General features: G+C 43.7%; 2 protein-coding genes and 1 non-coding gene across 3 annotated transcripts; all 3 read right to left on the reverse strand.

The window, feature by feature from the left end:
* Positions 1-24,632: 24,632 nt before the first annotated feature.
* ift27 (intraflagellar transport 27 homolog (Chlamydomonas)) lies at positions 24,633-38,146 on the reverse strand. The gene is made up of 7 exons (XM_052043206.1): positions 37,962-38,146; positions 31,329-31,408; positions 28,631-28,690; positions 28,236-28,295; positions 26,707-26,824; positions 26,474-26,583; positions 24,633-25,399 (listed from the first exon to the last, which is right to left on the reverse strand). The coding sequence occupies exons 1-7, from the start codon at positions 37,993-37,995 to the stop codon at positions 25,301-25,303; spliced, it is 561 nt and encodes a 186-aa protein (XP_051899166.1). The 5' UTR covers positions 37,996-38,146; the 3' UTR covers positions 24,633-25,300.
* Positions 38,147-42,235: 4,089 nt separating this feature from the next.
* rpl3 (ribosomal protein L3) lies at positions 42,236-49,218 on the reverse strand. Its single transcript, XM_052043191.1, has 9 exons — positions 49,006-49,218; positions 47,258-47,426; positions 46,868-47,003; positions 45,603-45,789; positions 45,136-45,296; positions 44,517-44,618; positions 44,330-44,425; positions 43,585-43,704; positions 42,236-42,371 (listed from the first exon to the last, which is right to left on the reverse strand). Exons 1-9 carry the CDS (start codon positions 49,043-49,045, stop codon positions 42,327-42,329), a joined length of 1,056 nt encoding a protein of 351 aa, XP_051899151.1. The 5' UTR covers positions 49,046-49,218; the 3' UTR covers positions 42,236-42,326.
* LOC127585748 (small nucleolar RNA U83B) lies at positions 45,368-45,459 on the reverse strand. The gene has a single exon (XR_007958587.1). It is a non-coding gene; the product is annotated as a small nucleolar RNA U83B (small nucleolar RNA).
* Positions 49,219-53,512: the final 4,294 nt, after the last annotated feature.

Consider the following 53,512-nt stretch of genomic DNA (forward strand, 5'->3'; position numbering starts at 1 on the left):
CTCAGTACTGCCCCTCCGACAGTGCGGCACTCCCTCAGTACTGAAGCACAGGTCTAGGTTTTTAAACCCACAATCTTCTGACCCAGGGTGGATGTAACAATCACTGATCCACAGCAGACACAGATGACTGAAAACAAGGAGAGTTAACCAGGGACTTCCTCACATTCTTTATTAACCTGCCCAGCAATAAATGATCTCAATCGTAAGTACTGCTGTGAGCTGGGAAGAGAGTGTGTGGGAGGAGGCGCCAAACGCATAATTCAGGGATTGCTTCCTGACTTGCCTTCATATCCTCCTGTCGCGGAACTATTGGTCCCAGCAATGTGCTGCCATCAGTATGTAACTCAATCTGTTCAGGCCCTCAGTGAGACAAACACAGGCAAGCTTAGACACTTCAGCGAATCACAGCAAGTCTGCCCTTCCTCTGTCTCTGATTTCTGTGCTCTCTCTCTCTCTCTCTCTCTCATCTTCCTGTTGCTTTGCTCCGTTTCCTTTTTCCTACCTGTCAATAATACCTTTGCCTCTGCAACTTGTCCACTTTCCCTCTCTACCTCTTCTTCTGCTTTTCTCCTCTGTGTGGTTTGTCTGATGGTGGGAGAAGGAGAAAGGGGGTTTTGGTGGGTGCAGGGGGGGATTCTTGCACTGCCCTCTCACTCTCAGTCTGGTGGTGTCTCCTGAGAGAGCGGGCTTTCGATTCTGGGGGGAGTTGTAGGCAGGTCCAGTGAATGTCCTGTCTCTTCCGCTACTGATGGATTCAGAACAAAAGAGCCAAGGCTAGTGGTTGCTTCCTTGATAACAAGAGCACTTTTGAACGTTTCGGTTGAATTTAGCCAACTTGGCACTAGGCTGGTAATTGAAAGGGCAGCCCTGGTTTTATGTCCCATTTCTACAGCCAACACAGCCCAGCACTGGCAGAATGACACAGCACAGCACCAGTAGAACCACACAGCACAGCACCAGCAGAATAACACAGCCCAGCACCAGCAGCACCAGTATAACAAAGGCACAGGACCAACTGAACACCAGGACAGCACCAGCATAGAACTGCACCAGCAGAGCACAGCACCAACAGTGCACCAGCACAATGTTGCACAACACAGCACCAGTACAACACAGCACCAGTACAACACAGTGCCGGTATAACACAGCACCGGTACAACACAGCACCAGTATAACACAGCACCGGTACAACACAGCACCGGTACAACATAGCACTGGTACAACACAGCGCTGGTATAACACAGCAGTGATACAACACAGCACCGGTACAACACAGCACCGGTACAACACAGCACCAGTACAACACAGCACCAGCAGAGCACTACACAACACGGTACACCACCAGGGATTCACTAGTGTGACATTGCACAGCACATCACAACACCAGCAGAGTCCTGTACAACACAGCACTACAATACCGTGACATTGCACAGGACAGGAATAACACAACACAGCAGCACCATGGTACCACACCAGCAGAACACCACACAATCCAGCACAGCATCCCATGATACAGTACATGGGAAGACCAGACATGTGCAGCATCAGTGCATCTGAGATTCACATTCAGACCTCAGAAGCAGGCTGAAGAAAGCTAAACTGGGAGCAGTGGTTTGTAAGTTCAGTTCTCAGTGCCCCTGTCAGTATGACTGTCCCCTGCCCCAGTGCACACAGTAAGCGAGAGAAGTATCTGGGCTGCACTCTCCAGGCAGCCTCTGAAATTGTGTCTCAACCACTCACTGCTCACCTGGCGCTGTCTTGTGTCTGCCCCTCTGTCACATCCCCTCCCACTGAGACACATCAAAGACACCAAGGCAAGAAGCAGTGTCTGTTTGATCCATCGATGTTGTCAAGAAGCCTGCAAACAAGCAAAGCCAATTTATTCTCAGTGTAACAGTTCCACTGGCCTCCGCTATGCTCCAGTGAACACACTTTACATTCTGGGAAAACCAGATAGCAACGCTATTATCTGCTTAGATTTATGTAATCCAATATCATGGCCTTGTACATTTTAGGTTTATATTGATATCTGCAAAATGAAAAGAAGAAAGCATATACAAATCTGTGGGATCTTGATTTGCACAAATAGGTTGCTACATTTCCCACATTATAACAATGGCGAGTCTTTGGAAAGTACCTCAGTGGCCATAAAGTGCCTTGGTTCATCCTGAGGTCTTGAAAGGTCTGCAGGAAGGCAAGTTCTTCTCTTATGCACAAGTGCCCTCTCCATCTCTGTCCCTTCCACCAGCCTACAACCCTCTGTGGTCTCCGCGTTCCTCCAACCATGTCTTCATCACCATTCTCAAATTTCAGAATCAGGATCAGATTTATTATCACTGACTTAGATGACATTAAATTTGTTGTTTTGCGGCAGCAGTACAGTGCAAAGACATAAAATTACTATAAATTACAAAAATAAATAAGTAGAGCAAATAAAAGGAACAATGAGGTAGTGTTCATGGATTCATGGACCGTTCAGGAATCTGATGGCGGAGGGAAAGAAGCTGTTCCTGAATCATTGAGTGTGGGTCTTGAGGCTCCTGTACCTCCTCCCCGAAGGTAGTGACAAGAAGAGGGTGTGTCCTGGATCGTGAGGGTCCTCAGCGATAGAAATGTAATAACAATATCGCTGGCACCCTAATGTTTGGGATTCTATATAGTCACAGAGAGATACAGCACAGAAACAGGCCCTTCGGCCTTCTGAATCCATGCTAACCATCAACCACCCATTTACACTAATCCTACGTTAATCCCATTTTTTATTCTCCTTACACTCATCAATTGCACCCCCCCCCAATTCTACCACTCACCTACTCACTAGGGACAATTTACAGTAGCCAATTAACTGACCAATCTGCACTTAACAGGTAACTAAAGAGTGACTGAAGTAGCAACTACCAAAGAGAGCAGAGCCTTTTTAAATGGCGATCAGTCCATAAAATGTTTGCATTAACCAGTTGCTCGTTGCCAACCCTTAAGTCTGAGGAGTGATACTTATATTCTTTCAGGATGATGGGTTGGATTGGTTAGAAAATTGCCACATTCAACACGCCGCACAGCACAGGACCAATTTTACAAATGGGCAACATCTTTACACAGAGGGTGGTGCATGTACAGAACGAGCTGCCAGAGAAAGTGGTTGACGCAGGTACAATAACAGTTTAAAAGATATTTAGACAGGTACATGAATAGCAAAGGTTTGGAGGGATATGAGCCAAACACAGATAATGGCCAGATTAGCTAGTTTAGATGGGCACCTTGGTCGGCATGGACAAGTTGGGCCGAAGGGCCTGTTTCCGTGCTCTATGACTCTATGACATGGCATCTCCAGCTGTGTACCAGGCAGGTAATCAGCCCTGAGATCTGGGACATGGTACTCACCCAATATGCCGCAGATATGTGTAACACCTCTCCAATACATGGTGCAAGTAATGCATCTTGCAAAATCACTTGAACAAGAAATCCTTGACCAAATACAATAGGCAGACTAGATCAGAGCCTGAGTAGGCTGAATTCCTGTACAAAATGCCTTACTCCTTTGACGGGCACGTTGCTGTATTACTTAGCAACCAGTTTTCCTTTCCATGGTGTTTTGATCTCATAGCATTTAAAAGAAAACTGTTGAATTTTGTCAGAATCTCCCTGATTGTTACTTAAAGCTGTACTACACCAGGTGGCTATTCCTCTTAGTACCAGCCAGCTGTCGATATTTCTATGCTCCTCTATTTGGATGAGACTGCTGAGATTCTACAGTGCTCTGTTTGGTACATTTGGACAATGATATTCATATTCCCATCGGCTGGGACTCACAGAAACAAATCTTCCGTTATAATAATTAGGGACAGGATCAGCCAATCATCTGTCTCATTTCCCATGTCATCTAAAAGGCTGTGGATGATCTGTACAGCCCTATTTATCTGCGATTACTCCCCTGGTATCCAATTGCTATTACTAATCAGCCTTGAAATCCAGGATCCACAAGGTTTTTGGGAGATACTCATGTTCTGGGGATTGGACATCACTGGGAGGCTCAGCATTTATTGTCCATCCCTAATTGCCCCTGAGGAAGTGATGGTGAGCTGCTTCTTTGAACTGCTGTAGTCCTTCAGATGAAGGTGCTTCAGCATTGCTCTGTGTAGGAGTTCCAAGATTCAAACCCAGCAACAATTATGGAATGGTAATATGTCTCCAAGCCAGCATGGCATGACTTGGAACCTGTAGGTGATGGTGTCCCCTTGTTTCTGTGGCCCTTGTCTTTCTTGGGGGAAGAGGTTGCAGGTTTGGAAGGAACCTGGGCAAGTAAGTTCTAAGACATGGCACCTCCAACATGTACTGGGCATGTAATCGGACCCGAGATCTGATTCATGGTGTTCCTCCAATGTGCCTGACACACTACACCGCAACAGATACATGTTACACCTCTGCAATATGTGGTGCAAAATCATTTAAACAAGAAATCCTTGACCAAGTACAATAGGCAGTCTAGATCAGTGGCTAAATAGGTTGATCTCCCGGTATATGGTGCACACAGTTTGGTATTGGTATTGGTTTATTATTGTCACTTGTACCGAGGTACAGTGAAAAGCTTGTCTTGCATACCGGTCAATTCATTACACAGTGCAGTTACATTGAGTTAGTACAGAGTGCATTGATGTAGTACAGGTAAAAACAATAACAGTAAAGTTTCACAGCTACAGAGAAAGTGCAGTGCAATAAGGTGCAAGGTCACAACAACATAGATGGTGAGGTCATGGTAGTTGGCACACACTGAGGCTACAGTGGCAGAAGGTTTAACTTTGAAGCTTGCATGGATTCCTCGGACTTTACATTTCACCAAGATCACGTCACATTCCTCAAAACCTGGGGATTATAGGCCAAATTTATTCAACCTCTATCTTATGAGAATTCTTTCCCATCCATCATCCCGAGCCCCCAAATCCCAGGGATTAATCTACTGAATTTTCAGTGAATTCCACTAAGGCAAGCGTACCCTTTAGATGTGGAGAGCGAAGCCATGCACTGTTGTACACCCAACAAGACACGATTAAGCCCTGGTGAAATTCTCAGGTCAAAGCTTGTTTCTTGGGTGGGAGACAGAAGGGGAAAAATGCAGTAACTGTCATCTGATATTTAACAGGAATCTCACATTTAGCAAACTGAATCCAGCCCTGCAATGCATCTTTGCGAGTGAAATGAGCTTTTTTTTCTTCGTTTAACATTGCCCTAAAACAAGCCGTCCCCACCATCCATTGAAGATGCAAGTAATTTGACGATGTGTTGGGAGATTGGTGTCTTTAATGCTGGGTTCTCGCTCTGATCCCTGCTCCAATGCAGTAACTATTCCCTGAGGATTCTTCCCCAGAGATTAAATAGCTGATATTGAAATGCAGGCTGACACAATCAATATCGAAACATCTTTCAGCATTTGAGAGAGACAGAATTAATCTTTAATGCCTTTGGTTAAAAATGAAACCTCTGGAGATCGAGACATGGTCTCCGCGATCTGTCACTGAGTACAAAGCCTTGCATTCTCCAGTTTAACAGCAGGATGCCATTAACCCTTCGGGTTTTCCGGTGGTTAAGGATATTTACATGAAGGAGGTTGGAAAATGATCATTTGACCTTCTGGCCTGGAAATCCTTCTGTTCCAGGAGAGCCACATTAAACAGGTAGAATGTGATAGGACAATGTAAGTGCTGCACAAGGACCCACCCTGCATAATTCTATCACACAAGGCCTAAAGCATCATGAATAAGAGAATAGACTCTGCTTGTTTAACATGTGTGAAGGCCTTTCTTCTCTTGGTCTGCCTTACAGTGAGTGCAGGGCAGGGATGAGGGGATGGGGAGGTGTCACAGTGGAAGGAGACCCGATGGGGGAAGCATCAAAGCTTCAGTGGTGATACCACCAAATTATTCAAAGAAAATATTTTGTCTCCAAGTGCTTCAGTAACCACATAACAGCTGTGGAAGGCCAGTGGTTATTAGCAGTGAGGGATTGCAAAAGCTAGGTGAATATCTGACATGGTGCACACAGTGTGTGCTGAGTGAACGATAGCTGATTGAGCACCCAAGCCTGTATTAATCCAACTGCACAGGATCAACTGATTGCATCATTGCCTTAATCCACAAATCTCATTAAACTGCAAACCCACATGGCAAGTTGCAATTATAACACTCCAGACACTCAGGCGCACACAGATACATATGGAATCACAGAAACATAGTATTTGCCCCTCTCTCTCTCTTCTCTCTCTCTCTCTCTCTCTCTCTCTCTCTCACACACACACACACAGAATCTCACATATTCATGCAGAATCACGTGTTCAGAATCACACACATACATCTATAAAATTACACAGAATCTCTCTCATCTCTCACACACACAGAATCACACAAATACTGAATTATACACACACATGTACAGATTACACCCATATAATTTCACACAGACATACAGAATTCTACACACATAATCACTCACACATACATGCATAATCTCACATACACAACCTCCCCCTCTCACACACATAATCACATTTACACAGAATTTCTCACACACATGAAGAATCTCTCACAAATGTACAGAAATCTTGCACATGCACACACAAACACACAAAATTACTCTCACAGAGTGCACTCTTACACACATGCACACAGGATAAATGCATACATACAGAACCTCACATGCGTTCACACACACATACCGAATTACAGAGCTTGGGCACACAGAAGTACATATATACAGAAACTTTCCCTCACACATACATTCACACAAACACACGTGTGTACAGAATTACACAAACACAGAATCTCTCTAACTCCACCCTGAAGGACATGGTTCAGCCTACCTTACTGCAATCTCTCTAAGAGACCTTTACTCAACAGCCGTTTTACATACTCCTTGCCCAGCCACTCAAGCAAGTCATTAATTGTCACTCCAGTCCATGTCCAGTCAACATCACAGCAGGGTCCCAATCACCTCGCTACACCCTGACCCACCTTTATTGACAAATGCCCTCTTCGACTGGGATGTGTGCATTTATTGAGCTAAAAACGGCAGTCGGCGGGAATGACGTGCTAAACTAACGCACTCTTTTACCATGTTTTAAAAATTACCCTCATAGTCTTTCAGCTGGACAGAGGCCACTCGATCCACTAGGTCTTTGAAAGATCAACCTAATTAGTTCTGGTCTTGTCCCATCCGCCGTCCCCCTCCTTCTCCCTTCACCCTCTCTACCTTGCCTGGGCCCTTCACTCCCCCTCCCTCTCTGTCCCTTCACACCTCCCCATCCGTCAGTCCTGTTCACTCCTTTCCTCCTACTCCACCACCCACATCACCCCGTGGTCCTTACTCCCTTTCCCTCCCCCTTGTCCACCTGCCCTGCTTCATCAGTTAAGCTCACTAAACTGGGACCCTCACTCCAGGGATCTTACTGCAGCACCCAAGGATCCAGCAACCTACTCAACCAATGGAGGAACCCTCGATTACCAATGTCTCTGTTTTGTGCGCACACACACACACACACACACACACACACACACACACACACACACACACTCTCTCTCTCTCTCTCTCTCTCTCTCTCTCATGCAGTTTGAGCTCAGAGCAAGGCCGATATAATGAGCGGGTTGCAGTGACAGATAGTGATAATGAGAGGTTTTAAAACCCTGCTGTAGACTATAACACAAAAACTCACAGCGTGAAACTTCAAACCTTGAAACACTTCCAAAAACCAAATCAAAAGGTACATTTGAGGGATTTTTTTTTAATTAGCAAAATCCATCTTTAACATCATTGCAATCAGTCCTTGAGTGTGCAGCATGCTATCTTATTTGCTTTTACCATTTGCCAGATTTTCAGACTTTGTTACATGACATTTCACGTTTTTCTCTTTCCCCAGTATTTTGGTGGGATGGAAACCCTTAAAACAGGCTCGTTCAGGACTAAAATGTTGGTTGTGTTTGTCTCATTCATTACATCCAGTGATCCAATGCACTGTTGACTGGCCTTCATCCAAGACCTTTGTGACATAGAGCATAAAACAGTACAGCACAGGAACAGGCCCTTCGGCCCACAATGTCTGTGGCAGCCATGATGACAATCTAAACTAATCCCATCTGCCTGCAGCCCTGCACCTTACTGTCCACTCCGCCCTCAGTGACCTACCCTGGCTCTCAGATAAGTAATGCCTACACTTTAATGTTCTTGCCACTGCTTCCAAAATCATAGGCAGCCTCTCGTCCCCCAACCTTCCCTGTGACCTTCCCCAGCCGCACAACTCTGCAGGCTATCTGCTCCTATTCTGGCCTCTTGGGCAACCGCTGAATTTAATTGGTTCACTGTATATTTTCTTGTCGGGGCTGCACGGTGGTACAGCTGGTAGAGCCGTTGCCTCACAACTCCAGCAACCTGGGGTCAATCATGACCTCGGGGGCTGTCTGTGTGAAGTTTGCACGTTCTCCCGGTGACTGTGTGCACTTCCCCCAGGTCCTAGAGACATAGAGTCCAACTCATCCATGCCAACCAAGTTGCCTACCTGAGCCAGTCCAATTTGTCTGCGTTTGGCCCATATCCCTTTAAATCTTTCCTATCCATGTACCTGCCTAAGTGCCTTCTGAACATTGTAATTGTACCTGCCCCTACCACTTCCTCTGGCAGCTCGTTCCATGTACCCACCACCCTCCGTGTGAAAGAGTTGCCCTTCACATCCTCTTTAAATTTTTCCTCTCTCACCTTAAATCTATGCCCTCCAGTTTTAGACTCCCCTACCCTGGGAAAAAGATTGTGACCATTTACCCTGTCTATGCCCCTCATGATTTTATAAGCTTCTATAAGGTATCTGTCGGCCTACTTTGCTGCAGGGTGCTCCAGTTTCCTCCCACATCCCAAAGGCGTACGGGTTGATAGGTTAATTGGCCGCTGTAAATTTCCTCTAGTGGGAGTGGTAGAAACTGAGGGGAGGATAAAACATGGGATTAATGTAGTGTAAACAGGTGGCTGATGGTCGGCATGTACTCAGTGGGCCAAAGGGCCTGTGTCCGTGCTGTATGACTCTATAACCTCTGACTACAGTTCCCTGGGCCCCAAGCTCTGAAATTCCTTTCATATTCCACCTTGCTCTCTCTCTCTCCCTTCTCCTTCAAGACTGGCATTAAAACGTTCTCTTTAACCAAGCTTTCAGTCAACTGCCCCCAAAATCTCCTTGTGTAGCTTGGTCAATTTTTGCTTAATAATGTTCCTGTGATTTAGGACATTCAATTACATTCCCAAACAACAAATGAAGTTTAATGACATTAGGGTTGGATTGACTAAAACTACTGGCATTCAGAGGAATGAGCTGGTCTCATTGAAACGTACAAGATTTTGAGAGAGGTTGAGAGGGTTTACAGTACAGAAACAGGCCTTTCAGCCCAACTCATCCATGCCAACCAAGATGTCTATCCGGTCTAGTCCTATTTGCCTGCAAATAGATACTGAAAGAGTTACTTTTTCAGGCCGGAGAGTCTAGAACAAGTGGGCATCATCTCAGGATAAGAGAGTGGCTGTTTAGGACTGGAATGAATAGGAATTTCTTCTCTTATAGGACAGTGAATCTTTAGAATTCTCCACCCCAAGAGCTATGGCTGTTCAGTCACTCACGGCTTACGTTGTTGTATTGTTGAACGTCAAGGGAGTCGAGAGCCGTTGGGATCAGAGAAGCAAGTGGATGAGCCACAATATTGGTTATAATCCTTTGGGAAGACAGAACAAGTTCTTGTCTGCTTGACCTACTCTTGCTTTTATCTCTTGTTCCCTAATACAGCAGCCACTTTGGATACAGACAAAAACATAAAAGCAACATTTTATGAAGGATAAATGTTGACCTAAGATTTCCCTACTCTCCTTCAAAATAGTGGCTGTGGATTTTATTATTTTCGGCAGGGAAACAGAGGGCAGTGTCTTGGGTTAACATCTCATTCAAACTCTGTTCTCAGTACTGCGTAGGGAGCGTCAGTCAAGATCTATTGAAAATAGGACTCAAATGCACAATCTACTGACATGGAGGCAAAGGTGTGCAAGCCTCTGAGCCTCAGCCCACACCTGAGGTGGGTAAAAATCTGGGATTAATGACCAGCATCTACGCTGAAAGCAGGGCAGACAAACAGAGTTGGTCAGGTGACCCCTGTCCCAAGCTCTCCGTTGCCCAACGCCACAGTGAACTGCCACCACATGGTTTGACTGCAGGGTCTCCCTCCAGTTCAGGGTCTGAGTTTAACACTGATAAAGAGAAACGCAATGGGGCATTTGCTTTAAACATGAGACTGCTGTTTAACACAGAGCCAGTGACACAGGTTCCCTGCTGCACACCAGATGCTGTATTTTGCTTTGTTCTGTGACACACCAAAGGACTTGAATCACAAAAAATAAAATAAACTTATGGCCTTGTCTTCAGGCTATTTATAACTCATCTCTCCTAGTGTTTTTTAAATATATTTTTGAAAGACTGTATGTGTGTGTCCATTTTTTTGTTGAAGATCTTAGGATTTGTCCCTCAGTTGTCATGGGTCTAGTTCAAGTCACTCACCATGCTTTTGAAGGCAGTGATGCTTTTGAAGGCAGTGATGCTTTCAAATGCTACCTGATGCCTTTCTCCCCAACATTGAGAGGAAAATCATTGGTGTCGGTTGCTGGGAGTTGGAGGGAGGCAAAGGGGGGGGGAGTGGATTATCTCCTCCAGTTTCCAAAAGCATTCAAGATCTCCTGGGATCTCTCCTAGATGTCGATTCTTAGAGCGCAAATGACTTTGACCAAGTTATTCTGTTACAACAACCTGCATTTATACAGCACCTTTAACAGGGTGAAATATCAAAAACCACCACAGGAGCAATGGTCAAACTAAATATGACGCTCGCATCACAGAAAAACATACTTGCATTCCCAAAGCACCTTCTCAACCTCAATGCGTCCCAAAGCTCCTCAGAGTTAATGAAGAACAGTTGAGGCGTCTCCACTGTTGTAATTTGGGAAATTTGGCAGCCAGTTGGTACATAGTAAGCTCCCACGGCAGCTATGTGATAGTGACTGGATAATCTGTTTTATATATCTAGGGGCGAAATGCCTAATACGAGAGGGCATGCATTATGCTTGAACCATCTAATAATAGATGGCACGCATTTAAGTTGGGAGAGGGTAAGTTCAAAGGAGATGTGCAGGGCAAGTTTTTTTTTACAGACAGTGGTGGGTGCCTGGAATGCATTGCCAGGAGTGGTGGTGGAGGGAAATATGTAGAGACGTTTAAGAGGCTCTTAGATAGGCACAGAAATATGCAGAGAGTGGAGGGATATGGACTTTGTGCAGTTAGAAGGGATTAGTTTAGTTAGGCATTTAATTACTAGTTTAATTAGTTCGGCACATCATCGTGGGCCAAAGGGCCTGTTCCTGTGCTGTACTGTTCTATGTTCTAAATGCCGAGAGTTAAATATTGTCCAGGATATAATAGAGAAGGTCCCACTTTACTGTGAAATAATGGGCAAAGGGTCTTTGACATCCACCTGAGAGAGCCTCAGATTAACACTTCCTCTGAACAACACCCACCTCTAAGAGTGCAGCACTCCCTCGGTACTGCACTGGAAATGCCAACCCGGATTTTCCGTCCGGGTCTCTGAAGTGGTGACTGGAACCTGCTCCCACGATAAGACTCTGGAGAAGGTGCCCAGAAGCCTCTAAGGGGCAAATTAAAAGAGAAGACCGGAGAGATTTAGGGAGGAAATTTCAGAGCTCAGTGCCCAGGCATATGGTAGGGGTGTCAAAAACAAGAGAACACAGGTTTAAGGTGAGAGGAAGGAGTTTTAAAGGGGATCTGAGGGGTTTTTGTTTTACACAAAGAATGGTTTATACGCCTGGAATGTGTTGCCTTATCGGGTGGTGGAGGCAAATTCACTGGGGGCTTTTAAGAGGGGTTTGGATAGGCACATGAATAAGAGGAAAATAAAGGGATATGGGCATTCTGTAGGTAGGAGGGATTAGGTATGTCGGCACAACATTGTGGGCCGAAGGGCCTGCTGTGCTGTATTGTTCTATGTTCTATATCTGGAACACACTGGTGGTGGAACCAGATACAATCACTATGTTTAAGAGGTATTTAGATAGGCAAGGCATAAAATAAAACGGTATTAACGCAGGCAAATGAGATCAATATAGGGGTGCGGAAACGTCAGCAGGGACCTGTTGGACTGAAGGGCCCGTTTCTCTGCTGTACCACTCTATGTGTCTAAGACTAACTGCTAATGGTGGAGCTATGGAAAAGGGGGATGAGCAAGGTGGTCAAAATTAGAGAAGCGCATATTTATGGGAGAGATTTGAAAATGTAAATAAGAACTTAAATGAAACTGTTGCTGGGATGTTAACAGGCCAAAGGCTAAAGGAAGCTAATGGAGCCTCAGACATAGGTAGCAGATTAGTCTTCCGAAGGATCCTCCTCCAGACTCCCAAACATGCCTGTTGGAAGACAAAAGTCCCCTTCATTCTGGCCCAGTGATAATGATATTGGCAGAGTCATAAATTGCTCCTGGTTTCAATAGATAACTTAGCATGGAGGAAGGGTTAAACCTAGGGCTATGTGGTATCTGATGGTCACCAGGGATGCTATATGTGAATGTAATTATAAGATGAGTCAGAACCAGAAGGTCTCCTCGACTGAACCAAGTCGACAGCTACCAGGGAAGAATTTGCACAAAGTGGCGAACGAGAGGAGGCATGAAGGTTGATGCAGCTTTTGAGAGAGATTACAGAGGCCGCTACAGAGAGGGGTTAGTTAAGATTCAGCCCTGTGGAATGAGACTGGAAAAGATGTGTCTTCATATCGTGTCTTTCATGCACCACCCACCTCCACCAAATCACGTCATAGCAGCCAAGAATTTTCTGAAGTGTAACCAATATTGTGTTGTTGGAAATGTGGCAGCCAATTTTCACACAGGAAGCTTCCACAAACAGCTGACTAGATAACGGTTGGATGCATTTATCAGCTTCTTCTGAAGCCCGGGACAAATTGTGCCACTCACAAAATTTCTGGTTATAAATGGTACTTACACCAATGCAGATTCCACACCCCCCTCCCCTTCTGGTAACAGGAAAGAACAGCCACCTTTCATTAGGCGGTGGTATTTGGCAGTGATGTGGCAAATGAGCCCAATGTGAGTAGCTACCTGTCCACTTTCCACAGAGAAGCTGGAGCCCATCTGCTTCCTGGTCCTCAGCCTGGGATACACACTTGAAAGAGTAACTTTCGCAGGGCAGTGTGGAAACAGCTAGTAAGTGGAACCAATTGGACAGATCTTTCATACAGGCATGATGGGCTGAATGGCCTCCCTCTTTGCTGCATCATCCTGCGATTCTAGGAGCTTTTATCATCCAACGCTTGTAATGTAGCCTATGTGCTGGCTAGCTATCAGTTGGGATCTGCCAATTGTAGCTCATTAGTTTACACTTTGAGTCAGAAGGTTGTGGAAGAAAATCAAACAAACTGCAGATGCTGGAAATCTAAAATAAAAAAGAAAATGCTGGAAATACCCAGCAGGTCAGGCCGATTCTGTGGGAAGAGAAACAGAGCTAGTGTTTCAGGCCGAAGACCCTTCTATGGACCCTTCTGATGACCTGAAACATTAAGTGAGAAGGTTGCAAGTTCACTTCAGAGAATCAAGCACAAAATGCAAGCTTGATGTGCCTGTTGTGGCTCCATGAAAGAAACATTACTGAACCAGTTTTGTATTTGAGGACTTACACCAGTTTCCATGGTAACAAAGCTTTGGAAGCTCTTGCTGTCCTTTGTTCTTTTGTGAGCTGTGGTTTGTGATGTGAAGGCAACATGGAGAGCAACGTGCAAGGGGACTGGGGCCTAGGGGTAGGCCTCGGCCTGGGAGAGACGGCACGGCCAGGCGCTAGGGCAAGGCACACCGGCTGAGAGGGAGCAGTTGGTCAAGGGTTGAGGTCAGATCCTGGCAGAGGATGAATGGGAAAAGCACAGGACTTGGCAAGGATAAGGCAGCAAAGCAATGCAACAGGGTATGTCAAATGGATGGGGATGAATAAAACACACAGAGTATGTTACATAGAAACAAAGCAAGAGGGCAACATCAAGATAAAAAGAACATGCATTTATATGCAGCAACAAACAAACTGCTGGAGGAACTCAGCAGGTCAAGCAGCATCTGTGGGTTAGGAGAGGGGGGTGTGGAATTGTCAACACTTTGGGTCGAGACCCTGCCTCAGGACTGAGAGTGGAGAGGGAAGATAGCCAGTATAAAGAGAGGGGGAGTGGTGAGACAAGGGGTTGGTAGGTGATAGGTGGACCAAGGAGGGGTGAAGGACGATGGGCAGAAAGAGGCAGGTGGGGGAAGGGGAGGGGTTGAGTTGGGAGAGAGAGGCAGGTGGGTGATGCAAACTCTCAACCTGAAACGTCGACAATCCCCTTCCCCCCACAGATGCTGCTCGACCCGCTGAGTTCCTCCAGCAGATTGTTTGTTGCTCCAGATTCCAGCATCTGCGGTCTCTTGTGTCTCTGCTGTGCATTTGTATTGACCCCTCAGGAAGGTGCAGAATGATTTTTGAAGCTTAGTTACTTAGTTAGCTTAGCCACACCACAGTCTCCCATAAGGACGATGACTCGGGCCATCTATGTTAATGGTGTTGATGGAGGGATAAATATAAGCCTCAGGACACTGATAGAGCTACCATGCACTTCTTCAAAATAGTGGCCACAGATCTGCAGCAGCTGAGTTGCATACAGAAAGCTCCTAAAGATCATAAGAACAGAAATTCTGTTTGTTGATCATGTTGTCTGAAGGATAACTATTGGCCCCAGGTCACTTTTTTTTTACAAATGCCTTCATGTAAACAGCAGTAGGAGTCTAGAACTCATTGATAGTGTGGTAGAGGTAGAAACTCTCATCAGTACTTAATGAGCCACAGTTTTCAGGGATACAGACTGAGAGCCAGGAAGTGGGATTAGCTTCAGAAAACACAGCCCCCCTTATCCACTGATTTCCAATCAGCAGATTCATGTACTCACCAGTTTGGCCCCAAGATCCTTCTTGAATTTGTTCAAATATATATCATATACATGGACACACATTCAGAATTTAAAGGGTTTCTGCATCTCCCAGAAGCATATGTGGATCTTCAGTCACACACACATTTCAAACTCTGTATGATGCTCAAAAACAAGACTTCAGGCCATTTGGGCCATCAGCCCAGTGCTGGCTCTTTGAAAACGACCTCCAATTTGTCCCACCTCCCTGCTCTTTCCCACTGTCCCACAAATTTTCACAAGTAATTAATTCTTTCTGAAATTTATTAAACCTGCCATGTCAGAGTCTCTTTCCCAGGGTGGAAATGTCAAACAATAGCGTGCATAGCTTTAAGGCGAGAAGGAGAAAGTTTAAGGGAGATGGGCGGGGCAAGTTTTTTTAACACAAAGACTGGGAGGTGCCTGGAACGCTTGGTGGTGGAAGCAGACACAAAAGTGGCATTCAGACAGACACATGAACATGAAGGGAATGGAGGGATATGGATTATGTGCAGGCAGATGGGATTTGGCATCAGGGTCAGTGCAAACATCGTGGGCCAAAAGGCCTGTTCCTGAGCTCTACTGTTCTACGCCACCCCCACCAACCTTTCAGGCAGTGCATTCCAGATCATAGCAACTTGCTGAATAAAATTACTTCTCATTTCCCCATTACTCTAACGATTATTTTACATCTCCCTTACCACAGGAAAATGTTGTCCTCATTTACTCAGTAACCATACCTAACTCTGGCCCTGCCACAAATCATCTGCTGCCCTTACTTGTGCTTTTGTTACCTCCAGACTTATGATTCTAACACACCTCCGGCCAGATTCCCATGTTTAAACCTCTGTAAAATGTCCATGTCCGAGCTCACAGCAACTGCTGCTCACCCTGTATTTGCCGACGTACACCAGCTCCTGGTGAAGTAATGCTTTGATTACAAAGTTCTCTTCCATATGACTGCAACCTCCTGTTCGATGCCACTCCAAGATCTCTGCATTCATCCATCTGGTCTCTCAACCTTCTCTGCATTTGATTGCTGTGTCTTCAGCTGCCTAGGCCCTAATCTCCCGAATTCCCTCCCAACACCTTCTCTCTGCATTTAAGTCACTCTTTAAAATCTAATTCTTTGAGTGAGCTTTTGGTCACCTGCCCTAACTTCTTAAATGACTCGGTGCCTATTTTTTTTAAAGCATTTTTGTGAAGCCCCTTTGGATGCTTTTGCTATATTAGCAACACAGGCAGTTACAAAAGGGGTTCCGTTCCTGAGAACTGTTCGTAACCCAATTTCTTTTGTAAGTCAGAAATGAACAAAAACAGTTGGTGGGAGAGAATCGCAGAAACAGTGGGGACGAGAGAGCGAGGAGGTGTGGGAAGAGCGGCCGCCAGCTGGCGTCACTGACTCAGTGAGTGAGTGAGTGGGTGGGTCTGCTCAGCACTCCCGGGTCTGCTCAGCGCTCTCAGCTCTGCTTGGCTCCACCCAGTCCCCCGATTGTCGTGGCTCATATGTACGTAAGGGTGTACGTAAGCCAGGCGTTCGTAACCCGGCAAGAGCCTGTAACTAGTATTGTCAAAATCATGGAGACACAAGGGACTGCAGATACTGGAATCTGGAGCAAAAGGTGGGCTGCTGGAGGAACAGAGCAGGTCAGGCAGCATCTGTGGAGGGAAATGGACAGTTGACATTTCGGGTCGAGACCCTTCGTCTAGACTGAAAGAGAGGGGAGATAAAGTAAAACCCATCTCTTTACACCGGCTATCTCTCCTCTATTCTTTCAGTCCAGATGAAGGGTACAGATCCCTCCGTAGATGCTGCCTGACCCACTGAGTTCCTCCAGCAGCTCGTATTATTGTCAAAATCATTCAACTTTGTGCAGCTCTACTGAATTTCCTCTTAACCTTCTCTGCTCTAAGAACCCCTGTTTCGCCAACCAACATAACATTCCTCATCTCTGGAAACATTCAGATAAATCTCCTCTGCACTATCTCCTCTGGCCTGACATTTCTTCCAAAGTGTGAGGCCGAGAATGGGTCACAAGCTTTAGCTGGGTCTAAGAAATGACTGCTAAATGCTGGGTGGGGGGGGGGCTGTTCTAATGAACACAGTGAGGGAGGACGGATTAAGAGAAAAATTATCGCAACCATAAAGTGCTGCACATCAGTGGGTCAGTGCAGAGGCTCCTCACAGATTGAAGGGCTGCTTGTAAAAATAACTCTGGTAAAATATATTCTTGTGAGAAACCAGGACACAGTGGGGTGAAGCCAAGGTGAACTTAGAGCTTGGAGAAAGGCATAAATCTGATTGAAGTATTTGTGCCAAATGTCTATCAATTAATTGTCCCATTGACCTTCCAGGCCAATTCAGTCATTGTGGAAATCAAGCCAAGCTTTATCCACATCCACTGCAGAACATTCCTACCCGCTCTATTTCCCCTTTTTGCCTTCACATAAAGAATCACCTTCCTGAGTGCAGATGGGAGGTAAGGGACTCCATTTTCTTGCTGGAATGCAATCCAAATAGCCCTGCACGCAATTAATTTACCAGTCCCATGAGCACATCATAAAATGGCAAGTGAACTATCAATCTAGTTCAGATGCCACGTAAGTGGATAGGTGTCAAATTGTAGAAATTTGTCCGCTATATCAGAGTGAGGGGGACTGGGAAGAAGCAAAGGAGTTTACGTGTGACAAAGTAGAGGGAGTTTTACTTTACCTAACCTGTGCTGTACCTGACCTGGAAGTGTTTGATGGACCAGTGTAGAGGGGACTTTACTCTGTATCTAACCTGTGATGTACCTGATGTGGGATTGTTTGATGGAACAAGGTAGAGAGACTTTTATATCTAACCAGTGCTGTATTTACCTAGTGAATGTATCATGGGTTAGCTCATGCATTCCAAATAAAAGGAAAGGAAATCGTGTTCAAACATGCCACACAAATTCCTGATGACTGCAAGGAAAAATGTCAAGGCCTATGTTTATTGCAACTCATATGTGTGTGTGTGTGTGTGTGTGTGGTGTTTTTGAGTGCACGCCTGTGTGTGGTGTTTTTGAGTGTGTGTGTGTGGTGTTTTTGAGTGTGTGTGTGTGGTGTTTTTGAGTGTGTGTGTGTGTGTGTGTGTGTGTGGTGTTTTTGAGTGTGTGTGTGTGTGTGTGTGTGTGTGGTGTTTTTGAGTGTGTGTGTGTGTGTGTTGATTAAAGCATTGCCCTTGTAATCACCCACAACTTAAAACCACTCTTTGCTGCCATCTAGGGGAATCCCTGTTTAAAAGCAATTGACAATTAGAATGCGTGTTTGTGCTTTGCCTTAACTCCAATAGAATACAGCAACCCCATGGGCAGCCAGACCTTATGTTCTACAGGGATCTAAGGAAATTTAACATGTAATGTGGGGGATGAGAATTAACAACCCGATATCCCCTATTCCCAGCAGCTACTGAATGGGAAGGAGTACTTGCTGATTTGACCCTTCCTATTCCCAAGATTGCGATAGCAAACTCACTCAGTGCAGGAAGAGGACCCTCAGTGGTTGAGCATACTCACAGCTAAGAGAATCGAAAAATCAGGGATTGGTGTGAAAGTGGACAAGGCACAGGATTGGCCGTGATCTTACTGAATGGGAATCAGACTCGAGGGACTGAATTGTCCTACTGCTGCTTCTATTTCTTGCCAAGTCAACCGCCACACCTGCTGAATGTCCCAGCGAGTTTTGGTAATGTAGGAAAAACAATGGATAACTTGCTGTGACCGCTCCGAGTATACAGGTCACCACCGGGTTAAGATGCCCACTTATGGACGGCCTGACATATGAATGAGCTCCCATAATATTATCAGATTCAAAGGTCCAACGTATGTAAATATGTTCATTCCTATGAGTGGCAAACTAGTTTTCTCTGTCTGTCTCTCTCTCTCACTCTGCTTTTAATAACTGTTCTTTCTTAACAGTCTTATGAGCTTCTGATGCCATTCATTACAAGTATGGTTACAATATAGATTGTCTTTTGTGTAATTTTGAACATGGACAAAATTGACTTATGAACATCTGTAAAAAGGGAATCTGTTCATTATCCAGGCAAGGCCTGTATAATGACTTTTCTGATTGTACTTATTTAGTAATTACCTTGCTTTTATGACCAGTAAATTAGGATTGTCCCAAAGTGAAAGGTTCCCTCGACTGCTCTGCCCAGGACCGCGAGAAACTGCAGAGAGTTGTGTACACAGCCCAGCGCATCACAGAAACCAGCCTCCCCTCCATGGACTCTGTCTATATCTCTCGCTGCCTTGGTGAAGCAGCCAGCATACCCCACCCACCTGGGTCATTTTCTCTTCTCCCCTCTCCCATCAGGCAAAAGATACAGGAGCCTGAGGGCACATACCACCAGGCTCAAGGACAGCTTCTATTCCACTGTGATAAGACTATTGAACATTGAGATGGACTCTTGACCTCACCTTGTTGTGACCTTGCACCTTATTGTCTACCAGCAATGCATTTCCCTGTAGCTGTGACACTTCACTCTGTATTCTGTTATTTTTTTTACCCGTACTACCTCAATGCACTCTGTACTAACTCAATGTAACTGCACTGTGTAATGAATTGATCTGTACGACCAGTATGCAAGACAAATTTTTCCACTGTACCTCTATACAAGTGACAATAATATACCGATACCAAAATCCACCATGCCCAAGCCATTCAGGGTTTTTCATGACCTTTAACAAATATCTCCCATGTCTTCTTTTCAAAAGGGGAAAAAAGTTTCTCTCTGCAGATGCTGTCTTTCCAGCATTTTCTGCTTTTAATTCAGATTTACAATTTTTTACTTTTCTGGGGATAAAAAAACTTGTTCATTAGTTGGAGCAAAAAATCTGCAGATTTTGGAAACCTGAAACAAAAATTGAGAATGCTGGAAGTGCTCAGCTGGTTAGGCAGCATCACTGGGGACACAAATAGATGCAATGCTGTGGATCAAGATCCTTCATTAGAACCGGAAAAATAAAAAGAAACTGTTTTAAATTGCAGAGAGGGGGAGGTGAAGAGAACGTCTGTGATAGGCCACAGAGCAGCACTGTCAAGGTAACAAGTAGTTTAAAAACTGGCAGATGGAACAAAATGAGACATAACAAATTGAATCTAAGACACTGCTGCATCTGTGGGAAGAAGTGGGGTTTACCTGAATTTGTTAGAGTCATAAGGCACAGAAGCAGGCCCTTCGGCCCAACTGGTCCATGCTGACCAAGATGCCCATCCAAGCTAAACTCAATATCAAGTCTTGAGGGCTGTATCCTGCCTAGTTGGAAGATGAGGTTCCTCGAGCTAATGCTAGGTACCATTAGAGTAATGCAGGTGGTGGAGGACAGAGAGGTCAAAAGAGGGAAGGAGATGGAGAATTAAATTTACAGGTGACTAAATCTCAGAGTCACCCTTGTCGACTACAAAGCAGTGGGCTGATCTCCAGTGCAGAGGAGACTACATTGTGAACACCGAATGCAATATACCAAACTGGAGGCAGTGTAAGTGCTGTTTCACCTGGAAGGAAAGTTTTGGTCCCTGGAAGGTCGGGAAGGGAGGAGGGAAAGCACAGGCATTGCATCTTCCACAGTTGCAAGTGGAAGTGCAGTCAGGAATGATTGGTGATGGAAGAGTGGACCAAGGGGTCACAGAGGGAACAGTCCCTTCTGGACGCTGAAAGCAGAGGGAAGATGTGGCTGGTGGTGGGATCTTGTTGGAAGTGGTGGAAATTATGACGATCCATTGAAGGTGGATACTGGAGGACAAGGAGAAGACTATAAGACATAGGAGCAGAATTAGGCCATTTGGCCCATTGAGTCTGCTCTGCCATTCAATCATGGCTGACTTATTTTTCCCTCTCAACCCCATTCTCCTGCCTTCTGCCTGTAACCTTTCATACCCTTACTAATCAAGAACCTATCAACCTCCGCTTTAAATATACTTAATGATTTGGCCTCCACAGCTGTCTGTGGCAATGAATTCCACATATTCACCACCCCCTGGCTAAATAAATTCCTCCTCAGTTCTAAAGGGACATCCTTCTATTCTGAGGCTGTGCCCTCTGGTCCTAGACTCTCCCACTACTGGAAACATCCTCTCCACATCCACTCTATTCACTATTCGGTAGCATTTCAATGAGATCCCCCGTTCATCCTTCTAAACTCCAGCGAGTACAGGCCCAGAGCCATCAAACGCTCCTCATACGTTAACCCTTTCATTCCCTGGATCATTCTTGTAAACCTCCTCTGGACTCTCTCCAATGCCAGCACATCTTTCCTTAGATATGGGGCCCAAAACTGCTCACAATACTCCAAATGTGGTCTGACCAACGTCTTATAAAGCCTCAGCATTACATCCTTACTTTTACAGTCTAGTCCTCTTGAAGTGACTGATAATATTGCATTTGCCTTCCTTACTATCGACTCAGCCTGCAGAACTTTATTCTGGCTGGGACAAGAGGGGATGAGAGTAGATGAGCAGGAAATACGGAAAAGGCAACTGAGAGGGATGTCAACTATGGTAGAGGGAAAGCCACAGTTAAAGAAAAAGGAAGACATCTCAAAAGGCACTGATGTGGAAAATCTTGTCACCTAAACACACATGACAGAGAAAGTAGGAGAATGGAATGAAGTTCTGACAGGAAGCAGAATAGGAGGAGATGTAGAGATACCTGTGAGAGCAGGAAGCAGCTCACAACTGTGTCAACTAAAAGACTTTCCACACCAGTGCCGTACTTTTTCCTTAACCATGGCTTGCACCGTAACTGACAGACTCTCAACGCATCTCCTCTGTTTCCCACACATCTGCTCTCACCCTCTGTCCTGCCAGAACAAGGTTAGGATTTCCCATCCCACCCACTGGCCACCACATTCAACAGACCATTCTATATAATTTCACCACCTTCAACAGGATTCCACCACCAGACCCCTTTTCCCTTTCTATTCCCAAGCTGCATTTTGATAGGACCCTTCACTCCACAGCTCCCTAGTCCACTCTTCCATCTCCACCAACCACTCCCCTTGCCATAGCACTTTCCAATACAGCTGTGGGACATGTAATACCTGCCCTTTACCTCCTCTACCTCATTCAGGGACTGAAACACTCCTTCCAGGTGAAGAAGTAATTCACTTGCACTTCTTCCAACTTAGTGTACTGCGCTTATGATGTGGTCTCCACTACGTCAGAGAAATTTGCTGCAAGGGTTCGGACGGTGCAAAGTCGGCCAATATCTGTTCCTGATGACAACCCACTGTGGCACATGACGGCTCTCAGTACAAGTTCTGCCTGGCACTCGCGATCTGGACAGCACAACAGGTCGATAATTTCTGACTGATATCACAGCCCATCACAATTCTGTCATCCAGACTGCAGATCAGTCATTACACAGCGAACATGAGCAGAAACATGGGCTGATTTCTTCTTTCAGCTGCTGGCGAATAACTGGACGTTGACCAGGAGCATCTACCTCTAATGCAGGAATATCTGGACATTGATCAGAGGAGGAACCCTGGCTGATTTTCCCCTCTCTCTAACGCAAGGATCACTGAACAGTAAACAGGAGCAGAAACAAAGTTCCCCTTTCCATAACCTAGGTGCACTAAAGACCAGCCACATCTGAATTCACTGAGACTGTGCTCCTATATTCCTTTCTCCCATCCACTGGCTGTAATGTGTAAACCCTCACTAAAACTCACTGCCTCTCCTTTTCTTCAAGAAGCTCCTTAAATACCTTCCCTCTGACCAGGCCTCCAACCACCTGTCCTCATCTCCTCCTTCTCTGTCAGCACTTATCTGATAGGGCTCCTGTGATGCGCTTTGGCAGACAAGAGAGGGAACTAGGGAGTAAAATGAGCAGGCTCAGTGGCCAAGTGACCTACATTTCTTTCCATATATCCGCACACAAACTGGGTTTCTTAGCAAAAATAATTTCTGGAGGGACTCAGAAGGTCATGCGGCATTTGTGGGGGAAATGGAATTATTGACATTTCAGGTTGAAATCCTGGATTCGTTAGTTTGACATTAGTGACAAAACCCTTGTTTAAACTAGTTAGCTGATCCGTTCCACAATATTACTTTAAATATGTACATTATCATGAACAATGAGATATCCTGACAACAAGAGTCTGTCTTTTAATTCCACTAAAACTGATAATCATTCAGCTAGCGCAGAGAACCACCTGTTCCAATTGATTGGTGGCTTTTGCCACTTTCAACCATTGAATATAAAAGTTGGGAAGTCATGTTGCAGCTGTATGAAACTTCAGATAGACCACATTTGAGTATTGTGTGCAGTTCTGGTTGCCATATCACAGGAAGGATATGGAGGCTTTGGAGAGGGTGCAGAAGAGGTCACCAGGATATTGCCTGAATTGGAGAGCATCAGCTATTAGGAAAGTTTGAACAAACTTGGATTATTTTCTCTGGAACATCGGCAGCTGAGGGACGACCTGACACAAGTATACAAAATTATGAGAGGCAGAGATAAGGCAGGTAGTCGGAGTCTTTCTCCCACAGTAGAAATGTCAAAGGTTAATGCTAAAGGTTTATGGTGAGGGGGCAAAGTTTAAAACAGTATTGCAAGACAAGTTCTTTTCCTTTAAAAACACACAGACAGTAGCAGATGTCTGGAAGATGCTGCCAGAGCTGGTGGTAGAAGCAGTCATAGCAACGCTTAAGAGGCATCCAGGCAGACACATGAACAGGCAGGGAATAGAGGGATAAGGACCATGTGCAGGCAGATGGGATTAGTTGGATTGGCATCATGGTCAGCACAGACACGGTGGGCCGAAAGGCCTGTTCCTGAGTTGTACTGTTCTATGTTCTATATTTAATGAAAGCACCTCACATTCTTCTAAACTCAAGAAGATATAGACCCAGGTTAACTTAATCTTTTCTCATAGGACAAACCCACACCCCATCATCTCTAGAATCAATCTGGTGAACCTTTGTTGAACTCCCTCTATCATAGGTTAATCCTTTCTTAGGTAGTGAGACCAGGCCTGTACACAATAGTCCAGGTGCAGTTCACCAGTGTCCTACATAATCACAGGAAGATATCTTTAGTGTTAAACCTCACAATACCACTGCAGTTTTTTTTCAGTTTCACCTGACATTCAGAGTCGATGAGCATGTGAGACAGAATAGGTTACAGGGAATTATGGAGCTGATGGGAATAGGTCTGGGAGCCAGCATAGATTCAGTGGCCCAAAAAGCCTCCTCTGTCATAAGGAAATATGAGAAAATGAGAAATAAAAGCAGAAAATGCTGGAAACACTCAGCAGGTCAGGTAGCATCTGTGGAGAGAGAATGAGAGTTAACATCATAGGTTCTAGACTGAAGAATATGGTAACAAGGTATTGTTGAGGTAAAACATTCCACAACATTATTTTGAAGAAGGGAAGAAGAATTTTTCAGTGTCCTGATCAAGGTATTCCCTTCAACCAACATTCAAGTGATTCGATGGCTGCAAATCAGAATGTCCTCAGATTGGAAAAGGTGCTAATTAAATGCAAGTTCTCTCGCTCCAAAAAGCAAATCGTTTCAAAATAAAAAATCTCAGCCAGCTGAATGTTGCAAAGCCAATTATTTTTTTAATAAAATTCCTTACAAAAGTAACTTTACTCCACAAAACAGGACAAGGGATTCTAAACTGATAACATGACTCCGTCTAACAAAAGATGACAACTCCTTCCACTCTGACAGTCCAAGAACTTCAAAATAATGGAAAGCAGAATTCATTGCCTGCTAACCTGAATGTCTGCGTTGGCCATGGAGTGCAGGGAGAACAATAGCCACACAAATAGAACTGGATTATGTGTTACAAGAAATCCCAATCCCACCTTCACCATCTGAACTGAAGCGATTTTCAGTGCACCTTTTCCTAATGCTCTCTCCACAGCAACTGGTCCTGTCGCAGTGGCTCTTGATGCTTCTTTCAGACATCAACTGGTTGACCCATTGTATACAGGTATTTGTGTGTGTGTGTGAGAGAGACAGACAGACAGACAGACAGACAGACAGACACAGAGAGGGAGATGTGTAAAGAAAGAGAGAAGCAAAGACAGAAACGGAGCTCACATCAGGAAGAGGATGCACTGCAGTGAAACAGGGTGAGAGAGTGAGAAAGCTAACCTCTGGTGGCCCTTACTGTAGGTAAGCCAGACAGGGTGCCCTCATGTAGAGGAGGCTGTTGATTATAATGTGGTCACTCCACTGGGCAGAAAGAGGGAGTGACAAGGGGCCGTCTCACACAATAGATTGGATGTGTTCCAGCTTCTCCTCGTACATACGATGGAATGCTTTAGCCAGGCTCAGGAATGGAGTGTTGCAGTTCTCCATCTCTTTCTGGAATAACAGAGAGTGAAAGATGCTCAAAGGCAAAATGCAGCTTCAAAATTATCCCCAACCCTTCCCTTCACACCAGTGTGCAACACTCCCAGCTAACCTCTGGAAAGACCTTTAGGTTGCTTGCTGTCACTCACCTTTCTCTCCTCTTTAAACGTCATTATTTTATCTTCAGTTTGTGCATTCTTCTACATAGTTATGCATTTTCACCTCCAGCTCAGTCACAGGAGCATCAGTAGCAGTTACACACTCATGCAGTAGAGCAGAGTCAGGTTGGAGGCTAGCAGAAGGTTCATGGGTCGTTAATGAGCTTCCCTCACTGAGAATGGCTGCAGCTCCCTTAACCGCCTTGACTGAACAGCTCTACCTCAGTAGCTGGAAACTAATGCACCTGCCCTCCCTAACCAGCCCTCTCCAATCCAAATTATCTAGTTCAACAGCTCAGTGCACTCAATCGAATGAGAGCTTTTCAAGTAGTTAGTTCCCACCTCACTCAGTATATGTCAATCACTGCTCTGTGTTCTCACTCTCACTTTCTGAGTCAGAAGCCATGGACTCAAGTCACTCTTCAGTGTCAAAAGTTTAGGCTGATATCCCCAGTCTGGTACTGATAGAATGCCACAATATTAAAAAAATCCTCCTTCAGATGAGCAAGGGTTAACATAAAAGATCATGGCACAGTTCTGAAGAAAAGCAGCTTACCTCCCGTGTTCTGACTAATATCCATCCCTAAATCAACATTAGTTAAATCAACATCATTAAGATCAATTATTCCGTCAATGCCACATTGCTGTTTGTTGGAACTCACTATAGGCAAATTATCCACCACATTTTCTAAATTACAGTACTGTCCAAACCTCACAAGTAATTTGTTGCTAGTAAAACACTTTATGAGTTCCTGAGATAATGAAAGATGACTCAAGGCCTGGCTGAAAGTTACTTCCTGACAGGTAGGATGGCCACGTGGTGAGATGTGGCTTGTGGGTTGACGTGCAGCAACCCGGATCCTGGCAAATAGCTCTTTGGGGAGAAGGAGGAAGAGGGAAACAGAGCAGTATTGTTCCCTGTACTTACAGCGGAGGTCTCAAAGTATTCCAGACCCTGCCTGGCTGCCCATTCCTGTGCCTGTGTGTACTCCACCATTCGCCTGCTTGCTAAATCCATCTTGTTGCCCACGAGAACTCCTGCAAACCAATAAAACAAACAATAGAACTAAGGTACAAGATTTAAAGTGGAAAACTTCCGCTTAATTATACACAGTTTCCTACATTCTACAATGACATCCCTGGAGCGATAGAAGCACTGACCTGGCAGCTGGCCGTTGGGAGCCTGAGCTCGGGCCCTTTCCAGCCACTTTGTACAGCTGTTGAAGGACATTGCATTGGTGATGTCATACACAAGGCAGATGGCCCCTGCAAGCTCCCACTGATTAAATTAAGCAAATACAGAGTGATTTAAAATTCCTATTTTTTCATCATCAATGGATTTAAACATTGCAACTATCACATGGGCAGCACAGTGGTGCAGCTAGTAGATCCACTGCCACTGCACTGGAGACCTGGGTTCAATCCTGACCTCGGGTGCTGCCTACACATTGTCCCTGTGACCCCATGAGTTTCCCTGAGTGATGCGGTTCCCTCCCACATCCCAAAGACACGTAGGTTGGTAGGTTAATTGGTCACTATAAATTACCCCTAGTGTGCAGGTGAGTGGTAGAATCTGGGTGAGGTCGGGGTGGGGGAGGGAAGATGGAGTGAATAAGAATAGGATTAATGGGTAGGATTAGTATAAATGGGTGCTCGATGGTCAGTGTGGACAGTGGACCAAAGAGCTTGTTTCCATGCTCTCTAGGACTATGACTTTAGCACCCTAAATGAGAATAACTGCAGCAATTTAAGAAGGCAGCTCTCCACTGCCTTCTCAAGGGCAATTACGGACGGTCAATAAATGGTGGCTTAGCCAGTAATGCCATATCCAGTGAATGAGTAAAACAGAAGAAAAATCAAATTATCCTATGGAAACTGCACTCAGCTGTGGATAGCCTTAGGCTCCATTTCAGTGCAATATTCAAATCAGATAGGCAAGTTCCAGAACAAAAGGCAACACTGTGACCCCAGGGAAAACCATTCAGCAGAGCGCCCAACTTGCAAGATAAACAATCTAGACAAAACAAGTTCATAACTCCTCCACATGACTATAAGGGAATCAAGCAAGCAAAGCTGCTGAATTCTCGTAAAAATCACTTTAAGGAAAACTAGACTGCAGCAAAATAGCAAATTCAAGGAGCACAATGAAGTAGAGCCATCAAATAAGGAGCTCATTTTGCACCTAATGGCAGTAAGGAGAAACGCAAAAAAGCAAGAGCAGTTAAAAATCAACCCATTTACACTAGACTACATTCAAACATGTACCAACCCAGGGAGAGGATGGTGCTCGCATTCATTTCATTGCTAGTCATCTAGCATAGCCAGAGTAGCATGCAACATCATCCCTAGGAATCAAACAAAAACTACAGATGTTGGAAATCTGACATAAAAACAGAGAATGCTGGAAACGCTCAGTATCTATGGAAAGAGAAACAGAGTTAACATTTCAGGATGAAGACTCTTTTGATGATATAATTCCTTTTCCTTTCCCACAGACCCTGCCTGACCTGCTGAGTGTTTCCAGCATTTTCTGTTGTTATCTGAGTCATCTTTGGGAATGCTTTGATCCATAGCCTATGTGTTGCTTCACAGTGATGTTGGAAATGGCCTAATGGTAAATGCCTGCCCTATTTGGCACAAGTAGCAAGGTTGCCTCATTGAGAGTCAAATCCACTAATCGATCACCGTACTTGACTTTCCACCATGTCATAGAAGATCTCTTTCCCTGAAGAATCAAATAGGAAAAGCTCCTGGGAACAGAGAAGAGAGGGAGAATATAACAAATCAATGTCCAATTGCTGAAAGCCACACTAAACAGAAGCAGATAAAAATTTTTTAAAACTGCATATATGGAAATCTTAAACAAAACATAGATAATGCTAGAAAATCTCAGCAGATCAGACAACATCTGTGGATATAGAAACAGTCAAGAGTTTCAGAAGGGTCACAAACCTAAAACATGGACTGTTTCTCTTCCCACAGATGCTGCCTGACTTTGTGAGTTTTGCCAGCATTTTCTGTTTTTGTACTAAACAGGAACAGTTTGGTATTTCAGATAGAATGGTCAAGTTTCTTAAATACTCACCACACTGTCCGACGTGTCTGGGATAGAGATTGGATTTACAAAGATATCCACTCCAGTTGTCTAAACAGAAGAAGGAGTGTTAGTACATCCACGCTCCAATTTCCATGCCATTCTGTAACCTCACTAACTAGACCTCAATAAACCAACCACATTTACAAAATTCAAACCCAAATAAATTCCTGGAAGGTGGATCACAATTGGGATGATGGTGGCTTAGTGATCAAGTTACAAGTAATTTAGAAGTCTGGACTAACAATCCAGAGGCCACAGTTCGAATCCCACCATGGCAACTATGGAACTTATATTCAGTTAATAATCTGCAATTTAAAAAACAAATTAGTCATTACTAATGATGACCACAAATGTCCTATTGTCTGTCAGGAAAGAAAATCTGCCATCATCACCCAGTCTGGCCAATAACATCTCTCCAGACTAGCCAATGTGCTTGACTCTTAAATGCTCTGGAAAGCCACTTAGTTCATAGCCTTGTAAGCGACAGCAAGAAAAATCAATAAGTAAAACAAAAAGCTCAATGAAGCCCAGAAAAGTCAGCACTGGAATCTAGTATCTATACTGAAATATTGCCTCCCAACAGTATGCTCCTCCCCACCACCCCCTCCCCTGAAACCATCTTCCATGTTGTGTCCAGGCAGGTGAGTAAGGATCAACAGGGGAGTAGTTGTCACATCTCACCAACTTTCAGAAAAGTTACAAAGATCCTAGAAGATCTGTACAATATAATTTCTCCACATCTTCAACTGCCTTACTGATAAAAACCTATGGATCTTAAAGCTCCAAATGACCTCTGGCATCCACAGCCCATTGGTAGAGAGAATTCAAGATTTCTACTACCCCTTGTATGACAATATGCACCTGATTTCACTCCTAAAAGCCCTGGCTTGATCTTAAGATTACAAACATGATGCAGCTGTCAACCATAACACCTCACAAGCGTGCTCTAGCATTCAGTAAGATCATGGCTGATTCTCCAATTTAACTCCATTTTTCAACCTGAATTTGTCCAAAACATATGGATCTCAATCTTGAATTACCGATGAGCACCCAATGCCCTCTTGGGATGGTGAATTCCAAATATTTACAACTCTGAAGGAGTTTCTTATCTCAATGCTAAATAAACAATCCTTTATCTTGAGTCTATCCTCCTTAGTTTTAGCCTCTACACTTTAAGGAAATATCTTTCCAGCATACTTTAGTCTTCTCCGGATCTCACAATATATCAATGCAATTACTATCTTTCTTCTGAAGTCTAAAGGATGGAGGCCCTTCCTGCTCAATCCCTCCTTGCAACCCAACATTATGCAACCTGTCCTCACAATGTAATCCTTTAATCCTGACATCAGGTTATTTTTCACTATTAAAATTCCTGTCAAGATGATCCTGCCCAACGCTGCTTTCTGGCCACGTGTTTCTAACCACCTCACAGTTGGTTCCACTCATCTTTGTTACATTAAAACCCATTCCTGAACCAATCAGCACAACCCTAATCACTAGTTTGGCAACACTATGACCACTTTGCACTAAAATGGACTTTGTTTTTTTTTGTTCTAATTGTGTTCTTTCTTGTAAGAAGTATGTATAATTTAGGCTTAATTTATGTTTTTCTTGTGAATGCTGCTCATATGACGCTGTGTGCCTGTGATGCTGTTGCAAGTTAGTTTTTCATTGCACCTGTGAAGTCAAGACAATAAACTCGACTTCGACCTGTTATTGCACCATGTCCACGCTTTGCTTTAAAGCCTTTCTCAGCAAATGGGGAGGGCAACAGCTGCTCCAAGCAGATTTCTACTGTCTTGTAGTTCCTCTCAGCATCTTTCTGAGACAACAGGCTGCATGTGTTTCTAGCACAGGGGGAGCAATTAAGCCATCTCCCAAATGTCTTCTTCAACCAATTTATTAGATTTTTGCAATTCCACAGTTCCACTTGAAGCAACAAGGCCCTAAAGCTCCTTAAGTCTTTACCTCTGAAAACAAAAAATGCAGAGCATGAAAATCTGAAATAAAAACAGAAAATGTTGCACTCAGTAGGTCGGGCAGCTTCTGTGGAGGGAATTTTCCATAGGTGCCAGACCTGCCGAGTATTTTCAACATTTGTTATTTTTCAATTTAGATCTTTATCTATATCCTCACCTTAAATCGTCCTCTCTGATCAAGTGTTGCACTGCATGCACTAAGACAGGCGTTGTGTCAAATTTCTTTCCAAGTTCATTCCTGTCTCTCACCAAGCCCTGTTTACACATCAGGCCAATGCTCGCTATCTTATATGGAAATTACTGGACTGCAAAACAATCTTGTTAAACTTTATCTCTTGTTAAACAATCACTTTATTACAAGGGACTATATAATACAAGTTGTTTTTAGGACATCAATGTTTTTTTTAATTTATGCTCATTCTCAGCATCATTGGCAATACCTGTTCAATTACTGTGCACTGCTTTATTTACTTGCAAGACACAAAATGCATCAAGGGGTATGTGGAGAGAGCAGGAATATAGCATTGAGATAGAGGGTCAGCCATGATCAAAGTGAATGGCAAAGCAAGCTTGAAAGATTGAATGTCCGTATTTCCTGGTCAGGCTCCTACTTTTCTATGATTTTCTATCTTACTACTGCTGTAAAATCACATAAACTTCACCTCTAGACTTTTTTACATGGCTAAATCACAGATCAATAGACCTACCAAGGTATAATTTTTCAGAAAATGAGCACTTTCACTGCGAAATACTTGTACCAGCGCACTCTTCCCAACAGTGGAATCACCTAAAAAAAGTTTAAAAATTACATAAAAGAATACATTGTGCACACAGTTTAGTGGAATTTGGTACAAAAACAGAAAATACTGGAAACATGCACCAGGTGAGGCAGCTTCTGTGGAAAGAAAAAGTTAATGTTTCGGGTCCGGGATCCTTTGTCAGAACCCTTGACAAAGCCTCCTGGATCAGAAGCATTAACTCTTGATCCTTCCACTGATGCTGCCTGACCTGAGTGTTTCCAGCACTTTCGTTTTTTTTTCAAATTTCCATCACGGCAGGCACGGTAGTGTAGTGGTTAGTGTAACGCTTTACAGCGCCAGTGACCCGGGTTCAAATCTGGCCACTGTCTGTAAGGAGTTTGTACGTTCTCCCCGTGTCTGCACGGGTTTCCTCCGGGTGCTCCGGTTTCCTCCGACATTCCAAAGACGTATGGGTTAGGAAGTTGTGGGCATGCTATGTTAGCGCCGGACATGTGGCGACACTTGCAGGCTGCCCCCAGAATACTCTACGCAAAAAGATGTATTTCACTGTGTGTTTCAATGTACATGTGACTAATAAAGATATCTTATCTTATCATACACAGCTTTTTTTAAAGAGACACAAGACACTGTACATGCTGAAATTTGGAGCAACAAACAGTCTACTGGACAAACTCAGCAGGTCAAGCAGCATCTGTTTGGGGAAAGGAATTGTTAGCATTTTGGGTGGAAACCCTGAATTTTTTTTTAAGTTTTGTTTACTGGAACATGATAGATGTGTGACTGGACAAGTAATCCAGAAGTTGCTGCAAACATCCTTCTTAAGTCTCAATGAGCTGGACCTTCCTCCCAGCAGTTTCCTGCTTGTATCGTCACCGCACTACATGGTAAATGTTAACTTACCTTTTGCAGACTCCCCACTACTGCCTATTGCAACATAATCCTGTCACATAGAAGGGCAGGTAAAAGCCATAATCGAAGACAAAGGCAGCTACTGACAATTTTGAATGCTTGTGACATTTAGAAACAGTCAAAACCTATAAATAAACATTGTAGACATTAAAAGCTTTTAAAATAAATTCAATACAAGATAATAGGGATAAACTGTGTAACCATTGTCAGTTTAACCTGGGGAAAGCTTCTGAAACAATGCTCAAGCATGGATTTGTTAAAGACAAATTGTGCCTAACCAACTTGATAGAGATTTTTGAAGTGAAGAGTGGTTGATGAGGGAAATGTCACTGACCTGATATATACAGACTTCCAAAAGGCTTTGGCTAAAGTGCCACGTAATATATTTGTCATCAAGAATAAATGCCATGAAATAAAAGGGGCTGTAGTAGCATGGACAGAAAATTGGTGAAGCAATAGTAACAATGGAAAGTAATAATGGAAAGTTTCCTGATGGAGGGAAGTGTACAGTAGAATTTCCCAGGGGTTGGTACTAGGACTCTGCTTTTCTTAATATACATTAATGATCTGGACTTTGCTGTACAAGACACAACTTCCAAATCTGCAGATGATACAAAACCTGGAGTTGTAGTAATATGTAATAAACTTCAAAAGGATAAAGGCATGGTGGGTGGCAAGTAAAAGCTAATGCTGAGAAATGCAAAATGTTTAATTTTGAGAGGAAGAATTAGAAGAGACAATATACGCTGGAGCAGAAATCTAAAAGAGGTGCAAGAAAAAAAGATCTGGAGGCACATCTAAACAGTTTGTTGAAAATGGCCAAATGAGAAAGTGGTTGAAGAAAGCATAAGGATCTCGGGCATTATAAATAGAGACGTAGAACACAAGAGCAAAGAATTGTGATGAATCTGTATAAAACACTACAACTAAAGTATTATGTCCACTTCTGGGCCCTACATTTAGCAACTATGTAAAAGCTTTAGACAGAATGCAAAAGAGATTTACCAAAATGACCCTAGGGTTGAGGGACTTTGTTGATATGTATGGACAGGCGATGCTGTGATAGTTCTCCTTGGAATGAGAGAATCTGATATTTAAAATCATGAAGGGTGCAGCAGAATAGAAATAGAAGGAAACTGTTCCCAGTGGCAGAGGGGTCAAAAACTAAGGTACAAGGAAAAAAGGAGACTGACAGAAAACAAAACTCAATGTGAAGAGAAAATATTTACGGAGTGAGGAGTTACTGACAGGCTTAATAGTGAAGGTAGATTCAATTGTAGGGTTCAAGAGAGAGCCGGGGAAGTACCCTAAAGGGAGGGAGGGGGGTGGAATAGCAGGGCTATGGGAGAAGGCTGGGGAGTGGGACTAGCAGGATTTTTCTTACAGTGTGAACATTTTTTAAAAAGCCGATTTTCTTTTATACACATTGCTACTGCTCGTTTGATTTCATGGGGTTTATTCTTGATGATAAGACTATTATGTGGCACTATTTTTCTTATTTTAAATATCAGATTCGCTCATTCCAAGGAGAACCATCACAGCTTCCCCAGACTATACATATTACTAAAGCCTTTCACACATGGAATCATTTTGGTAGAGAAACAACCTAGCTAATACAGGATTGCTGTGATAATGTTCAAGCTTTTAAGCAAGGTGAAGGCAAACAAAAGCATTCAATGGTCAAAAAACATTCGCATCACATGGTCGGCTCAACACCTTAACAACTTTACCAGGAAATGCGCAAGGTTAAAATTCACATACAAGTCAGTATTATGATTACATAATTCCTATCTACTGATCAGAGATAGAAAATAAATAATGCAACAAGCTATATCTGAATTCCCAATTACCCACTAGTTGTGCTACTCTGCATATGTCACGGCATGATGTGGGGAAGTTACTGGAGGGAATTCTGAGGGACAGGATCTACTAGCATTTGGATGGACAGAGTCTGATCAGGAGTCAGCATGGCTTTTTTGAAGAGGTAACCAAAAAGGTAGATAAGGGTGGGGGAGTGGATGTTGTCTATTTGGACTGCAGCAAGGTCCCACATGGGAGGGTGGTCTGGTAGATTAGGTCCCATGGAATCCAGGGAGAGCTGGATTCAAAATTGGCTCGGAGGTAGGAAGCAGAGGGTGGTGGTTGAAGGTTATTTCTCAGAATGGAGGCCGGTGACTTGTGGTGTGCCGCAGGGGTTGGTGTTGGGACCCTTGTTATTTGTTATTTATATAAATGATTTGGATGCGAATGCACAAGGCTTGATCAGTAAGTTTGCAGATGACACGAAATTAGGTGTTGTTGACAGCGAAGAAGGTTATCGTAGATTACAGGGGAACCTTGATCAGTTACGGAAATGTGCCGAGGAGTGGCAAATGGATTTCAATACAGATAAGTGTGACGTGATGCATTTTGGAATGTCAAACCAGCATAGGAATTATACTATGAATTGTAGGGGACTAGAGAGTGTAATGGAACAGAGGGGGTGTAATAGAACAGGAGTGCGAAGGAACTAGGAGTACAAGTGCATGGTTCGTTGAAAGTGACGTCACAGATAGACAGAGTGGTGAAAAAGGTGTTTAGCATGCTGGCCTTCATCAGTCAAGGTATTGCGTATTGGTGTTGGGACATTATGTTGCAGCTGTACAAGTCACTGGTGAGGTCTCACTTGGAATACTGTGTACTGTTTTGGTTACCATGTTATAGGAAAGACATGGTTAAACTGAAAAAAGTGCAGAAAAGATTTACAAGGATGTTGCCAGGACTAGAGGGCCTGAGTTACGGGGAGAGGTTGGCCAGGCTAGGTCTTTATTCCTTGGATCTTACAAAGGTTTATAAAATCATGAGGGGCATAGATAAGGTGGATGGTAGCAGGCTTTTCCCCAGGGTAGAGGAGTCCAAAGGTGGGGGGGCATAAATTTAGAGTGAGAGGGGAAAGATTTAAAAGGGACATGAAGGCAACTTCAAGGGTGGTGAGTATATGGAACAAGCTGCCAGAGGAAGTGGTTCAGGCAGGTACAATAGTATCATTTAAGGAGCACTTGCTCTATGACTCCATGACTTGTAGAGTAGGGTCTTCTGGGGTCTATGTTAATATTTCTCAAGCGAGTTGGGGTGAGGTCAAGGGATTGGCACAGGGAGGTGGTTGGGTGCTTTTATTACCCTAAAATCTTTTGCCAGTTCCCATGAAAATACTGGAGAAACACACAAAATGCTGGAGGAACTCCGTGGGTCAGGGAGAACCTATGGAGTGAAGTGGACAGTTAATGTTTCGAGTCAAGATCCTTCATTGACTGGAAAGAAAGAGGGGAGATAGTATAAAAAGGTGGGGGGAAGGGGTGGAGCAAGAGCTGGCAAGTGATAGGTGGATCCAGATGAGAGGGGGATGATAGGCAGGTGAGGGGGGAGGAGTGGGAATGATGCAAGAAGCTGGGATGTGATGTGGAAGACAAAGGGTTGCAGAGGATGGAATCTGATAGGACTGTGGACCATGGAATAAAGGGAAGGGGTGAGGAGGGGGAACTGGAGGGAGGAAATTGTGTCTGCATGAAAATACTGCAATTTACTCAAAAACAGTCACAGTCAAGAATATATTCAACACAGATAAGTATTTTTTTAGTACTGAAGGATTCAAGGAAATGTGGGGTTATTGCAGGAAAGTGCCACTGAGGTAAAATATCCACCAATGGCAAAGCAGGCAGGCAAGGACAAATTTCTACTCCTGTTCCTATTTATGTTCTAAAAGGTGAAATTCTCAATGGCAAGGGTGCAGAAGTCAGACCTGGCCTTGTAGATCCCATCTTCACCTCAAGTCTCAGAATCATTGTTCTAGCTAATATTTCTCTCTCAATCAACATTGCACAAAAATGTTTATCTGGTTATCATCACTTACTGTTTGTGGAAGCTTGCTTTACACAAACTGCTTGGCATGTTTCATACAACAGTGCCTAAACTTCAAAATTAATAATAAAACTATAAAACATTTTGGGATCTGTGATGGTGAAAAAAGTGATAGAGATGGGAATACAAATATTTTTTTTCCAATCCAGAAGGTCATGATTTCAATCCTCACTCCAGACACAAAAGTCCAGAACCCAGGCTAACCAGTCCAACTGTGAGGAACACCACTGGACTTCAGGAAGGGGAAGTTGGAAGGACACACACCAGTCCTCATTGAAAGGTCAGCAGTGGAAAGGGTGAGCAGCTTCAAGTTCCTGGGCATCAACATCTCAGAGGATCTATCCTGGGCCCAACACATTGATGCAATCATGAAGTGGCTCTACATCATTAGGAGGTTGAGGAGATTTGGTATGTCACCAAAGCCTCTTACAAATTTCTATAGACATACGGCAGAGAGCATCCTGACTGGTTGCATCACAGCTGGTATGGAGGCTCCAATCCACAGGATAGCAAAAGGCTGCAGAGGGTTATAGACTCAGCCAGCTCCATCACAGACATAACCCTCTCCACCATCGAGGACAGCTTCAAGAGGCAGCGCCTCAAGAAGGCGGCATCTATCATTAAGGACCCTCACCATCCGCCACACGCCCTCTCCTCGTTACCACCATTAGGGAGGAGGTGCAGGAGCCTGAAGACCCAAACTCAACAACTCGGGAATTGCTTCTTCTCCTCCACCATCAGATTTCTGAACAATCCATGAGCCCATGAACTCTACCTCATTATTGTTTTGCACTATTTATTTATTTTTGTAATTTATAAATTTTATGACTTTGCATGGTACTGCTGCCGCAAAACAGCAAATTTCACGTCATATGTCAGTGATGATAAACCTGATTCTGATCCTGGAGAGACCAAGTTTCCTCTGGAATGTTACAGTGTAAGAGGAGCAATACTGAGAGATGGCTGCACTGCCAGAGGCGCAGTGCCAAGGCAACACAGAGAAATAAAACCCTGCAGAAACTGGAAATCTAAAATAAGAACAGAAAATATTGGAAATACTCAACATGTCCAGCAGCATCTGTGGGAAGAGAAACAGAATTAATGTTTCAGGTTGAAGATCCTTTGTCAGTACTGGGAAGGAGACAAAAGAAGTTGTATTGTCAGAGATGCTATCACTTGAACAAAAAGATGCCCTGGCCACTGTTGCAAAGAGTCCTCCCTGCATGCCGGGGTCAACACGTACATTCCCTCTTCTCTCCTCTTCCATTGTACCACTGGACTTAAGGACAGCTTCTACCCCACTGTGATAAGACTATTGAACAGTTCCCTTATACAATGAGATGGGCTCTGACCTCACAATTTACCTTGATGTGACCTTGCACCTTATTGCACTGCACTTTCTCTGTAGCCGTGACACTTTACTCTGTACTGTTATTGTTTTTACCTCTACTACCTCAATGCACTCTGTACTAACCCAATGTAACTGCACTGTGTAGTGAATTGACCTGTACGAACGATATGCAAGACAAGTTTTCACTGTACCTCGGTACAAGTGACAATAATAAACCAATACCCCTCACTAGTGCAAACATCACTAAAGCATTCGATGGTCTGTCACTGTCACGTCTGGGGGAACTTGCTGTGTGGAGCAAAGCATTCCCTACACTGTAATTTCAGGAGATCATCAGCTGTGAGGCGCTTGGACATGTCTTGGTGAGGCTGGAGGCGCCACACAAACGCAGCTCCTCCTACTGGAGCTTTCACTCGACTTACCGGCCAGGAGGCATTTGGCCCGCAGTTTCACCATGGTTGCCACTGGTAACGGACTACAGCTCAGTAATCGGTTAAGCTGATCAATACAAGACTAACTCGAGAAAAAAAATATTACAACTTATCAATAACCCGCTCTCCGAACCCTCCACCCGCTTCAGGCCTTTATTGCGGCCTCCTTGGTTACCGCTCCCCAGCAACGCTCCCCCGCCTCCTCACTCGATCAGTCGCTGTCCCGCCGTCTTCCTCTTTCATTGGCCGCCAGCCTGTCGATCACATTCTTTGCTATGTAATTGGCTTACCTGGTGTCAATCACATAATTCCGACCGCCTTTCCTTCCTCTGGTCATAGAGAAAAGAGCTACGTAGATGCAAGTGGTGGCAATATTTAGATTTTGAGAAAGGAAGTTTAATTTCGATGTAATTATAGTTTAAACTGAAGATTTTATTATTCAGCATTCAGTTTTCTTGGGTCAGGGAATCAATAATGCACATCTTAACTTGGCTTGATCTCCATTAATGTAGATCCATTGGGAGACTTGTTCTCAACTAATCTCTCAAAACATTTTTATTCTTTTTGTTTCTTCACCATCCTCAGTCAAGAGGGTTCACGAAGTCTCTTTTTTTCTTAGGCAGTATCTTGTGCTGGATGTTAGGAGGCCGATTGTCACCAAATGACTCAACTCCTCACCTTGTGGAAGAATCCAGTTGGTCCCATTTCCCAATTCTTTCGAGCAGCCCTGCAAATTATTTTGACTTGCGTGCCTACTAGCTTCCTTTTAAAGTAGGGATTTCCACCTTCCTTGCAGATAAGACTAGAGGAGCTGGATCTTTTCCCCTTTGGATTAAAGCTGATGAGATTTGATATAAGAATACAAGATCATGATAAAAGGGGTTATTAAATGCTATAGAAATGTAATCTCAGAACACCAAGAGTCCTCCCTGATGTCCTGCGACCAGTACGTACCTCTCAATCCAAAAAGCTACACTGGAAAAAACTGGATGAGACGGGTCAATAATACTGCTCCATAGAACAGTACAACACAGAACAGGCCCTTCGGCCCACAATGTTGTGCCAACATAGCTAATCCCTCCTACCTATAGAATGCCCATATCCCTCCATTTTCTTCTCATTTCCCAATGAATTTGCCTCCACCACCCTATCAGGCAACGCATTCCAGGCATCCACCACTCTGAGTAAAAAACTTACCCCTCACATCTCTTCTGAACCTACCCCCTCTCACCTTAAATGCATGCTCCAGTTTTATCATACAGATCATTTCGTTACAACAGTGCATTGAGGTAGTACAAGGAAAAGTAACAGAATGCAGAATAAAGTGTTAGTCACAGAGGAAGTGCAGTGCAGGCAGACAATAAAGCGCAAAGCCATGACGATGTAGATTGGGAGGTCAAGAGTCCATCTCATCGCACTAGGGGACCATTCAAGTCTCATAACAGCAGGATTGCTGTCCTTGGGCCTAGTGGTACTTGCTTTCAGGCTTTTGTTCTGCCCGATGGGAGGAAGAGAGAATGTCTGGGTGGGTGGGGTCTTTGATTATGTTGGCTGCTTTACTGAGGCAACAATAGTGTGGACAGAGTCCATGGAGGGGAGGCTGGTTTCCATGATGTGCTGAACTGTGTCCACAACTCTGCAGTTTCTTGCAGTCTTGGGCAGAGCAGTTATCATACCAAACTGCGATGCATCTGGCTATGATGGTTTCTATGTTGCATCAATAGTAACAACATCAGCAGGATGGTACTTGAATGAGCAAAACATACATTTAATGCAGGGAAGTGGAATGAGTATAGGATGGTTGGCCTAGCCAGTAGGCTAAAGGGTCTGTTTCTATGCTGTCCAACTCTATGACACTAAATTATGACATTGCATTATTAACACTAACTTGTAATTCTTAGCACCCTTCCCACACCAAACAAAAATAGACAGGAGCAATTAGAGAAGTTTTAAGCAAGAGATTTTATCCATTATTTGTCCTCAGGATATTTAAGCACGGTGGTGTTATACAACACAGAAACAGGCCCTTTGGCACAACTGGTCTATGCCAAAACCAAGATGCCCCATCCAAACTAGTCCCATTTGCCAGTGTTTGGCCCATAACCTTCTGAACCTTTCCAATCCGTGTACAGTTGTTGACAAATTTACAGGCAGCAATTTTAGGGTAAATTCCAGTCAACATGGAAGTGTTAGATTTGGGTTTATCAGACAAAACTGTTGAAATGTCAGTTCACAGTAATCTTACTAATCCTTCACATCTTATAATTATTGACCCACATTTCTGATTCAGCAGCAAGTATCAGGATTCCCCAAGCATTAGGTCACTCCACCCTATTTCCAGCCCTACATCCAAGTTCTCTAGTCTTGCACAACCAATTGCATCCACCACTGATTACAATTGCTCATCTTGTGCTCCACTCAAATTTATTCCATAAATCTTGAAATCACCTCGTCTGAGTTTTCACTTATTCCATTATTCCCTGAAGAAGGGTAGCAATAACAAAAAACTGCAGCTCAAGCAGCAGTTAAAGTGAAAGAAAGTCAATATTTCAGGTTAAGGACCCTCCATCAAAACTGGCAAAGTGAGAAAATGAGTTTTAAGTTGCAAAGAGGCAGTAGAGTGGAGGACACAGGAATGTATGTGATAAGAGTGCAGGCTTAAGCTGTCACAATTACTTTAATCCAGTAGTTAAGAGATAGAAAACAAATTGAAAAATACAGCCACATTTGAAAAGGGAGGTTCCCTAAAATTGCTGAATTCAATAAAGGCCCAAGGGCTGCAACGTGCCCAGAAGGAAGCCGTGCTGCTTCCCAAATTTGCAGATGATACAAAGATAGGTGGAGGGACAGGTAGTGTTAAGGAAGCAGGGAGTCTGCAGAACTTGGACAGGTTGGGAGAATGGGCAAAGTGGCAGATGGAATACAGCATAGGGAAGTGTATGGTCATGGACTTTGGTAAGAAGGAATAAAGGCATGGACTATTTTCTAGATGGGGAGTGAATTCACAAATCAACAGTGCAATTGGGACCTGGTGCAGGATTCCCCAAAGGTTAACTTGCAAGTTGAGTCGGTAGTAAGGCAACATTAGCATTCATGTTGAGAGGACTGGAATATAAAAGCAAAGATGCAATGCAGGCACTGTAATATAGTGGTTAGCTTCACACCATTACAGTGCCAGAGACCCAGGTTCAATTCCAGCCACTGTGTGACGAGTTTGTATGTTCTCCCCATGTGAGGGTTTCCTCCCACATTCCAAAGATGTATGGGTTAGGAAGTTGTGGGCATGCTATGCTGGCAACAGAAGCTGCAAGCTGACCCCAGAACACCCAATGCAAAAGATGCATTTCACTGTGTTTCGATGTATATGTAACTAATAAAGATATCTTATCTAATGCTGAGACTTTATATGGCATTGGTCAGACCACATTTGGAATATTGAGAGTAGTTCTGGGCCCCATATCTAAGGAAGGATGTGCTCGCATTGGAGATGGTCCAGAGGTTTATGAGAATGATCCCAGGGATGAAAGGGTTAACATTTGAGGTGAGTTTGATGGCTTTGGGACTGTACTCACTGGGAGTTTAGGATTGGTGGGGGATCTCATTGAAACCTACTGAATAGTTTAAGACCTGGATAGAGTGGACATGGAGGTTTCCAATAGTGTGGGAGTCTAGGACCAGAGGGCACAGCCTAGGAATGGGCTGAATGGCCTAATTCTTATGGTCTTACATCAGGTATCACTGGAATAATGCAGGAGGCTGAAGAGGATTGGAATGAATGATTAGAGACAACTGGAAACATGGGGTTACTCTTACAAGCTGACAAATGTTTGCTACTGCCATCCAATCTGTACAAGCATTTGCAGCACCCCCCCCCCCCCCCCCCCAAGAGTAGAGTAAGGTTAATCAACCCCACTGTGCTGAAATTTAAAGTAATTTTCATATTTTCCAATCCTAAATACCAAAGACAATGGTATACCAGTACTAACACAAGAATGGTTAAACTTCTGGTAAAAAAAATCTGGTACTGTTAGCCCTATGGCTAAATCCAATTATGCTGCAAAACCAGATGGCAAGAGCAGCAGGGGCAAACATGTAATCGTAGAAGACACCATGCCAAGCAAAGAATGGGACAACTGCTATTACCCCAAAAGGATTGCTGTGCACCTTTGGACTCAGTGAATTCATAACAAGGGAATTGGGAAGGCTGTACAGTCAACAAGCAGTTTGGAAACATTACTGAACACAAATGGACCAAAATCTCTTAATGATGTAACTTGCTTTTTAATGATGTAACTTGCTTTAAACATTTATTGAATTACAATCATTGCAGCACCAAAGTCAAAATTGGCCTATTGTTTATGCAGTTTCTTCCTTTGCAATTCTGTCCTTCTTCAGTGGTCCCTAAAAGGAGAAAGACAGTAATGAGATAAGAGCAAACCACAAGGCCTAGTCACAACAAAGTCAATCAATCCTGGGAACAGTAATTTAATAGGTAGAGAAATCTGATAACTGAAGTACCATGCACTATGGATAAAGGGAAACCTGATAAATGTACTACAGTCACCAGAAGGCATTTGACAAGGTGCCATGCCAAAGGTTACTGTGGATAACAAAAGCTTATGATAGAGGATATAATGTACCAATGTGGATAGAAGATTGGTCTGTTAACAGGAAACAGTAGACATAAATGGGTCTTTTGCTGGTTGGCAAGGTGTATGAGTGCAGACAGACCAGAACAGGGACCTCAACTTTAAGAGTTGTATAAATGACCTGAAGGCACCAAAAGGTGCTAAATTGAAACAGAATCTGTATCGATCTGACAAATGGGAGCATAATGTAAAAATTCTGGCAGGAGAATTATAAAACATCTAAATGGAAGCTGCAGAGTTCAGATGCAAAGGGATCAGGTATCAGGTGCATGTTTCACAGAAGCACAGTATAGACACACAGGAACTAGATAAAACAGATGTTATTGCTTATACAATGGAGTTGTACAAAAGTAGGATTAATAAGGCAAGTGCCTTGGAAGCAGTTTGAAGATTTACAAAATGGTAACTGGAAGAGGAGGATTATCTTAAATGGAAAAGTTGGACAGGCAAAGCTCACATCTGCTGGAGAGGGGGAATTAACTAATGCACAAGATTCTGGGTGGAGATGGAGATCTCAAAAAGGTGGATGTGGAGAGGATACCTCCTCTGTGGGAGAACAAAACTGATTAAAGATAAAGGGTTGCCAGTTAAGCAATTTAGGCCAAGGCAAAATTTTCTCCCAGCCAGTCAAGTCTTTGAACTCTTCCTCAAAGCAGCAAAAGCAGAGTCTTTACTTAAAGCAAACAAATAGATTCTTGATATGTGGTGAAAAGTTGCTAGGGTACATGGGAATAGAGTTCACTACAACCAGAATCTCAATGAATGGTGTAGTAGGTTTGAAGAGCCAAGTAGCCTAATCAGAATGAGAGGGGATCACCCACCTATCAACAGCCCAAGCACATTCAGCAGACAAAAAGGTCACACAGCCTCCTTCTGCCCTTTGTGCTCTCTGCCAGATGCAATTTACAAATTGGTAAAGACCTGTTACAGAAATGAACAGCCACAATTCGAAGTCAGTCACTCACCATGAATGCCTTCTTCTCTTCAATAGTCTGGAAGCGGCCATGACCAAACTTGGAGGAGGTGTCAATGAATTTCAAATCTATCTTCTCCAAAGCACGACGGCTTGTTTGAACCAACAGTGACTGCAGAGTTCAAGAGAAAAGTAAGCAATCTGCAGGAGGAACTGACAGCCAAATCTGAACTGATCCATGTAAATCAGATAGTCAACATATTCACAAACTTGAAATCTGCACTGATATTGTCAAGCCCATCTCTCCACTAAATTAACTACAGGCTTTATAAATCCCACCAACTCTATAGTTCCAGAAATGCAAGTCTGCCACACATTGATTGCAGCAGGTCAAGATAGCCTAGGATCTCTTGGGATAAATTCCAGCCCTGCCAATGCACCCCAATCCCATAGATAAACCTGCTCTTAATATCTTTTGCCTCACCCCCAACTAAAGGAAACTTTGTTAATGGCAACCATGAAATAGCAGACCATCATAACTCAATGGGTTCACTAATGTCCCTCCAAGGAATAAACTACCTACCATGCACTGGAAGTGTCCAATCATGACCTTGCCCAAACATTTAATTTGTTAATCTCAAGAACACTTATCTAGCTGGCCAGTACACTAACTGGTGCTAAAAATTCCAGCCCATAACTCAAAATGCACATTTAAACAGCTTTACTGCAGGAATTCCATCCAAATTTCCCATCTTAGTACTTAAAATCAACAAGATACAATAAAACTAAGCAGTCACCTTGCGCAGCGTGAGCACACGCTTCTTGGTACCAACCACACAGCCTTTCACCATCAGGAAGTCATTGGTCACTTCACCATAGTGCGGAAATCCTCCCTGTTGGAACAATGAGAATACCAGTTAAAACCTGAAGCCTAAAGTTGGATGGCCCACATAAGCAGAATACCATGATAATCTGTTAACTCACCAGAGGATTGATGCTCTTGTCTGTCAGATCATATTCAGTAGAAGCATTGTTCTTGACCAACTTGCCATCCTTGGTTTGGTAGCCTGCTCCAATACGGTAGATCTGCAAAGATAGTTCTATTAGATTGCAGCTCTGAAGGGATTTGGTAGAACAGGAATGCCAAGATATTAACTAGAGGGAAGTTGGAGACAACTGTTTAAGCAAGGCAACCTTTTTCATGCCAGCTGTACTATCCCAATGTACAGATGTCAAAACCAAGTTAAAGGAGGTGCTACCTACTTCACAAATTGCCACCTAGAACACTCTAATTTGACCAATTTTTAAAAAAAAAACAATTTTAGCTGTCTGGGTATAGTGGATTAGCAATCCTGTCTTAAAATCTTCACAATGGGCATTGAGAAATTCCACCTGCTACATGAGCAAGCAATTGTCAGATCACATTGTAGAAAAACAGACTACTTCAGAGATGTCTGAGGGAAGAAATCCTCCCCACCTGGCTTGGCCTCTAATTCAAAGCTCAGCAGTTGAGCAAAGCCACTTGATTTAGAGCATTTAGCAATGACAACCTTCCCAACAACACTAGATCCTGCCATTTTGATCATAGCTTTTATGCACTTACCTTCTTGTTGATCTCTGTGCGGTGGTGGTAACCTTTCTGACCAGCACGAGCAACAGAGAAAGCCACGCGGGCAGGATGCCAGGCTCCAATACAAGCAACCTTACGTAGACCTTTGTGAGTCTTCCTTGGCAGTTTCTTTGTGTGCCATCGGCTTGTCACCCCTTGGGGAGAGAAAAGATAGTCATCAGTGATGGGCACTAGACTATTAAATACAACTCTTCAACTCACTGGAGTGCATCTCAGAAGGAAGGCAGCATGGAATGGCTCCTCATCAGAATCAGGTGCTATTGCTAACACTTATTCCATGTTATCATCATAGTATACTCCGATGAAGGACAAAGTTTACACAAAGCCCCGCATTATACTGAAGACTAATTCCACATGCTAAATAAAGGCTTACACAAGTTAATTTCCTGACTATATTTAAGAAAAAGGAATTAAGCATCTGAAATGAATATGCTCCCTACCCTTGAAGCCATGGCCCTTTGTTACACCAATGACGTCAATCATCTCATCTTGACCGAACACCGAACTGATGGAAACCTGCTGTTCCAGCTTTTCTCTTGCCCAGTCAACTTTATCCGCAATTGTTCCTCCATTCAACTGGATCTCCATGATGTGGGATTTCTTCTGGCGCAAAGGGAGCAGGCGCATCTGTAAAAGACAGAAATAAAGACTAGAGCCAGAGTTCAAAAGGACAATACTGCAACACTGACCCATTTCTTATATCACCCTTCTCTCCAACCTCAAAAGGCACTCTGCACTTTAAACCTGACCTCCTACATTTCCATATGAGATAATGTTACACTGGCCTATCAGGTCTATGCCTACTCAGAGCAATCCCATATTGCTCACTAATTTTTCCTGCAACTTATTCTCTCCACATTCCCACCAACTCCTAGATTCCATCATTCACTTAGATTCTAATCACTTCATTACCCACATCTGAGTCAGCCACCTCCAAGACCTGAAACTTCCTCCATAAATCTGTTCCCAAAAACCCTGTACAGCCATCCAAAGCACCCTGCACATTTTACTAAATTAAAATGCTAGAAATCCTTCCAGCGATGCTTAGATTTCATACTGAAGCATCTGAAGATTGAGATTATGAAAGGTTCTTGATTTGATAAGCTAAATATGATAGTTATTCACTTAATGAAAATCTGCATGGTCAACCACCATAAGGGTACTGCAATAGAAAGCAAAGATACATCTTGTTTGAATGAATCACAGAAGCCCATGTACACACCCCATTACCATTTCTCCCCTTAACTAGGGTTTGCAAATCTGCAACAGCCCCTTGTATACACTATGGCTAAATATCCCATTGGAAGTCAGATACTGCATGTAAGTATTATCAAACCATCACCAACCTGTGACCCTTAAAGACATCCTGACCAGCCCTTGCTTCACAAAGAAGGAACGTTGCTCAGCATTCAAAGTTCCCCATCTAAAACTTGAGGCATTCCACAACGTCACATTCCCCTACTCAAACTATTTAATTTCAATAAACGATCTGTCAGTAAACAATACCTCACCTCATATTGCAGCTACAAAATGCAAGAAATTAATTGAAAAGCTCAATTCCCACTGACTTTAGCATTGGGGTGCACCATACATTTCACTGATACAATTGCATCACCTAAAGCAATTATAGGGACTGTACCACCCAAATGCAAGATGTTTTATTCTAGGTACCACAGATAAAATTAGGTCAAGTCCTGGAGGTTACCTGCGTGTGAGCAATGATGCGAATAACTTGGCAGTATTTCTTCATACTGTTCAGGTCCTTCTCCAGCTGCTTCTTGCCATCCTCATCTTGCCACTTCTTGCAATACTTTGTGAAAGCCTTCTTTTTGGACTTATACCTTCATGAAGAGACAGAGAATATTGGCGCGACCCCTCATCACACACAGTGCGAGCGGAAGGAATCAGCACCACTAAAAAGGGGTGGCTCATTGTTGGGATCAAAGGATATTTTCCTCCAACAAGCGGAGCCAGAGCTCATCAGCCTGTGTTTCCACAGGTGAGTGGAGCTGCTGATAATGAAATCCAAATTTTAAACACCATTCCGCTTAGAATAATTTACAGAAGTGATTCTGGAATTGTTTGGCATAGTTACCAGTTCTTGTAGAAGCGCCTCTTGCATTCATCACTGATATGTTCCGCGAAGATAGTTTTAAAAGCACGAAGACCACGTGGAGTCTCAACATAGCCAACAAGACCAACGATTACCATTGGAGGAGTTTCAACCACTGTAACTGCCTCTACCACCTCCTTCTTATTCACCTCTGCAAGAAATTATCAGGAATGTTAATACAACTAGCATTTTTCCCCCAGCAAACTCACCACATCTAGTTTAGCCAGTCACTGGAACAGGCTATGATTTAGCTAGCAGAATAGATAACCATCAATGGACACAACCAAGCTTTTCCACACTACTACTGCTAAACTGTTTCTAAGCCACATGATGTAGGAACAAAAAAGCTACACACATTTACTAAAGACAAGTCTATTTTTTTTTAAAACCACACTGGTCAGGACACTCGACATTCAGCAAAAGCCACTAGTGACTGTTTGTGTCCGCCCGTCGAGTATATCATCATGTGCAGTTACACAAGTCATCACTTTTACTCTAAACCCAATAGTTACAAATGGTGCCATACTTCACCATGTGTTTTTTTTAAATATTGGTATTAATTTGTTGCTCACTCCAACCACAAGAACTCCTGCCTCCCACCCTCATCATGTAATTAACACAATGTGCCTATTCCTTTGAACAAGGCTATAATCTCAAGGCAACCAATGTGAATCTGCAGTATTCCCAGAATTATGCTGTGGCTTGTAAGGTGCAGCAGAGGATAAGATCATTGGGTTCCTGAGCTCTATTCCACCGCCCAGAACCCTAAACAGTGGATGTAACATAATGAACATCTAAAACACCACCTCACAATGCTGCACATTAGGCCTCCCATTTACAATACATTTTAAGTAGCATACATTGGTAGACATTGGCCATGCACATGTCCCTGATCCTAACACATTTCATTTACTGTCTACCTTCAAATTCAATTGGGTGATGTCAGGGAAGCTCAATGCATGTGGTTCAACTGTATTCAGTTGAAGATAATGGCTTGAGTGGTACTCACAGGGGCATAAATAAGACAATATATACAGATATGGGGCAAACTTAAGGTCTGGAACTCAATGGACACAAGGGCAGCAGAAAAATTTGTGGCTTTTCAATGGAGAGTTAATGCAGGCAGACGAGAAAATAATTTGCTTTCCAATTAGAAAAGAACAGGGGAAACGGGACCAAGACTGATTCCTTGAAGAGCCAGGACTTGCTCAATAGACCAAATGGCCATTTCTTGTGCTGTAACAATTTTGTTCAAGTATACAAAAAACCCACATTGCCTCTAATACCAGGACGTAGGCGTCTTTACCCCAATGTGCCTGCTTAGTGGGGATGTTTTCACAGACTAGGGGTGCAACAAACTGCAACCAGGCACTAAAGTTAGGGCTTTACTAAATGATCATAGAGTTTCTTTCTGACAATAATTGAAAGTTGATGGGAGCTGTCAGTATGGATGCTGTTAGGATATTTCCCCCAATGGTGGAAAATCTAGAAACTGGAGCCACAGAGTACCCACTAAGACAAAGAATTTCTCTCACAGGACTAAGAAACATTTAGAATCTCCACATCAAATTCCAAGTTGCTGAGTATATTCAAGGCTGAAAGATTTTCAAAGACAGAAGAGACCAGAGAACATCACACACAGCAGAGCAGGAACAAAGGTCCACATGGCCTACTACTGCGAGTTTGCTCCGTGCTCATGGCACACGAGAAAATTTTAAAACATTACTCACTCGATCCAGGTCTGTCAACATCCCGCACAATGTGGGTCATGCCAGCCTTGTACCCCAAGAAGGCGGTCAAATGGACAGGCTTGCTGGGGTCATCCTTGGGGAAGCTCTTCACTTTGCCCCTGTGCCTACGGCTCCTTTTGCGAGGCAGGAAGCCCAAGGAGCCATGCCTGGGAGCCGAGAACTTACGATGAGACTGAAAGATGTGGGAAGAAAAATAAAGTTGACCCGGCTAACTCCACCAAATAACAAAAAAGTCACACACAACTGCATGACACCGTGAAATACTTCTAAAGGAGCGCTTGCTCTGTGAAACTGGAACCGTGGACCTATCCCAATACAAGCGCAGATGGTGCCTTTTGGTTTTATTTACTCCGCCACAAATAGAATTTATATTAGTGCACAATTAAGTTTAAACTAAGCTAAACATTTTCCAGACCAGAATCACTGAAATGCAGCAGTTTATTGAGGAATCTCCTCTCCAGTTTGCTCGACTCCATTTTAGAGTAGACCGAACACTTTCTAATTCACCGTTTAACTCGTCTTAACACGGGAAAGATCAACTTTAACGTGAAACTGGGTCATCCTAACAGCGTTGCGATAAAACCCCGGAGGATGAACAAACAGGATGGCTCTGATTTTACTTGGATTGCAGTCAGCAAGTTAAGCGGCCGGTCGCCATTTTGTACCCATCACAAGACCTAAATGGACCGTCATCGGACACTTTTCCTGCTTTATCTTTAAAATAACCCATCAATATAATGTTAATATGTTTAATAAAGGTGGCTGATACAAGATAGTGGCCGCAGCGAAGTGCTACGTGTTCGGATGGCAGCGATTCACAGCGGCTCCAACACTCACTCACCATTCCCCAGCCGACCTTGATAGAAAGCGAAAGCACAGCCCTCACCTTCGCCCTTTTATAACCAAGGCGGTGACGTCACTTCCTGGAAACGAGGTTTCACCTCTGCCATGAATCATGTCATGCGAATTAAGACATAAAACATTTAACTTGCAGTTTTCAACGTATTTAAAAATACTTTTCCATACGTTAATATTTACTCTACGTTTCCATGCATACGCCATTTCCTGCATTGTTCTTTATCTCCTATATGTAAAGGGATGGTTGTGATTTTTCAGTATATTTCACATCATTGCAAACCTATCTGCAGAGAAAAAATGCAATTTGCACAGAGCAAGATCCCATAGTCAGCATCATGGTGCAATAATAGCTGTATTTTCTATGATTTCTCTCACATTCACCGTTTAATATCTTATCTGAAAGTTGTCAACTTCAACAAAAGATGGCAGTCTCACAGTAGTAGCACCATTAGCCTAGATTATTGTGCTCAACTCCATGCACTAAGCTTTGAATCCACTACCTTCTGATTTAGAAGTGAGGGGACTACCTATAAAGCCCACTAAACAGTAGTTCTACTATCTACGTTTAATTTTACAAAAGTCATCCCTTAACATTCCCTTAACCATTGAAATTACACTATAATTTTTGGGTGGCTCAGTACCACAGCAGCTTAGTGCTGCTGCCCGACACATTCAATGACCCAGATTTGATGCAGTATGGAACTTACATGTTCTTCCTATGAATGCTCCTGTTTTCACCATATCCCAATGTGTTGGTAGGTTAATTGGCTACTGTGTTACCCCTAGTATAGGTGGGTGGCAAAAGAACTAAAGTGGAGTTGACACACACGTGAGAGGAAACAGGTTACAGCGATGGGACGAATTAGATGGACCCATGCCTGAATAGTCTGCTGTGATATAAAAGCCCCTCTGACAGTGCAGTATTCCCCTCAGTCAGTGCCTTGGGATCGAGAATGGCTTGATTCCACTCCAGTTCTGTGGATTCTGAGGCAACTGAGTCCCTTAATGAGGGACCCACCAACTGTCACTGGTGGGACACAAGATGATTTCTAGGGTGGGTGAGTGGTTATTTTGGGAGAGGGTTTACATTAGGCTTCTCCATGGTCCTTCCAAACAGACTCAAAGTTCTCAATGACATCTCAAATCCTCCTTCTTCATTTTGTGTAGTCATGATCCAGAAACTGCCATGAGTTAGTGAGGATGTTTTCTTTCTCAAGCTTTGAGAACATCCTTGAACCTTTTCCTTCGTTCAGATGATTATCTATAGCTGTGACAGAGCTTGTAATAGAAAGTTCGATTCAAGACTCTGGTATCAGCCATGTGAACAAAATGGCCTGACCTTTGGATCCAACTGAATGTAATTAGAGCCTCAACACTGGAGGTATTGGCTGGGAGAGAACATTGATGTTGGTTCACTTACAGTGCTAATGGATTTGGAGTATTTTTCAGAGATACCATTGTTGGTATTGCTCCAGTGCTTTGAGGTGCCCACTGTAGGTAGTCCATGCCCCAGAAACATAAGGAAGACATGGGCCTCTGCTGCCAGGTAGACTGTAAACATTGTGCCAGGTTTGAGGTCTTGACCCTCAGATGGCCAAAATCTGTGCTGGTACAATGGAGACAATAGTCAATTTCATCATCATCGCCAGCATTCACTGAGAGCTGGCTCCCGAGAGACAAGAAGTAGTCCACGTCTTCTAGGGTCTTGTCATGAACCTTTATTGCTGGAGGGTGCCATTGTACTGTGGAGACAGTTTGGTAGGGTACCTCTATTTTGTGGATGTTAAATGTAAGGCCCATTCTTTTGTACACATTAGTGAACCAGTCAACACTGACTTGGAGCTTGGCCTATACTTCATGACTGAAGTTGGGAGTGACCTTGGTTCTGGAGTGAAGACCACATTAGTTCACCAGTTTACCATTTGTCCTTAGCTCCCTGCAGTGGGAAGCTTGTTGGAGGTGAGGTACACCATTGCAGCAAAAACAATTGAGAAAGGTACTGGGGCAATAGAACATAGAACAGTACAGCACAATACAGGCCCTTCGGCCCACAATGTTGTGCCGACCTTTAAACCTTGCTTAAGACTATCTAACCCCTTCCTCCCACATACCCCTCTATTTTAAATTCCTCCATATGCCTATCTAGTAATCTCTTGAATTTGACCAATCTACCTGCCTCCACCACCGCCCCAGGCAGCGCATTCCATGCCCCAACCACTCTCTGGGTAAAAAACCTTCCTCTGATATCTCCCTTGAACTTCTCACCCATTACTTTAAAGCCATGCCCTCTTGTATTAGGCATTGGTGTCCTGGGAAAGAGGCGCTGGCTGTCCACTCTATCTATTGCTCTAAATATTTTGTACACCTCTATCATGTCTCTTCTCATCCTCCTTCTCTCCAAAGAGTACAGCCCTAGCTCCCTTAGTCTCTCCTCATAACGCATACTCTCTAAACCAGGCAGCATCCTGGTAAATCTCCTCTGCATCCTCTCTAAAGCTTCCACATCCTTCCTATAATGAGGCGACCAGAATTGGACACAGTACTCTAAGTGTGGTCTAACCAGAGTTTTATAGAGCTGCATCATTACCTTGCAGCTCTTAAACTCGATCCCTCGACTTATGAACGCTAACACCCCATAAGCTTTCTTAACTACCCTATCCACCTGTGAGGCAACTTTCAGGGATCTGTGGATATGGATCCCCAGATCCCTCTGCTCCTCCACACTACCCAGAATCCTGCCATTAACTTTGTACTCTGCCTTGGAGTTTGTCCTTCCAAAGTGTACCACCTCACAATTCTCCGGATTGAACTCCATCTGCCACTTCTCAGCCCAGCTCTGCATCCTATTAATGTCCCTCTGCAATCTTTGACAATCCTAAGCAATGATGCAATCTTGCTTGACACCAGATTGCACTGAGATTAGCTGTACTATGGATTTGTTAGTTACGATCTCAGCTTGCTTGCCATCAAGAAGCTGATGTACGAGGAGACGAACATCTGCAGGAGGCCAAATTTGAGAAGGGTACTCCAGTCCCTCTTGATTGATGGAACCAGAGGATTTGGTGAGATCTAAAAAGGACATGCTGAGGGGTTGATGCGGCTCCCTGCAATTCTTTTGGAGACGTGCAGTAAAGATCACGTCCATTGTGCCTCCTGATGGATGGTACAGTGGGAACCTGAAGGCAGAGCTCCAAGAAGACCCAGCAACTCACCATGACAACACCATCGAGGACATCCATGACCAGAACATTCAAGTGGTCCCCCCATTGAGAGGCAAGAATGGAGGTGAACTTCTCAAGCACAGTTAGTCACCACCTGCTGGAAGGAAGGAACACTTCAAAGAACTGAAGCAAAACTCTCTCCATAAAGTCAGTGCCCTTAACTCCAGCTCTCAGCAAACTACTTGACCCAGCTTTGACACCACTCTGACAGAAAAGGCCATATGCCAAGGAAAATAAAAACAATAAGGCCTCAGCAGCAGATGGTATCCCTGCAAAAGTTCTGAAGCTTGGCAGCAAGAGACTTCGGTCACTAATTCACAACCTCATCTCCCACATCTGGGAGGATGAAGACATGTCAGGAGACCTTAAGAGGTAGCAATGTTCAACAAAGGAGACAAATGTGATTG

Source organism: Pristis pectinata, chromosome 33 (assembly GCF_009764475.1).
Source record: "Pristis pectinata isolate sPriPec2 chromosome 33, sPriPec2.1.pri, whole genome shotgun sequence".
NCBI classification, from domain to species: Eukaryota; Metazoa; Chordata; class Chondrichthyes; order Rhinopristiformes; family Pristidae; genus Pristis; species Pristis pectinata.

What these genes read in the sequence shown, in the direction of transcription:
- rpl3 (XM_052043191.1), bottom strand. Translation starts at nt 49,045, where the DNA reads ATGACCCACATTGTGCGGGATGTTGACAGACCTGGATCGA. An exon ending in GCACAGAGATCAACAAGAAG is followed by an intron (nt 44,619 to 45,135) that starts GTAAGTGCATAA and finishes CTATCTTTGCAG; the next exon opens with ATCTACCGTATTGGAGCAGG. An exon ending in GTGTGCTCACGCTGCGCAAG is followed by an intron (nt 43,705 to 44,329) that starts GTGACTGCTTAG and finishes TGAACTCTGCAG; the next exon opens with TCACTGTTGGTTCAAACAAG.
- ift27 (XM_052043206.1), bottom strand. Translation starts at nt 37,995, where the DNA reads ATGGTGAAACTGCGGGCCAAATGCCTCCTGGCCG. An exon ending in CAGACACGTCGGACAGTGTG is followed by an intron (nt 28,296 to 28,630) that starts GTGAGTATTTAA and finishes CTCTGTTCCCAG; the next exon opens with GAGCTTTTCCTATTTGATTC. An exon ending in TCCCAACGGCCAGCTGCCAG is followed by an intron (nt 26,584 to 26,706) that starts GTCAGTGCTTCT and finishes ATTGGTTTGCAG; the next exon opens with GAGTTCTCGTGGGCAACAAG.